The 72,089-nt window shown below is 38.8% G+C and overlaps 3 protein-coding genes across 5 annotated transcripts; all 3 read right to left on the bottom strand.

The window, feature by feature from the left end:
* Nucleotides 1–22,454: 22,454 nt before the first annotated feature.
* LOC126712266 (uncharacterized) lies at nt 22,455–28,662 on the bottom strand. 3 transcript variants are annotated; one of them, XM_050411532.1, is made up of 4 exons: nt 28,515–28,662; nt 28,282–28,414; nt 22,824–23,403; nt 22,455–22,719 (listed from the first exon to the last, which is right to left on the bottom strand). In XM_050411532.1, exons 3-4 carry the CDS (start codon nt 23,377–23,379, stop codon nt 22,694–22,696), a joined length of 582 nt encoding a protein of 193 aa, XP_050267489.1. In that variant the 5' UTR covers nt 23,380–23,403; nt 28,282–28,414; nt 28,515–28,662; the 3' UTR covers nt 22,455–22,693. The 3 variants fall into 3 exon arrangements, 2 of the variants coding, with proteins under 2 accessions (XP_050267489.1, XP_050267488.1); XM_050411531.1 differs by lacking the exon at nt 28,515–28,662 and having other exon boundaries at nt 28,282–28,507; XR_007651091.1 differs by lacking the exons at nt 22,455–22,719; nt 22,824–23,403; nt 28,515–28,662 and adding an exon at nt 27,060–27,455 and having other exon boundaries at nt 28,282–28,507.
* An 18,621-nt stretch (nt 28,663–47,283) lies between these two features.
* On the bottom strand, nt 47,284–50,003 carry LOC126712265 (uncharacterized). The gene is made up of 4 exons (XM_050411530.1): nt 49,838–50,003; nt 49,303–49,427; nt 49,057–49,178; nt 47,284–47,719 (listed from the first exon to the last, which is right to left on the bottom strand). Exons 1-4 carry the CDS (start codon nt 49,887–49,889, stop codon nt 47,584–47,586), a joined length of 435 nt encoding a protein of 144 aa, XP_050267487.1. The 5' UTR covers nt 49,890–50,003; the 3' UTR covers nt 47,284–47,583.
* An 8,690-nt stretch (nt 50,004–58,693) lies between these two features.
* Nucleotides 58,694–61,189, bottom strand: LOC126712264 (putative pectinesterase 11). Its single transcript, XM_050411529.1, has 4 exons — nt 60,673–61,189; nt 60,397–60,585; nt 59,545–59,780; nt 58,694–59,009 (listed from the first exon to the last, which is right to left on the bottom strand). The coding sequence occupies exons 1-4, from the start codon at nt 61,054–61,056 to the stop codon at nt 58,802–58,804; spliced, it is 1,017 nt and encodes a 338-aa protein (XP_050267486.1). The 5' UTR covers nt 61,057–61,189; the 3' UTR covers nt 58,694–58,801.
* Between the last annotated feature and the right edge of the window lie 10,900 nt (nt 61,190–72,089).

Raw genomic sequence — 72,089 nt, 5'->3', positions numbered from 1 at the left:
AGGGATTGAACTTTAGACATTATAAAAACTTTAAGACCACACACCTAACCACTAAATACTTGGAATGATTGTGATACAATATGCATAATAAATATATATTTTGGTATTAGTCTAGTAGCTTTGATTTTTAAAACAAAGTTACTAAGATGACTGTTGCCCTACTTCTGTGCCTCTAGAAAGAAAGTCATTCTTTCTATTGGAGTTGCTAAGAGTGTTGTAATTCAATTGGTTGACATTTTTTAATATTTTTAACAAAGACATATACAATTTACACACACCCATATATATATATAGAGAGAGAGAGAGAGAAGGTGTTTCCTACTGGAGTTACTGCGAGGTACCTCAGAGTATCTCCAGCAGAATCAACAAATTTTTGTATTATTTGGAGAATGAATAGTGACTTTTACCTTTACCTATCCACTTTTTCAAATACACTTTCCAACAAATTCTCTATCTCATTTAAATATTATTTCTTCATTCATTATTTATTTTTTTTTAACAACTACACATCTTCCAATATTTTTTTATTCAACACCCAATTATTATAATTAAAAAAAAAGATTTGAAGAATGGACAGTAGCTCATCAGACTTGATGAACTACTGTTTATTAGCAAAAAAAATTTGATGTATAGAGGGGCTATTGGAGCCCCTTTTTTTGCTCTCACTCTCTATTATAGAGAGTATTTTGCACCATTAGAGATGCTCTCAGGATCGTTCTATCTTCATGTCGTTCGTATTTGATGCAACAACTCTCTCCAACAAGTAAAGCCCTACATTTAAAGGATTTATTATGTATTTTAGTTATTAAAAAGAAACCGTTTTGATGGTTGCTTTAATTTTTTTATTTAATAAAATGGTTGCTTTAACTTAAAGGAAAAAAAACATAAAAACAAACTAACAAACAAAAACAATCAAACAAACAAACACCAATAGTCTCTTCCATGCCGGACCTGATTAATAATTACTATGTAAATGCATCATAGGTAGATTAGATGTCAGCCCAAAAAGGAAAAAAGAGAGCACTAAGAAATAAGAATAAGTAAATATACATTCACCGCAAATTCATGAAGCTGCTGGATACTTGGATTGGCTCCATAGGCAGGTGGCCGAAAATGACACCAGTGATTCTGTCGAGTGTGTATACTTTGTGGGAAATAAACACACCTTTTCAAAAACTGTGGGGTGAGTCGGGTGACAAATTTTTTTTTTCATGATGAGTACAAACTATAGAGTACAGCTCAAGAAATCGTGATTATGTTTTGTCTTGTGCAATCGAGTTCTTGAAAAATAAAAAATAAAAAACCCTTTCATAGTCAAAATAATAATAATAAAGAAAAGAACATTCCATTCCCTGGAAAGAGAGAGAATTAAATAATAAGACGAGCAGGTTATAAGTAACATCAATTCGGATGTTAAAAAAAAATTTAGTGTGCATTTGTGTTACAACTTATTTTCTTATATCTTGTGTGTGTATTTGTTTCTAATATATATATATATATATATATATATCTCATATATAGATGGGTTCAAGTTACACTTGGTGTAACTCTAGAGTTACACATTTTTTAAACCATTGGATTTAAGCAAATCCAATAGTAAAAAAAAGACCCCATTGATACTAATATTCTCTCTTTCTCTTCCCTTATTTATTGTCCCAATCCAATGAAGCAGACGTTAACTAGTTGCAGTCAGGTAAGGTTGATGTTTGCTCGATGTCTATATTATAATATTTTATAATTTGAATTAAATTACCACAATATCATAATCCATACTATATAGACATTGATGTTTGCTCAATATTTATATTCAAAATTTGCTCAATGTCTATATTATAATATTAATATAATTTGAAGTAGACATTCCATAACCACAGCCACAGTCACAGACAAACCAAAATTTGAATTACCACGACAATAAGCCCCAAAGACAAAATCGACGAAGACCGTGGTTTCGAACTGAAAAATATACCTCCATTAATTGTCCCCTAATCGTCAAGCGTGATTTCCTGGTCTCCTCGACATAGTGAAATACTTCTTCTTTTTTCTAATTTAAAAAAAAAAAAAATACAAATCTAACGTGGCTAAAGAGAGTGCATTAATTGTTTAGTGGGCAAATAAGATCTAAATTTGGAAAATATCTCTGAGGCTAAGTGTGCAGTACAAATAAGTATGTAGTACAAGTAAGTGTGCTATACAAATAAATACGGTGGGCCTAAGGCCCACATATCCTAATACATATTAATAGCTCCCCTCAAACTCAAGGTGGAAGCAAGACCAACTTGAAGTTGTCAACTAAAGTACGAAGGCGTCTCTTAGGATGTGACTTGGTGAAGATATCTGCAAGTTGATCTTTAGAGGAGATTGAGATCAGCTTGAGAGCACCATTGATAAGATGATAAAGGATAAAATAGCAATCAATCTCAATGTATTTAGTTCGTTCATGGAAGACATCATTGTGAGTAATATGAATAGTACTCTGGTTGTCACAATAAAGAGGAGTAGCAGAGGATGTGAACACACCTAAGTCCTTAAGAAGCCATCGTAGCCAAATGAGCTCAGATGTGGTATCAGCAAGGGCACGATATTCTGCTTCAGTACTAGAGCGGGCCACAGGAGTTTGTTTCTTGCTTCTCCAAGAAATCAAAGAAGAACCAAGAAGAAAGCAATAACCAGTGGTGGACCTGCGATCAGCGGGATCTCCTGCCCAATCAGCATCAGAAAATGCACGGAGAACAAGAGGAGACTGAGCAGAGTAGAAAAGATCATGGAAGAGAATGCCCTTTAGGCATCGAAGAATACACAGAACAGCAGCATAGTGAGTTGATCGTGGAGCAGACAGATACTAGCTCACTTGGTGAACAACATAGGAAATGTTTAGACGAGTGACAGTAAATAAACTAGGCTGCCAACCAAACGTCTGTAAAGAAGGGGATTAGACAATGGTTTCCCTCCTGAGAAAGTCAGATGCGCATTAAACTCAACTGGAATGTCAACAGTCTTGCTATCAGTGAGTCTAGCTTGAGACAAGAGTTTAGAGGCATACTTGGCTTGAGTAATATAAAGTCCATCTGTAGAATGAGTGATTTCAAGACCCAAAAAGAAGCTGAGATGTCCAAGATCTTTCATCTCAAACTGCTGACTAAGAAAATCCTTGAGTTCTTGAATGCCACTGAGGTCATCACCAATTATGATCATATCATCCATGTACAAGAGAAGTAAAATAGTGCATTTGTCAATGCGACGAAGAAATAAGGTAGAATCATAATGACTGGCCATGTAATCCAAGCAAGAGATGGTAGAGTTGAATTTGGCAAATCAAGCTTTTGGAGCTTGTTTAGGGCCATAAAGTGCACGTCGAAGATGAAAAATCTTATTTGATTCAATAGAGAGACTAGGAGGAGGTTGCATATAAACTTCTTCACTTAAATCCCCATTAAGGAATGCATTTTTGACATCCATCTAAAAAAGATCCTATTTACAAGCAGCAACAACAACTAAAAGGGCACAAATAGATGAGATACTAGTAATCGGAGCAAAGGTCTCTTCATAATTAATCTCATACTCCTATGTAAAACCTTTTGCAACAAGACGAGCTTTGTAGCACTCAATGGACTCATCAGAGTGAGTTTTAATCTTGTAGATCCACTTACAACCAACCACAAATTTCCTAGGGGGGAAAGTCACCAAATCCCAAGTACGGTTTTTAGATAATGCATCAAGTTCCTCTTTCATTGCAATCTGCTATAAAAGGTCAGTGAAAACCTCACGATAGGTGTGAGGCTCGTGCAGTATAGCAAGGGCAGTGTAACAATGATAGTCAAGTAAATGTGCAGGAATGGATCTTACCCGAGTTGAGTGACAAGGTGGAATAGCTTGTGCAAAATTTTCAGGCGGAGCAGGAGTTGGGGACCTAAGCTCAGGGTTGGGTAGCTCGTCTTTGAGCTGTTCATCTTTCACCTGTTCATTAAAGGGTGAATTAGGAAATGGATCAAATATATCTAGTGGTTGGACAGAGAAGTCTACAGGAGAATCATGATCAACTACAGGAGGATCAAGAACAGCTGCAAAAGGAATATGTGCCTCATCTAGAAAAAGATCTAAGACGAAAGAGGAAGATAGGGAGACATGGAAGTAAGAGAGTTCGAAAAAGGAGTGATGTTCCCAAAAGACAACATTGCGAGAGATACGAAAGTGATGAGAAACAAGATCATAACATCGATACCCCTTTTGAGTTTCGTTATAGCCAAGAAAACAACAAAGCCTTGACCGAGGCTCAAGTTTGTTATGCTCATGTGGTTGAAGAAGAACGAAACAGGTAAAACCAAAGGAGCAAAGGTGATGATAATCTGGAGGTGACCTAAAAAGGCACTCATATTGAGTTTGATTTTGGATGACAGGACTGGAAATGTAATTAATAGCATGAACAACATGAAGTGTAGCTTCGCCCCAAAAAGGAGCCAGAACTTTGGTAAAAAGAAGAAGAGCACGAACAGTGTCAAGAACATGACAAAGTTTTTGTTCGACTCTACCATTTTGCTGAGAGGTACTTGGACAAGTTAGTTGATGAACAGTGCCATAGGAATGCAAAATGGCTTGAAAAGCATATTGAGTGTATTCAAGAGCATTATCAGATCGAAAAAATTTGATGCGTTTGGAAAACTGAGTTTCAACCATTTTTGCAAAATTACAATATACTTGCAATAATTCAGATGTTTTATATTAAAAATTCAGCTATAGCGAGAGTAATCATCAACAAAGATAACAAAATATCGAGATCCATTAATACTAGAGACAGATGAAGGCCCCCAAACATCAGAATGAATAAGGTCAAAAATATTAGTGGATATTGATTCACTAGTATTGAAAGGAAAAGCTGGTTGTTTTTCTAACTGACATGAAATACAATCAAAATTTTCTATAGACACTGAACCTAACAAACCTCTAGAAGCCAATTGTTGTACCCGAGAGGAAGATACGTGAAGGAAAGGAATAGGAGAAACTGAAGAAGCTACAACAACAAAAACATGAGCAAAAGTGGAAGACGAAGGTTATCCACGGGAAACATACGCCTAACTCTGGGACCGGTCCCAAGCTACTGTCCCGTCCTCGGATCCTGCACAATACACCCAAAATAATCAAAGATAATGCAATAACCCAACTCAGCTAATTATCCCATAGAAAATAAATTGTAAGAAATGTTAGGAACATTAAAGACCCCAGGAACCAAGAGGTTGGAGGTCGAAACGAAACCTATATTATGACCAGACATTGTGGAACTATTTGTTGTGCGAATATTAAGAGAGTGTGGTGCATGATTAAGTTTAGAAAATAAGGATGAGTGAGATGTCATGTGATTGCAACAAGCAGAATCTATAAGCCAAGAGGAATGAGACATACCAGATAAAACTGAGAAAGAAGAGGAATAAGATGTATTACCAACCATACGAATGACATTAACGATGATGTTTTTAAGGTCATCTGTGGAAATGATGAAAGTGCGTCCTAAAGACTTAGACTATGCAGAGATGGGAGCCATTGGTTGGACACCCTCGATGTTAACAACAGTAGCAGCAAAAATTGAAATAGCTAATTTGTTACGATGATAACAAGTTTCAATATTGTAGCCAAAACGTTTTCAAAAATTGCAAAAACGTTTGCTGGATTGTCAGCAACGATTATTGCAATACGAAGAAGACTTGTCCTTATTCTTCATTTAAAAGCAAAATTTGCAAAAATGGACTGCAAAAATGAAATCTAAGCGAAAAATTGGGTAAGGAGCACTTCAACTGCAAAAGTCAACTCTGGCAAAAAAGTCAACGATCAACCGTAGTCAATTTCAACAGTCAACTCTAGAAGTCAACGGATGACATTAGCAGGCTGACTAGGAGATGACGTCAACAAATGATAAGACACTGACGTTAGCTAAGGCTGACGTGGCAGAGCTGTTTGGCGCATGTGATGCAACTGAAACGGCGCATGAGGCGTGTGAACTCGGTGCAGTGTATACTGGCGACGCATGGGAGTGTGTGAGCTATCCGATGAAACTGATTCTTTTTTGAGGATGTAGAATGAAGAAAGATGATTCTGATGGGGCCAACAGCAATAAGATCGGAGCAACCCCGGTGGCGCATGAAGCGCGTGGCAGCGCGTGGATGGTCAGATGAGGATGTTTTTGGTGGCGTTGTGTAAAGCGATTGGAAAGCTACACTATGATATGTCTTATGTCCTAATCGGAGGTCAGATGTGACAGATCCGATGATGGCAATGGTCTTGGCGGCGAAGGAGGTGTTTCTGGCTGCGAAGATTCAACCCTGAAGACCTCTGACGGTGGCGGAGCAGTCGAGAGAGGGCACTAAATGGGCTTACTGACCACAGAAGTTATGGCAGCAGAAAATACCGACAAAAACAAGACTGCAAGATAAAAGAAAATTAGAGCAGTGGCTCTGATATCATGTTAGAAATACTGAATAAGTATATTATATTTCTCAAGTAATAAAATACACATAAGTGCCTTTATATAGGAGGTAGAGTGTGCAGTACAAGTAAGTGTGCTATACAAGTAAACAAGGTGGGCCTAAAGCCCACATACCCTAATACACGTTAATAGTGAGAAATGTAATTGGGTCTGTATTATTGTGAATAGTGTGTGTGGGTAATGAAACTTTTGGTATCGTTTGTGCAAATCCAATGAAATTGTGGTAAGTTAGTTAAAAAGTGGGGATAGAGAGAGAGAAATTATTGGGTGATGAAAGCTGAAAGATTTGAGTTTTTGAGTCGAGTCACTATCTCTCATGGAGGTGGAACAACAGTGGAGGAGAAAGAGATAGAGAGAGAAGCGTAGAGAGAGAGTCAAATATAACACTTTTTTTGGGTTTAGAGATAGATATAAAATATAATAAATGAGGAATAATTAATGAGATCTTAATCAGAATATTAGCATTAATGATAGTCTTTTTTGGACCGTTCAATCTACTTAAATCTAGTGGATTAAAAAAAGTGTAACTCTTTAGAATTACATCAGGTGTAACTTGAACTCATCTTTCATATATATATATATATATATATATATATATCGAATGGTCAAGAAAGAAGGCCGTTTGGTTAGAGATTTCTGAAAGTTCAAAAACGTGTACAAAAACACTTTTGAACGTTTAGACCCCCAAAAACCAATTTAATCAACACACGCAATATGTTAAACAATAGTGTGCGGAAACTTAACATATGCTATAACATGGTATTGATTAAGCAACTATCTACGCCACAACAAAATAAACCACAGCAGATAATGTAAAGGCAGAGATAGAGAGGAAGGAAGATGCAAACACAGCGATAACACCAGATATGTTATCGAAGAGGAAACCGAAGACCTCGGCAAAAAACCTCTCCGCCGCCCTCCAAGCGGTAATCAATCCACTAGAAAATACAGTTGGGATACAAGGACAGCAATAGACCCTCCAAGCCTAATCTACCCAATGCACCTAAGCCCTCCAAGCTTCTTGCTCCAACGAGGTTGCGCCGAACCTTTTTCTTTTCTAGCTTTCCGGATTCCGCTACTATACCGTAGCATCAACCAATGAATATTGGCTCCTTCCTAACTGCTTCCCAGAACTCCAAACGTCTGTCTCACAGAGATGATAATGGTGAGAACCAGGTTTGGTATAAAGGCCTCTCAAGGATTTGACAATGGAGAGGAAGAGAGTGAGGGAATTTGATGAGACTCTAAGGTAGAGATTGTGGGTGAAACAATCTGGTTTTTCTTTAGGGTTTCTCTCTCAAAATTCTCTCTGGAAGCTCTCTTTCAATCGTGGGTTAAAAGGGTATTTATACTGAAGAGGAGTGGAATGCGAAACGTCAGGTTTTTCCAAAACAGGGGTGGCTCGCGGCTTGACCTCGCGGCTTGACTAAGTCGCGAGTTCCAGTCGCGAGTTAACCGTATGGCCAGTTGTCCTGTTTTGTCCTGTAGTGCTCCAGCTAGCATGACTGTTCATCTTCCAGCATGCTTGGCACGTGTGCAGATTCTGGCGGGTTGAAGCCGCGAGTCCAGTCGCGAGTCCCAGCCGCGACACTCTGTTTTCTTGCACACTCTTGAGCAATCTTCACACTATCTCACTCACTACCCTTACAACAATCCCACCTAAATACAGGGTTACTAAATGCTGAATTACAAGCAAATTTGGCACGGAATAAAGCCAATTAGATGGTTGAATAAATTCAACCTTACAATCTCCCCCTTTGGCTATTCCGTGACAAAACCCTAAAACAGACTCTAGACTTAACATGTGAGTTGGGAACAGTTGATCAAAACTCACTCACACCTAATTCTAGAAGCTGTGAAGCACTTGAATCATATGAACATAAACTCCTGAAACACAACAATACACCATGATCATTGTAAGCAGAAAATTATTAATGCATATGAAACAGGCAAAAAGAGATCAAGCATAAGATGGAGTTAATGAACAAACCATGGCTTGATCAACCAAGTGAACACCACAAAGTAGTGATCACAGTGTTCATTCACACTTGGAATGAACACAAAGACATACAAGTTAACAAGCACAGGGCAAGACACTTGTATGCTCAACACTCAACCAATGCATAGCACACATGGCATATGCATCTAGGAACAATCCTACAAGGGCACAGGAGTGACAGTACATAAACCACAATGCAGAACATTTAGATTTAAAATACTGATTTCACATAGCATAAAGGCTGCACTTAAGCATGGTACATACCACAAGGCCTACAAACTATGCATAAACCATAAACCCTCAAAGCTTACAAAAGCATATGGGTACAAACTAACAAATACCTGAATAACAACATCAAACATATATAAAAGTTTATCCAAGAGTATATGAAGAAAGTTAGAAACAGTTATACACCAAAACACAATGTATCAAAACCAAAATAACCATAAGTTTTGAAGATAAGACGAAAGACAAAAATATGTGTGTGTGTGTACTCCCCCTATCACTATGCACACTTCCCTTTGAACTTTTCTCCCCCTTACTATGCTTTGAACTTTTCTCCCCCTTACTATGCTCTCCCCCTTTTTGTCACGAATAGCTAAAGACTCTCGTCCAACTTTCGTTGAATCTCATCTAGCTGATTCTCCATAGTCTCGAGTCGCATTTGGACATGGTTGTTTGTGGAGTAGAGAAGTGCCACAAGCTCATCAACCCGTTTCTGAATATGCTCAAGAACACTGCCAACTCTGTCAGTAGGAGAAGCAGTTTGTGCTTGCGGAATACCAGCCGGTGAAGCTTCAGGAACATCACGAGATGCAGATGTGGTATGTGCAGGTGTCTCATCTGCAGGAGGAGTAATGCCAGCACTAAGGATGAGTTTCATGACTAGACTGCAAAATGGAATGATTCCTCGAGCTGTAGATCGACAAGCGGTCTTCCTCAAGTTGTAGTAGATGTGAGCACATATATCAATGGGGGCTCCGGTAATGAGATCACACAGAAATATAGCTCTCCCAAGATTGATGAATGTAGTGTTGGACAGTGGGTAGAGATTGGTGAACATGATCAACTTCAGTGTGGTCAACTCAGGTGCAAACTTTGCGGTGCTGATGGAAGTTCCTGCACTAGACACCTCATGATCGTGTCCTAGGATTTGTAGAATTTCCCCAACCTCTGGATTTCGTTCATCATAGGGAGTTAAGTTCACATTCTGAGGTCTGGTGATGCCGAGAAGATCTGCGATGGAGTCTGGGGTAACACTAAACTCTGTTCCTCTGACCCAGAAAATGAGGATAGGTCCAAGATCAGATGCATTGGAGAAGCATTCCTTGACCAGCTCATCCATTGGATCATCAAAGTTTCCGAACAAGTTTGCCCAGTCTCGTTTCTCAAAGATTCGAGGGATGAAAGTAGTCCCTAAGGTGTTGAACTCTACTACCCGCTCCACTATAGTTGTTGACTTGTCAAACACATTTGAGTAGGCGTGTGAGTTCAGGGGAACTCTGAATCTATCCTCATTGGGATCTTGAGATGCTTGAGATGAAAGACGAGTCCTTTTAGCAACTGGGGTTGCTGGTTCGTCAGAAACAATGTCTTTACCCCTGGAAGATCGACGAGACATCTGCAAGAAAACAGGCCAACAGAAAAGAACCAAGCAACAATACCCCACAAAAGATTGTCAACAAGAGTCAGTATAAACAATATGTCAATAAAAAAAAAAACTGAATATAGGGCAGACCCAAACAATCCTTCCAACAAAAGACGCACAAACTAATACGTGTATCAAACTTGGGGAAAGTGCACCAAGACAAAGAAAGGCATCACAACTGACAATGAGACACGTTAACATGACCAGGATATGCAATAAGAAACAGCATATGAACATTTAGAACAGATAACATGAATCACTCCATCAGAGACATGAACATGGGGAAAATATTCCAATCATGAAGAAACCAATCATTCACACATCAATATTCATGTAAGAGTAATGAGTAAGTCACATGGACACCAAACCCATTTCAGAAAAGATTCTCAGATTCAATAATCAGCAAAATTTCAGAACAAGGAAAAACACATTGACTTCTCAGCATGAAAACGGGTGAGAACAATATCAAAAACAGGATACTCCATACCCATTACACATAGAGAAAAGAATAAAGAATACAATACCAGTCCAAACAGTAACAGAAATATGCAGGAAAAAAAAAAAACTGAGATTGAGAAAGCAAAAACCCATACCTTTTCTTGATGATTTGGAGAAGAGATGAAGCACCAAAAGGTTTTGAAAAATGGATTCACGAAGAGTTTTGGGAGAAAACAGCAGTTTTAAGAAAGGATGAACAGTTACAAAAGTTCGAGGGAAAACTGAAAGAGGTTTAAAAACTGCTCCTGTTTCTGCAAAACACGCGATTTTCGCGACTGGTTCAAGTCGCCACACAGTCGCCAGCTCAAGCCGCCAAAGCACTCAAGAGGAAAATTTTGAAAAATTTTTCTAAGTGTTTTTCGCGACTGGAAGGTCTACCCGCGAGTGAGTCGCGAGCTGAGCCGCGAAAATCTCTGAGTGAATCTCGCGACTGGACCTTCCACTCGCGAACAAGTCGCCAAAAACTGACCAGCGAAGATGCGACTGATGCTCGCGACTTGACACACCCGCGACTGAGCCGCCAAAACAGGACAAAACTGTATTTTCAGATTTTTCAGCAAAACACTTTCCAAAAACACCTAAAACACTCAAAAATCTTTTTATGCTTGAATTAACAAAGATTGAGTATGTGAAAACACATTTTATCAAGTACAATCACACAAATGAATATGGCATTTATCAAACATAAACTTGTGTGTTGTGTGTGGATATCAACAATTAAATAGTCCTTTGTCTAATGTGAAGCTTCAATGATCAATTCAACCAAGGCATACACAATTAGCACTAGATCATGTGACCAATCTCAATTATAGAAATATGAATATATGACTTCCCACACAACTTGATAACATAACTTGGAGCCTTTCATTTGACTCCACTTTCAGCCATAACATTTGATCTTTTGAGGCAATCATCTCTCATTGTGAGAGGGATATATAACATTTTTCTTTGAAGAATAGGCCTTTGGCCTTTTTGAAAGAAATTTCACTTTTAATATAAAGTCGCTTACCCTTTTTCCTAGTCAAATACTAGAATGTGCGACAGGCTTTTGCAGCTCAATATCTCTTTTCATTTGGAGATTTACATTTAGTGAGCTCTTTTTAGCAAAAAAATAAAAAGTGGGAAGAGATATAGACACAAGTCTATGCATGTTTCAAGATCAACATAACCATTCACTAATCATTCATGACAAGTTTGAAGATCTATTTACAACAATCACATAGATTTCAAGATTTTTCCCAAAGTGATATGAGTGCATGAAAACAAGCAATGCTCGACAATGCACAAAGCCATTAGCACAAAGGTACAAGGCAAAACGAGTTTTAAGACAAAAAACTCAACAAAGTCAATCAAGTGTTTTGATTTTCAAATTCTTTATGTGTTTTTTGGATTTTTGACTCAAGAAACAAAAAGAATGATAAAACACAATTAAGAGATATTCACAAACAAACAACCAAAATCAAAAACAACAAGCATACCAAACAAACATAGTCACAAAGCATAGGAAGTATTAATGCATGGACATGTTGTAATGCTTATGCATGAGTACCCCTTTTCACCCACACGACACTTGCGTTTGGGGTGATTTCCTTAGAGGATTGGGTACGGGAGTTAGGGCTTTCAAACCTTCGTGAGAAGCTTTCCAAGCAGTTGGTAAATGCACCAATCATCTTCATCACGTTCATCATTCCGGGATCTCCGTTTTGCTCTCTAGGTTGATCCCCTGCCCACGTTCTCCTATCAACTCTTGGTCCTCCTGACCTTTGAGGAGTAGCACTGTTCTTTGCTCTCAGCTTTTGGCAATTTGGTCGAGTGTGCCCTTGAAGTCCACAGTAATGGCACACATACATTCCTCTAGGACCTCTTTGTGGTCGAGGACGTGACTTGGCACGAGACTCAGATCTGCCCACATACAGATTATGATGATTCAGCATCCGTTGGTCCACCACATTCTTCTTCTCCTCCACCTCGAGGTTCACACTAGTAGAGTCAGCTACAACTGGATCTTTGGACTTCACAAACTTCACTTCTTTAGTGACATTTCCAGTTGAGCTACTTCCTCCGGTATATCCCAGTCAGGATTTGTCTGAGAAGCTCTTTTGAGATGATATAACATCATCAAGCTTCTTGGTGGTGACCCTCTCTATTTTTGCATTTGCTTGAACAACCTCATTCTCAAGGAATCTCACTTTAGTGTAGGCTTCGGACAGCTCACCATTAAGGGTTTCAATCTCGCATTTGGCCTCCCTATACCGGATTAGGAGACTTTTGTAGTCCTCCTCAGCCTTCTTCATCTTTCTCACAGCAGCCTTGGCCACCCTTGTGTATTCGCCAGATTTCTCCAACAGTGAATTGTAATTTTCTTGAAGAGTAGCTGTGCTTTCTTCTTCTTCAGCTTCTGATTCTTCAACAATTCCTAGTGAGTCATCCTCACTATGTTCTCCAAGGTCTTGAACAAGCAAATTCAATTCATCCGAAGACTCAACATGAGCAATAGTCATGAAAGCTGAGTAGTTCCCTTCTCCATCACAGCTCTCCTCAGATTCTGAGTCGGACGAATCTGAATCACTCAAAGTCGTGGCGTACACCTTGCCTTTTGATTTCAAATAGTTAGGACATTCCCTCTTGAAGTGTCCATGCCCGTTGCGTTCAAAACAAGTAACACCTTGTGTGGATTGGGATTCTTTTCCATCTTTCCTCTTGAAATCCCTTTTCTCCCTTCCAGAATTTTGGAAATTTCTCTTATCATCAAATTTTCCATTGTTTTTGAATTTCAAAAACTTCTTGAAATTTTTAACAAGATAGGCTACATCCTTGTCAACCATATCTTCTCCTGACGAGCCTTGATCTTCCACCTTCTCATTAACGGTCTTTAGAGCAATGGATTTACCCTTCCGTTGATTTGGCAGCGACATTTCATAGGTCTGTAAAGAACCAACCAGCTCCTGCACCTTGATGTCGTCAAGATCCTTGCTCTCTTCAATGGCTGTCACTTTGGCACGGAAGCTTTCCGGCAATGATCGAAGGATCTTCCTTACAATCTTAGAATCCTCCATCTTCTCCCCCAAGTTAAACTTGCTGACAACTACTTCATTTAACTTCCCATAGAACGAGTCGAAAGACTCATCCTCACTCATCTTGAGCTCCTCAAACCGAGTGGTCAGCATTTGTAACTTGGTATCTTTCACCTTCTTCGTGCCTTCATAAGTTGTTTCCAGAATCTCCCATGCATCTTTTGCAATAGTAATGTGAGAAATCCTGTGAAATTCATCTGGAGACACACCACAGAAAATAGCATTTAGTGCTTTACTGTTAGCATTAGATGCAGTAAGTGCTGCCTTATCCCATGTGGATTTGGCTGCTTCAGGTTTGGTCCAACTTATCTCAACAGCATCCCACACGGATTCATCAATAGAGCATAAAAAGGCTCTCATACGAACCTTCCAAAATGCATAGTTACTTCCATCAAAATATGGAGGTGCATTAAGGGATTGAGACCTATCCATCTCAAAAAGAAAGGGAGTCAAGGATCACACAATGGTAATGAAACCAAACAGATGTGTACCCGCTCTGATACCAATTGAAAGTTCAAAAACGTGTACAAAAACACTTTTGAACGTTTAGACCCCCAAAAACCAATTTAATCAACACACGCAATATGTTAAACAATAGTGTGCGGAAACTTAACATATGCTATAACATGGTATTGATTAAGCAACTATCTAAGCCACAACAAAATAAACCACAGCAGATAATGTAAAGGCAGAGATAGAGAGGAAGGAAGATGCAAACACAGCGATAACACCAGATATGTTATCGAAGAGGAAACCGAAGACCTCGGCGAAAAACCTCTCCGCCGCCCTCCAAGCGGTAATCAATCCACTAGAAAATACAGTTGGGATACAAGGACAGCAATAGACCCTCCAAGCCTAATCTACCCAATGCACCTAAGCCCTCCAAGCTTCTTGCTCCAACGAGGTTGCGCCGAACCTTTTTCTTTTCTAGCTTTCCGGATTCCGCTACTATACCGTAGCATCAACCAATGAATATTGGCTCCTTCCTAACTGCTTCCCAGAACTCCAAACGTCTGTCTCACAGAGATGATAATGGTGAGAACCAGGTTTGGTATAAAGGCCTCTCAAGGATTTGACAATGGAGAGGAAGAGAGTGAGGGAATTTGATGAGACTCTAAGGTAGAGATTGTGGGTGAAACAATCTGGTTTTTCTTTAGGGTTTCTCTCTCAAAATTCTCTCTGGAAGCTCTCTTTCAATCGTGGGTTAAAAGGGTATTTATACTGAAGAGGAGTGGAATGCGAAACGTCAGGTTTTTCCAAAACAGGGGTGGCTCGCGGCTTGACTAAGTCGCGAGTTCCAGTCGCGAGTTAACCGTATGGCCAGTTGTCCTGTTTTGTCCTGTAGTGCTCCAGCTAGCATGACTGTTCATCTTCCAGCATGCTTGGCACGTGTGCAGATTCTGGCGGGTTGAAGCCGCGAGTCCAGTCGCGAGTCCCAGCCGCGACACTCTGTTTTCTTGCACACTCTTGAGCAATCTTCACACTATCTCACTCACTACCCTTACAACAATCCCACCTAAATACAGGGTTACTAAATGCTGAATTACAAGCAAATTTGGCACGGAATAAAGCCAATTAGATGGTTGAATAAATTCAACCTTACAATTTCTAATATCATTGTTTAAGTGTTGTAAAAATACGTGTGGGTTAAGAAGTGTTATGAAAAATGTTGTTTAAACAACAATACCAAACACCCCCGAAATATCAAATTGTACATTCAAGAATTTATATTGCACAAAGAAACCCAATGAACCAGCGATCTAATCTCATTCATAGTCCATTAACGAGATGAGGATGGACCCATGAATTATAAGCGTCAACCCAACAATCAAGTTCGTGGGCTAGAAGCCTAGAACCTTGGCATTCCTAGGAACAAAAATGCAAAACCCAACCAGCAAAAAGAGGGTAACATTTAAAAAATATAATGAACAATTGCTTTGTCGTGTAATTTAATATAAACAAATTAAATTATTAAGATGGTTTTTTTTTTTATTAGAAATTCTATTGCACAAATTTCAAAAAATTAAAAATATTATTTCAATTAAATTTCTATTATTTAAATATTCAAGAAATTTACAAAAAGTTTTTATTTATTTAAAATTAAGCTTATTATGATTTTTCATTTTTAGAAGTAAGCCGAGTGGTTTGATATAACTATTGGAAAATGCTTAATCTATTACATTTAATACAAAAAATTTACAAAATAAAATAAAGATTTGAGATACTTTTTTTTTTTTTTTATTAATTGGTGACACATTAGACAATTTATATAATAGATTTTTTTAATATTCTTAACATTACTCATAATCATTACACAGGGGCAGAGTCGCGCTCCGGGAGGGGGGGGAGGGGGCAATTGCCCCCCCTGACTCCTCTAAAAAATGTCTTGATACCTCCTATGTGATGTGTATTTAAGTAATTTGGATTGAGATTCCGTGCAATACACTATCATTCAATTGATCTAATGCTCAAAAATTGGACAGCTTATTTAGACACATCAGTGATCCGTGTGAGCTCTCATTTTTCTCTGCTCTTTCAATTTCTCCTTTCTCTTCTTCACGCTTACCTCTATTCAAAAATTATAGAAACTCTCTCTCTCTTCCAGCCGAACATGCCCCAAATCTGTCTCTCTCATGCCTTAAAAAAAAGCTACCAGTGATGCTTCGGTTACCTCTCCACCAAAGAATGAATGTGAACCAACAGTGTTTTAGCTACCCACCCAAATGTGATTAGATCTGGTAATCAAATTTATGAATTTTTTTTTTCTTTGTGTGATTTCTTTGCAAAGATCATCCCTTTGTTTCATTTATAGCACTAAAGATTATCTATTTCTTCCATTTCATATATATATATATATATATATATTTTTTTTTTATAAATTTGATTAATTTATTGTTGAATGTTTTTGAGATTTTTATAATGGGCATGAAGCCCAGTACCAGTAGAGAGTGTGTGTGTGTGTGTGTGTGTGTGTGTGTGTGTGTGTGTGTGTGTGTGTGTGTGTGTCAATGGCCAGGGACTGGCTGGTGGATATTTTGTAAGGTTGTGTACTTTGATGTCGATGTTTGGTTGTTGGCTTTATCGATTCCATGTGTTATGTTTTTGTTTTCATTTCATGAGTTAAGGGGGAAAAAATAGAGTGTTTACTGTACAATCTTGTTCATAGCCAGGGATCTAGTTGTTACAGATCAATTCTCAAACCTCAGTTGAATTGCATTAAACTTTTGTCGCTTAAACGTGCTGGACAAATTAGCATGCCAGACTTAATCCCACAATTATGGATATCCAGTTACTGAATATAACCAAAACCTGAATATAACAATGTTTTAAATGAAGTGATAGCTAGTAATTCTTGAACATGAGCTTGGCTCTTAGGGGCATTTATGCCAATTCTTAAGGATTAGGGTTAAACTGTTGAGTGTTGACATAGGTATGGTATTGGAATAGTGGCAGTGAATATTTCCAAGGCATTCCCTCATGTGAATAGTAAGAGAATGAACTATTTTGTAGGTGATATGCTTGTGTTTATCCCTTTTATTGATGTCATTCTAATTAAGGTATGCAATTTTGTTCCTTGCTTATAATCAATCCTTTTATTTTAGATTGTTGTTTCTTTCGTTGCACTGCTTATAGTGGCCATTAGTGTAGTTGGGTTGTAAGTAGGGTTTCATGGAGCTCTACTGATAAATTGAATCACGCTGATGATTTAGGTAACATTATTGCAGAATGTGATTTCATTTGCTCTTTTAAGGGAAATTAATTCCAGTCTCATTTGTATTTTCGATTCACACTCTTATGGAGTAGTTAATATTTCAATTAGTATCATGCTTTGGCTGCCAAATCTATACTACTCTTTTCTCTTCTTTTTATTGCATTTTAATTTGAGGCACAAATTAGATATGTCACACAACAAAATGGGAGGGCAGTTAGTAGCAGACTCTGTATAACAAATCTTCACGAAATTTCTCTTCATAATAAAATGGGATTAATTTTATTTATTGTAAGTTGTTTTTTAGTTTTTATTACCTTTTACAATTCCTTGGTGTCACTACTGGTGTTATTACTTGTTAGTTTACTTAAATTGTTGGCCTGGATATCTTAATTTTTTCTTAACCTTTTTTTTTTTGTAGATACTGTTCAATGGATCACATTCCATACTTGGGAGGGTAGTTGTTGTGAATGCTAGTCCTGATATGATTTGGAAGCATGAAAGACAATTGGTTTAAAGCTATGTGGATCTCTATTGTATCTAGTTGACTTTTGTTTTTTGCTTGGAGAGGTGTGCGTGCAAAAAAAGACTCAAAAAAATTTGGAAACCAACTATGGCATATCAACTACTGTTGAAATGAAGATACAAGTCCAAAGTACAAAACGCAGAAGAAGACTAAGTGAGACTGAAGAAGAAACGAGGTTGTTTTGTGTAAATGAGGACCTGATGACACTTAGTGACACAACAGCATTTTGCAATCTCTTTAGTAGTTGTTTTAGTGAAACACTTAGATAGATTAGTTCCAATTTCTGTTATGAATTAACTCCACGTGTTAGCTTGTAATTGGTGTTGAAAATCTGGTTTTGTATCTCATACGAAACACACAGTGGAAGCAACAAATATGGATCTATTTCATTCATGATTGATAACATGCACAAATGTAAATTTCAAAATTTAAGAACAAGATAGCGAACCTTGGTGAGGTGAAATTCAAAACAAAAGATTATAAATACTTGGGAACACTTTTAATCTTCACTCCAATTCCACTTTACGCTCAAGAAGTGTGGTCTCTCAATCAGTTTCCAATGGAGAATAATTGAGTGGCTTCACTCACACATACACACCATTTCACAATGATGTATCTCTTAAAATAAAATTTTGTATGTTTCTCCCTTTATAACTAACTGATTATCTAATTGGGCTGGCCTATTGAGCCTTTCTAATTGGGCTTTAGTGTGTGGCTTGGAGTAGGACCAAAAGGGACCAATAAGACACTAGCTCCAATAGGTCTTGGGCTTTTTGTCAACTCTTGACAAGTCCAAAGTTACCATTAATTATATTTAATACCACTATATAAATATAATTGCACTCTAGGCCTTATTAATAAATTATATCTCAAGACTTTATTATATGTGCAATCCCTTCATAAAATATTCGTAATAATATAAAGTCATGAATGTAGACTGCCACTTTGAAGATTACTACATCTTAATCCTTGAATACCTGATTTAATCCTTTATGTTATTCATCATATATTTATGAAATCCAATTTCATAAATATATACTTTAGTAATTTCTTACTAAATTGGTTAGGCCTAACTCTCTAAATAACTGATCCCATTAAACTTATTTCAAGAGAATATTTTATATCTCCATTAAGAGACTATGAATTCCATCTTGAGAATATATAATCCATCAACAGTAAATGTAGCTGACCAACATACTGAGCTTTTGACCGTTACTTTAGATCTCACTCTTGATATATCAAAGCAACCTATACTCCATGATCAGGTTCATTATTCTCTCAAGATTAAGAGTTCATGCAAATAAAAGTCGTGAGATTTATTATTCATTTGACAGTCGTTACGAGAATAATAAATCTCACAGCAATCCAGTTCAATATGTCTTAACTCTTAAAACATATCAACATATCAACTAGAAGTCTCCACTTCTATGATCAAAACAAATCATCTTAGTTGATATGTTATAGTCTTCGTAGATGAAATGTCTAATTTCATCACCAACTATGAACCAAAATTCTAAAAGAACTTGTGATCTATATCTTCTGTGACTAAATCACATAAATCATATACTATGCATCTCAAGAACTATATGATAATGACCGAATATTCATGTTACCATTATTTTAGATAATAATAAAGAAACTTTATTAATCACAACATTAAGTTATACATAATGTCATACATAATAACATACATCATATCATACATAATAAGATTTAAGGGCACTAATCCTAACAATCTCCCACTTGCCCTAAAGACTATTGTGCACTAATCTAACTCCCATTCGCTTCAAATGTGATCAAAAGTCCTTTGAGGCAAGGCTTTGGTAAAAGGATCTGCTAGATCATTTGCACTTTCAATCTTTGCAACCACTACATCTCGACAAGCAACAATGTCTCGAATGATATGGTACTTTCTCTCAATGTGCTTTCCTTTCTTGTGATTTCTTGGACCTTTAGATTGTGCAACTACTCTACTATTGTCGCAAAACAATGTGATGGGAATTTGCTCCATTCTCATTACACCAAGATCAGAAAAGAATTTCTTGAGCCATACAGCTTATTTTGCCGCTTCACAAGCAGTGACATATTCAGCTTCCATGGTGGAGTCCGTAATACAAAATTGCTTAGTACCCCTCCAACTTATGGCTCCGCCTCCCAAGGTGAATACACATCCTGAAGTGGATTTTTTGAAATCTAGATCTGACTAAAAATATGAATTTGTATAACCAATGGGAATCAAATCCTCACTATGGTAAACAAGTCTAATCTCTCCTTCTCCGTAGATATTTGAGAATATGCTTTACAGCTTGCCAATGTTTAAGTCCTGAATTTGATTGATATAGGCTAACCATGCCAACTGAATAACAGATATTTGGTCTAATACATAGCATGACATACATGAGACTTCCTATTGCAAAAGCATAAGGAACTTGTCTCATTATATTTTCTTCCTCAAGAGTCTTAGGCCTTTGGTCATCAGACAAAGGAACTCCATGTCTAAAAGGAAGTAATCCTTTCTTGGAGTTTTGCATGCTAAACCGTTCTAGAACCTTATCTATATACCTAGTTTGTGATAAACCTAACATCTTATTCTTGCGATCTCGTCAAAGTTTGATCCCTAGAATAAAGTTTGCTTCACCTAAGTCCTTCATATCAAATTGGCTTGACAACCAAACTTTTACTAATGACATTACCCCTACATCATTTCCAATGAGTAGAATGTCATCAACATAAAGCACCTGGAACATTACCACTTTATCTAGATGTCTTTTGTACACACATGGTTCATCAAGATTTTGTTCAAAACCAAATGACTTGATTGCTTGATCAAATCTGATGTTCCATGACCTAGATGCTTGCTTAAGTCCATAAATGGACCTTTTCAACTTGCATACCATATGCTCTTGGTTCTTTGCTATGAAACCTTCCGGTTGCAACATATAGATTTCTTCTTCAAGATTGCCATTAAGAAATGCAGTCTTGACATCCATTTGCCAAATGTCATAATCACAATGAGCAACAATGGATAAGAGAATTCTGATAGATTTAAGCATGGCTACTGGGGAAAAGGTTTCTTCATAATCAATACCTTCTTTTTGTGTATATCCTTTTGGCACTAGCCTTGCTTTAAAGGTTTCAACCTTTCCATCTATCCCACTCTTCCTCTTTTAAACCCATTTGCAACCAACAGGTTTAATGCCGTTAGGCGCCTTTACAAGATCTCAAACTTGATTGGAATACATAGAATCTAATTTAGATTTCATAGCTTTGATCCAATAATGTGCATCTATATCATTCATTGCCTCTTCATAAGTGTAGGGATCTGATTCAGCCTCTTCTAAGATAGCTTCATAAGTTTCTCCCAAACCTATAAATCTTATAGGAGGCCGAACAATTCTCCTACTACGACAAGGCACTTGTGTACTAGACATCTCATGAGTAGTATTTTGTGGTGTATCTAATACAGCCACATCATCCCTAGTTTCATCTATTGGTTGTTCATTTACAGATTCATTCATTTCAGCCAACACAACTCTACTTCTAGGAGTATAGTTATTCATATAGTCATTTTCCAAGAATTTGGCATTTATACTAACAAACACTTTGTTATCCTTACGACTATAGAATAAATACCCCCTAGTTTCTTTTGGATAACCTACAAGCAAACACACTTCTGATTTTGGTTCTAATTTATCAGGCTTCCCTTTTAACACGTGTGCTAGACAACCCCAAATGTGGAGATATTTCATACTAGGCTTATGCCCACTCCACAATTCCATGGGTGTTTTGGGAACATATTTTGATGGAACTAAATTCAAAAGATGTATTGTTGTATTTAAGGCATAACCCCAAAAAGAAATCTGTAAAGTTGAGTAACTTATCATGGACTTAACCATTTCTAAAAGAGTCCTATTCTTTCTTTCTACTACACCATTCTATTGGGGAGTTTCAGGTGCAGTCAATTGGGATAAAATCCCATTTTGAGTTAAGTAATCCTTGAAATCCCCAAGAAGGTATTCGCCACCACAATTAGATCGAATGGCCTTTATGCATTTACCTAATTGATTCTCAACTTCAGCCCTAAACTCTTTGAACTTTTCAATGGCTTCCGACTTCCGTTTCATTAGGTACACATAATCATATCTTGAGTAATCATCAGTAAAAGTAATGAAGCACTCATAACCTCCTTTTGCTTGGGTTAACATAGGACCACATACATTCGTATGAACTAATTCAAGCAACTCTTGGGCTCTTCTACCTTTTGCATTAAAAGGTCGTTTGATCATTTTGCCTTCCAAACAAGATTCACAAACTGGAAATTCATCAAAGTCCAATGGCTCTAAGAGTCCATCTTTGATTAGTCTTTGAATTCTATTTGGATTAATATGACCCAAACACAAGTGCCAAAGATATGCTTTACTAGTAGAAGGAAACTTTCTCTTTAATGATTTTACATGAGAGTCATTATCTAATTCAAAATTATATAATTCATGCTTATTAGAAGTTAAAATATAAAGACCATCCATAACATTGCCAAAATAGATAAACTCTTTACCCTTCTTTATTACAACATTGTCTTTAAGGATAACACAATATCCATGTTTACCTAAATAAGTTGTAGAAATTAAATTCCTACGAACATTAGGTACATATAGACAGTCTTCCAATATTAAAACCCTAGGCTCAAAGCATAAATTAACAACTCCAATGACTACAATCGGAATCCTACTCCCACCAGCCAAAGTAAGAAACAATTGCCCTTCATTAAGCTTTCTGGTCTCCTAAAACTCCTGCAAAGAATTGCAGATATAATTAGTACAACTTGAATCCACACACCAGGAATCTGTAGGATTTTGTACTAAACATATTTCAAGGAGGAATAAACTTTTCATACCCTTATTATTGACAGTCTTGAATTTTGGACAATTTCTCTTCCAATGTCCTTTCTCACCATAATGGAAACACTTTCCTTTGGTTTTCTTTCCTTTGTTGGCAACTCCTAAGGCAACTTGTTTACCATCTTGCTTGGCGAAGTCCTTCTTCTTCTTCTTCTTCTTCTTCTTCTTCTTCTTCTTACCCTTGCCTTTCGACTTAGGTTGAGAAGTAGAAGCTTCAGCCATATTAGCATCAACACTAGAAGTACCAAGGATGCCTTCCACCGCTACCAACTCATTCATCAATTCAGACAATGTATAAACCTTTTTGTTCATATTATAGTTAAGTTTGAATTCCTTGAATGATTCTGGTAGTGACCGGAGTATCATATCCACTTGGGATTCTCCATCAATATCGGCACCTAAAACTTCCAATGTATTCAGATTAGAGATCATCCTAAGACAATGCTCCTTCACTGAAGTACCTTCATCCGTATTGGTATTATAAATCTGCCTCGTAGTTTCTTGCCTTGCAGAACGGCCTTGCTCACCAAACATCTCCTTCAGACTTAGCATTATGTCCAAAGCCAGTTCTACATCCTGCATTTGATGTTGTAGAACATTTGAAATTGATGCTAGAATATAGCACTTAGCCATTTCATTAGATTTCTGCGAACGATCATATCGTTGTTTTTCCTCAAGAGAAGCATCTAACGATGGAAAGCTAGGACATGGTTAAGTAAGCACATATTTGTGCTTTTCAACAGTAAGAACAATGTCCAAATTTCTTTTCCAGTCAACATAGTTGGATCCAGTCAGTTTGTTTTGATTAAGAATAATAACAAGTGGGCTAAATGATGCCATGATTTTAAATCTAAAAATAACAAACATGAATATAATTAGTAAACTAGACATTATCAATTTAGCATATAAACATATAGTATGGAACCTTAATAAAACCATAATATAAAATATGCAACGACAACCCAATCCCATGTTTAAAATTCCTTGAAAGCAAGTAAATTATAAACACTATGACTGATTGAGAACTATTCTCATTATTCGTGCTATCATGATAACTCTTATCAAACACTAATAATATGCCGTATTTCCTTTAGCCTTTAAGTAATAATGACATAGCTCTGAAGGGAGGTTAACATTAAACTTAGTCTAGTGTACACCATTGTCTGAATTCTATGTGAGTCATTAAGTAACTCCATGGTAGCATGATCGTTCTTAATGTAAAAACACATATCATTCATCATTAAGAAGTTTAATCTGTAGTACCATGAATTAAGCACCCTCCGAAGGGAGCAAGGCATATACGCCAAGACGAGATGCTTAATCACACTACTATAAACCAACAATAGAGGCCGTGAGATTCAACCCTTGTATCTCTCTCCCACTAGATATTTTAAATTAAAGGTTTTTAAGTTCAAGAACCATAATAACGCTAGAAACTCTTGAAAACATAATCCTAATCTCATCAAGAATAAATTTCATTAAAGGAATACTTTAATCCTAGCATTAACATAAACTGTTTGACTATAAATATATAAACCAAGGCAAGCAACAATGCTTCGTTTATCATTCAAATCTTAATATATATAAACATGAACTGATACCAGGGTTTGTACATTAGCACATTAATATATATATATATCTATATATATATTAATCAATTCATGAAGTTAAGCCTTGAATCCTTGATAACATATAATTATATCAAGCAAGACTAACAATAGTACACGTTTACCATACAATCATACATGTATCACTAGCCAAAAGTCAAACGCCACTTGATACAATATAATAATCAACATAATAGTCATCCTTGATATGAACCCGATATCATGATGTTTCATATAAGTTAATGGCATTGGGAACGGTTATCAAACAAAATTCAACTGTCAACTATAACCAACCAATGCAAAACAAAATGCTCATGCTTTGACCGTTATACCAGTTTTATTTAAAAAAAACTTTAAAACTGATGGCAAAGTCGAATATTAAATGATTACATGAGACTCAATGTACATCATTCCTATCCAATTATGTTTATAAACCACTTCAATAAACCCATTTACAAGATGTGTAGATGGTGTCCTTGATGAATACAAACACCAAAAACATACGGCACAAAACAAAAGTTACATCCGTGTCCTCTTGGAACCATGCAAAACAATATATCGCATATATTGATCATTGCACACAGGGTTTATGTAACAATAACTTTATACATAAATTTGAAAACACAAAGATAACGGTTTTCTTAAATTCTAAAACTCAATCACAGGTTATACAAGCATGATATGAAAACTTGACTCTAATACCAATGGTTGGAAAATTTGGTTTTGTATCTCATACAAAACACACAGCAGAAGCAACAAACATGGATCTATTTCATTCATGATTTATAACATGCATTATGTAAATTTCAGAATTTAAGAACAAGATAGCGTACCTTGGTGCGGTGAAATTCAAAACAAAAGATTATAAGTACTTGGAAATACTTTTAATTTTCACTCCAATTCCACTTTACGCCCAAGAAGTGTGGTCTCTCAATCAATTTCCAAGGGAGAATAATTGAGTGGCTTCACTCACACATACACACCATTTCACAATGATGTATCTCTTAAAATAAAATTTTGTATGTTTCTCCCTTTATAACTAACTGATAATCTAATTGGGCTAGCCTATTGAGCCTTTCCAATTGGGCTTTAGTGTGTGGCTTGGAGTGGGACCAAAAGGGACCAATAAGACACTAGCTCCAATAAGCTTTGGGCTTTTCTATCAACTCTTGACAGGTCCAAAGTTACCATTAATTATATTTAATACCACTATATAAATATAATTACACTCTAGGCCTTATTAATAAATTATATCCCAAGACTTTTTATACATGCAACCCCTTCATAAAATATTCGTAGTAATACAAAGCTATAAATGTAGACTGCCACTTTGAAGATTACTACATCTTAATCCTTGAGTACCCGATTTAATCCTTTAAGTTATTCATCATATATTTATGAAATCCAATTTCATAAATATATACTTAAGTAATTTCTTACTAAACTGGTTAGGCCTAATTCTCTAAATAACTGAACCCATTAAACTTATTTCAAAAGAATATTTTATATCTCCATTAAGAGACTATGAATTCCATCTTGAGAATATATAATCCATCAACAGTAAATGTAGCTGCCCAACATACTGAGCTTTTGATCGTTACTTTAGATCTTACTCCTAATATATCAAAGCAACCTACACTCCATGATCAGGTCTATTATTCTCTCAAGATTAAGAGTTCATGCAAATAGAAATCGTGAGATTTATTATTCATTTGACAGTCGTTAGGAGAATAATAAATCTCACAGCGATCCAGTTCAATATGTCTTAACTCTTAAAACATATCAACATATCAACTAGAAGTCTCCACTTCTTTGATCAAAACAAATCATCTTAGTTGATATGTTATAGTCTTCGCAGATGAAATGCCTAATTTCATTACCAAATAAGAACCAAAATTCTGAAAGAACTTGTGATCTATATCTTCTGTGACTAAATCACATAAATCACATACTATGCATCTTCAGGACTATATGATAATGTCCGAATATTCATGTTACCATTATTTTAGATAATAGTAAAGAAACTTTATTAATCACAACATTAAATCATACATAATGTCATACATGATAACATACATAATATCATACATATCATCTTACAATAGGATTTAAGGGCACTAATCCTAACAATTAGTGGTTAAATTAAAACAATTTTCTCGCTTAATCGAGGAAGTTAGTTAGTTTTGCTTATTTCTTTTCCAGATTTTGTATATAAGGGATTAGATATTTTCTATCTATTCTCAGTTGCTTGTAATCACTTTTACTCATCAATAAGAAAACTAAGTTATATTTAGTTTTCTTCTTTTTTAAAAGCTTTGAATTTTTACAACTCCTGAACAAGCTGAGTGTTGTAGCAAATTCAATTTGTAAAAGAGCTCTCTCTTTCTTAGGGCTGTGGTTAAAAAAATTAGAGAGATGCTGCGGTTTGATTCTTTGATATTTGTGAGTTGCAACATTCATATTTGTGAGATTTCTTTGGTAGTGCTGTAGCTTTTGTGTTTGGTGAGAATTTGCTTTGTAGATCTCTTTCGTATATGTGGCTGGAACTTTGCATGAGATACCATAGAAGATGAGGTGCTTAATAATGAGAGAGATGCAATAATCATGTAAAAAATAGCTTTCAAGTGAAGGGTAAAGTCAAGATCATGTGGAGATTAATACAGAGTTGTATTCATTACATATATTCATCAAAATAAAGCCATCAACTGATTCTTTCATTCCCTAGAATCAAAATTGCATTTGGAATTAGCCAATTGAAGTTGAAAAAAAATTATTAACTACAGTGGTATTTCATTGGGATGGTTTGTGTTAAACTACACAAAGACCTCCCTGACTGTCATTCCAAGGGGTCAAAAATCTAATCCCTCCTTGATGGCATGGTAAACTTGAGAGATTTCTTGTACTCTATTCCTTGCCTCAATTCCCATCTCTTCTACAAGCGGACAGTTAATGGAATTAGCCCATTTGGAGAGTAGCCTGGAAAATTTATCAACTTGATGAATCTCCTTGAAAACTGCACATCTTGCATATAAAATAGCTACTATTAAGCTTCAAAGTTTCTAACAGTTATTCACTTATTTTCACAAACAATTTCTATTCATTTCTAAAAAAAAAAATTAAAAAATTAAAAATAAACAAAATAAGGAACTACTACCAATCCCAAACCACAATACAAAAGGGATTTATATTAAACCCAAACCAGGTAATGGGTGAATCTTAGAAAACCAAACAAAATTGTTAAATTCATGTGTTTCTAAGCTTCCCTACGTTGTTTTCTATAATCTTAAACTCAAACCAAATTGTTAAATTCCAATGAAGTTGATTTTTTGTAAAGAAATCAAGCAAAAAAATTCCAATGAAGCTTCTTTGAACTGGTGACCTTTGGCAAAGAAATCTAGGATAGGGGAAAAATGATCATAATACTAGATCTATAATCACATTCTTTTTTTTGGGTAGGCAGCTGAAATCTAGATGAATTTATATGCTAGAAAGACAATCTCAAGAAACAAGATACTTTTTTTCCCCTTAAAAATCATGAAATGAAAACAAAAACATGACACATGGAACTGATAGAGCCAATAACCAAACATCGGCATCAGAGTACACAACCTCAACAAATCCCCACCAACCAGTCCTTGGCCATTGACACACACTCACACTCTACCGGTACTGGGCTTCATACCCATTATAAAAATCTCAAAAACATTCAACAATAAATTATCAGATTTATAAAATAAAATAAAAATGCAATGGAAGAAATAGATAATCTTTAGTGCTATAAATGAAACAAAGGGATGATCTTTGCAAAGAAATCACATAAGAAAAAAAAAATCATAAATTTGATTACCAGATCTAATCACATTTGGTTGGGTAGCTGAAACACTGTTGGTTCCCATTCATTCTTCAGTGGAGAGGTAACCGAAGCATCACTGGTGGCTTTTTTTGGGGCATTCGAGAGAGAGATTCTGAGGCATGTTCAGCTGGAAGAGAGAGAGAGAGAGTTTCTGAAATTTTTGAATAGGGGTAAGCGTGAAGAAGAGAGAGGAGAAATTGAAAAGGCAGAGAAAAATGAGAGCTCACATGGATCACTGACGTGTCTAAATGAACTGTCCAATTTTTGAGCATTAGATCAATTGAATGGCTAGGATTAAAGCAATTGCACACCGTGCAATACCTAATCCAAGTAATTTGCCCCTGTCAGTGGAAAAAAAATAGAAAAAGCACTCTCATTATTATGAAACAGCCTCGACACCGAAAAGTAAGAATGGAAAAAAAAGCTTCTCAATTCCATCACACAATTAGGCTTTCACCTATTTTACTATTCTTAAATAGTATTTATTTCAAGTAGTTTTGATCTTGTCCCATCCATGGTACCATTTACAATACTTTTCTTCCTTATTCGAATTTTTCTTTTCTTATTATAATTATAATGCTATAAACATAACTTTTTGTGGTTGCACGATTTTCCTGGCCCAACTTCTGTTGATCAGGCCTTGGCCCAAAGCACAACCCACAATAAATACTTGTAGAGAATGGGTTAAAGAGCTTGGCCTCAGTGAAACTAACAAATCTGATGCATGTAGTGTACTGTTTGCAGAGAGAAATAAGAACGTAAAGAAGGATTCTTCAAGTCTGGTTTTATTTCTTTTGTTCCTCTTACAATTCTGCCGTCCCTCCTTTGAGGGACTTCATTACATTATATATTTCTTCCCTTTTCATCCCAGCCTTACACCTGTTAGTCATCCAAGCATCCACTTGAGCACCTGTCCCATCAGACGCCCTCATCAGACCTTTTGTGAGTTGCAGAGGCCAAGGCGGTACTGTTCAGGGGTCTTTTCCTCATTAATGCGGCCAAGAGGGTGGTTGGGGCGCAATTAATGTGGTGGTAGCCTTCCGTGAGATATTTTGAATTTAATTTGTTTTTTATGTTGGGGAAGGTGAGCTAAAATGGCTGAGCAGAGTTTCTCGTCTGGGCTTCGTGATGTCCGAGGAGGAGTTACTCCTCGGACAGGTTTCCTTGACGCTATCGGGGTTGAACAGCGCTTCATATGAGGCTTTTCGTTGGACAGGACGCTCCTCGGACGGGCCTGAGCTTGGAATAGCCCATCATTTTTGGGCCGGGCCCCACAATAGCCCCTCAAAACTGCGGTTTTAACCTCCCTCCGAGGAGAAAAGCGGGGTTTTGATATTTGTGAGTGGAGGGAAATAAGGAGATCGTGGGGTGCGCGTGCGGACCGTTACTTTTGACGCGCCACAATTTACGAGACGTGGTCATTAACTTCTGGAGGCGTTATGTTCCCTTCATCCAACGGCTTGGTGTGAATCGAACGGCCATCGTTTCTTTCTCGTATTTTTAGGCAGGGATGATCTTTTCTCTCTCCTCCCTGCTATATAAGACGTCAGCGGGGCTCAGTTTCTTTTTTCATCTGCATTTCACAAACCCCAGAAGGCTCCAAAGAACTCCAGAGATATACGAACACTTGCGTCCGTTACGCCGCCGTAGCCGTTCTTGTGAAGCGCCTCGTCCAAGAGAGATTCCTAGGCGTCCCCTTGAGCGTCTTGTGAAGGTACCAGTACATTTCGCCTTTCTCTCCGTTTCAATTTCTTCCTCGGACTCTACTTTTCTTTCCAGTCTTTACTTTCATTTCCTCAGTTCAGTTCAGATGGGTAGATTCGAAAAATTAGTAAAAACTCCTGCCGCTATGGAAGCCTTTAGGGCTAAATACCACATTCCCCCGAGGGTTGGGCTGCGGCACTGTCCTCTTGAAGGAATATTGACCGATAGAGTTGAAGGAGAAGTCGTTATCCCCATGATTGCTTTCATAGAGGGAGGGATGACACTTCCCATGCGCAGGATCACAAGGGAATACCTGTTCAACCATAGGTTGACGCCGTATCAGTGTGCCCCAAATATGTTCAAGATATTAGGCTGTGTAGATGTCTTAAGCGAGCGGATGAATCTAGACCTCACTTGGCATGATGTGGCCTATTTGTACGAATGCCATCGCCTTGGGGATGATGGGTATTATCTTAAATCCCGGAACGAGGTCGTTAGGTTGATCTCTTGTCTTCCAGTTTCCAATAAGACCGTGAAGGATGACTTCCTCATTGCTTCTGGGGAGTGGTTCGACGGTATTCACTGTCCAACTCGGGCAGGAAAACCAGGTGCGGCGCTTTTAGGATTGGTCCTTTTTGGGGAAAGGATTTAGTGTTGAGGGATTATTATTATATATATTTTTTTGCTTTCTTTGTAATTGGAAAATTTCATGACCTGACCTCACTTTTCTTGGTTGTTCGCAGAAAAAATTCACGTCGCTCCTCGGATAGACCTTACGAATGTGCCAGCACTGAATTATCTTCTCAGGTCGGAGATTTACGTTACCGAGGACAGACAGTTGCGTGCGGCCCATTTGGTTTTGGGCTATCAACCTCTGAGCAGGGCTTTCCAAGCAATTGGTCACGCTATAAGGGCAGGCAGTCCGAGGTTGGCTAGGATTGACGTTTCCCGAGACGGGTTCCTAGCTCCACACGATTTGCCACCAGTAGTGCTGCCTGGGGTCAGGAATCCTTACTTAGCGGAGCAGCTTCCTCCGGTAAATGAGCCTGGCGCGGCTGCTCTGATTGAAGAAGAAACTGAATCTTCCCGTCTTTCTCTTGAGGCAGAAATAGACGAGTTTTACTTCGAGGAGGAAATTCAGCAAAATCCTTTAGGGGAGCCTTCCAATCCCGAAGCCGAGCAAGACCGACATTCTGCAGTTGGTGTTCCCCCAATTGTTATCTACTCGGACGATACCTCAGACGAAGAGGTAGAGCCCATGGCAGGAAAGGGAAAGTCTCTAAGGGAGATGATGACATCTCGGGGGAAAGGTCAGTCATCACAGGTTCAGCCATCGAAAGGCCCAAGTCCATCAAAGGTCAAAACCCTTCCCCCTGTGGTTCCCCAAGGCGTCTCGGACCTTGGTCTTAAGGTTATCCCGGACCTGAAGAAGAAGAGGCCGGTGGACATGCCAGAGGAAGGCGAGGTGGCTGTCCAGCCGACCAAGCAGCAGAAAACTACACGGGCGCCAAGGAGCAGAAGGGGCACCTCCTCGGACAGCAGGGATGAGGGGAACCTTGCTGAAGTGCGCACTGCCCCTCGTCCATGGGACCCAAAGTTGGAGCTGGATGGGCTCGCCATTCCTTACACTGCTTCGGTCCGAGAGTATAATCGTGGCCGGGCGGGGTACGTGGCGAAGGCCTTAGAGCAGCCCCTACTTCTTCCTAGGGACATGGAGGCTTACAGGCGGTGCACTCAGTCCGAGCTCTTCCTATCCCTTAAGAGGGATCTCGCGCTGGTAAGTAATCTTTTTACTGCTTTGATAATTTACTTGCTCCCGTTAGATTATATACTTTTCTTTTAAGTACGCTCTTGTTTTGTCCGCAGATTACTCAGCAGGTCTTTGTGGCCGAGGAGTTTTGCCGTAGTAGCTGTAATCTGGCTGAGGCTGAGACCCAGGCTCGGACAGAGGTGGAGAAAGCCTTGGGGTCCCTTAGGCATGATCACACTAAACTCACGGCTGAGTTCAAGGATTCGGAGAACCGACGTAAAAGTGCAGAGGCCGGCCTAAAGAGTGCCGAGGATCAGGCGGAGGACCAACGCAAACAACTGTACACGCCTCAGCTTAACCTTAACACCGAGAGGCAGGCAGTGCAGGATCTGAGGACTGCCCTGCAAAAGGTGGAGGATGAACTGAGGCTGGCAAGGGAGGAAGTCCAGCTGATCCGAGAGGCCACGGAGGCCGAGAAGAATGCTGCTCGCCAGCTTGGGGCCGAAGAGACTGAGGCCAGGTTATCTGAGGAGATCCCTGAGGTGTGCAGGGAGTACTGCGACATTTCATGGGCTCATGCTCTCGACGCTGCAGGAGTTCCTGCGGATTCGGCACTAAGATTGCCCGAGAGCATCTTCTATCCTCCGGAGATCCGAGTTAACCCTGATGAAGCCCAAGTCACTTCGGAGCAAGACCTGGCGGTGCCTGATGCCGTACTTGTGCCTGATGTGGCTAAGGATCCTGCCACTGACTCTACCGTTGAGGCTCCTCCTCCTCAGCCCGAGCAGAAAGAAGATCCTCCCGCTGAAGCTTAGCCTTATAGGTTTTCAACCTTAGTGAATAGTTTTTTTTTTTTTTTTTTTTTTTTTTTTTTTTTTTTTTTTTTTAATGAGAGTTGTCTTGTTTTTTCATTCTTTTGTAAGGAACTCTCTTTTTAATGTACTCGGAATGTCAATATGAAATGTTCGTTTTGTTTATTAAAAATGTACGTCGATAGCGTTTAAACCTTTATAACGAGGTAGATACAGGCAAACGGTAAAAATGAAAATGGGTTTTTGGGTTGCTCATTTGAGGGTCGAGATGATGCTAGACTGTGCGCATGTATTAAAAGTGATTTACTCTAAATAATGATCTCCCCATCTATCATAAGTAATAATCTCCCCAAAAGTCTATGGTCCGAGGAGCCAGGCAGGACTTAGGTTCAGCTTAAAACTGTGACTTGTCATGAGTAATAATTTCCCCTAGAGCCTGTGGTCCAAGGAGCCATGCAGGACTTAGGTTCTGTTTAAAACTATGAGCTGTCATGAGTAATAACTTCCCCAAAAGTCTGTGGTCCGAGGAGCCATGCAGGACTTTGGTTTTGTTTAAAACCTATAAATAGGTGGCTTAAGTAACAATTTTCCCCAAGTCTGTGGTCCGAGGAGCCATGCAGGACTTGGGTTCTGTTTAAAACTTATAAATAATTGTAACGTAGACTGGGAAGCGGCAAATAGTCATGAAAGAGAACATATGCTAAACCATTCTTATTAATAATAATACCTCCTAAGGTTATTTACATTCCATGGTCGAGGTACAGCTTTTTCATCCAAATCCTCCAGGTAGTAGGCGCCTATTCCGGCCACGGATGTGATACAGTAAGGTCCCTCCCAATTGGGCCCCAACTTGCCCCAAGAGGGGTTCTTTGCGCTGCCAAGAATCTTCCTCATCACGAGATCACCTGGACCCAGAGGCCGCAGTTTGACGTTAGCATCATATCTTTGTCTTAGCTTCTGGTGATAATAGGCCATGTGAATCGTGGCCTTTTCCCTTCTTTCTTCGGCTAGGTCCAGACTGCTTCCTAACAACTCATCGTTATCACCTGGGGTAAACGAACTAGACCTTAACGTGGGGAAGTTGTTCTCGATTGGAAGCACTGCCTCTGCCCCGTAAGTCATTGAGAAGGGAGTTTCACCGGTGGAACGCCGCGGCGTTGTCCGATATGTCCATAAGACGTGCGGTAGTTCTTCTACCCACCTCCCCTTTGACTCATCCAGTCTTTTCTTCAACCCGTTCACTATGACCTTGTTCACGGCCTCAACTTGCCCATTTCCCTGGGGGTATGCGGGAGTGGAATATCGATTAATGATCCCAAACTCGCGGCAATACTCCCTAAAATTCTTGCTGTCAAACTGAAGACCATTGTCAGAAATGAGTGTTCTCGGAGTTCCGAAGCGGGTGATAATGTTCTTCCAGATGAATTTCTGGGCGTCCACGTCCCTGATGTTGGCCAAAGGCTCAGCCTCCACCCATTTAGTGAAGTAATCGGTTCCGACTATTATGTATCGCTTGTTCCCCGCAGCCTTGGGGAAAGGTCCGACAATATCAAGACCCCATTGCGCGAACGGCCATGGACTGGAGAGTGGGTTGAGAACCCCTCCGGGTTGGTGGATATTTGGGGCGAATCTTTGGCACTGATCGCATTTCTTAGCGTATTCCTGGGCTTGTCTCTGCATGTTCGGCCACCAGTATCCTTGGGTGAGTGCCCTGTGCGCCAGCGATCTTCCTCCGGTTTGACTTCCACATACTCCCTCATGCAACTCTTCAAGAAGAGACTCGGACTCCTCTGGATGTACGCAGAGCAGGTACGGTCCAGAATATGAGCGCCGATAGAGCTGGTGGTCCTCTGATAGCCAAAAACGAGGAGCCTTTCTACGTATCTTCTCGGCTTCTAGTCTTTCCTCCGGTAGGATCTCATTTTGGAGGAAATTCCTTAGGGGGTCCATCCAACTAGGGCTCTGTCTTATCTGATGGACTTGGGTCGGGTTTCCACTGATGGGACTGGCCTTAACTAGATCTTCGACTAGGATTACTCGTGGCAAATTACGTGCCGAGGACGTGGCAAGAGTGGCCAGCGAGTCTGCATGAGTGTTTACGCTCCTGGAGATATGTGTCAAACTGAAGGATTCAAAGCTCTCCTGTAGCCGTTTGACTTGTCCCAGATACTCTTGCATCCTAGTATCTCGAGCTTCCAGTTCTCCCATCACTTGTCCGACCACTAATCTGGAGTCCGAGAAGGCCTCTATTATTCTTCCACCTAACCTTTGAACCATTGCCATTCCCTGAAGTAAGGCTTCGTATTCGGCTTCATTGTTCGTAGCCGAGAATCCGAGTCGTAATGACTTTTCAATGACAGCGCCGTCTGGCGATATTAAAACTATCCCAACTCCTGATCCTCTCTGGTTGGCCGCACCATCCACGTAGACCTTCCAATGCATGGCTTCCCCGGCCGAAATCGCGCCGACCAGTTTTCCGCACAGATCTTTCTTCTCAGTCACCGTTTCTATAGAGGGCTCAGCAAATTCTGCTACCAAGTCCGCGAGGACCTGTCCTTTGATGGAGGGTCTGGGCATATATTTAATATCAAAAGCCCCCAGAAGAGCACTCCACATGGCGATCCTTCCTGTGTAGTCCGCACTTCGAAGCACGGCTCGAAGTGGAAGCTGAGTCAGGACGATGACCGTGTGCGCCTGAAAGTAATGAGGAAGCTTCCGGGTTGCATGCACTATCGCCAAAATTGCCTTCTCTAAGGGTAGGTATCGCACCTCGGCTTCATGTAGTGACCTGCTCACATAGTACACCGGCCGCTGTACCCCATTGTCATCCCGTATTAGTACCAGGCTTACGGCGTGGGGAGCTACAGCGATGTAGGCAAACAGCACCTCGTCTGCCTCAGGACTGGACATGATGGGTGGTCGGGACAGGTAGTCTTTAAGCTGCTGGAAAGCCTGAACGCAATCCTCCGACCATTTGAACTCCTTCCACTTGTTCAGCAGGAGGTAAAAAGGCCGACATCGATCCGCCGATCGTGATATGAACCGGCTTAACGCCGCAATCATGCCAGTGAGCTTCTGCACTTCCTTCGGGTTCCGAGGAGTCTGTAGGCTGTTAATGGCTTTGATTTGGTCAGGACTTACTTCTATTCCCCTGTGGGTGACCATGTACCCTAGGAATCTCCCAGACCCGACTCCGAACGAGCATTTGGAGGCATTTAGCCGCAAGTGATGCTCCCTCAAGATAGCGAAGATGGTTCCAAGGTCTTTCACGTGTTCGGACACCCTTTTGCTCTTCACGACCATATCATCTATATACACCTCAATGATTTTGCCCAGTTGTGGCTCGAACATCCGAGTCATCATCCTTTGGTATGTCGAACCCGCATTCTTTAGCCCAAAAGGCATCACCTTATAATGATAATTTCCGATGGGCGTCATGAAAGCCGTTTTCTCTTGGTCCTCTAGTGCAAGGGGTATCTGATGATAGCCTTGGAAGGCGTCCAGGAAACTCATTCGAGGGTGCCCCACGGTTGCGTCCACCAATCGGTCAATTTTGGGTAGGGGGAAGGGGTCCTTGGGGCACGCCTTGTTCAGGTCCGTGAAGTCTACGCAGACCCTCCACTTCCCCGTCTTCTTCCTTACCACCACTGTGTTTGCCAACCATTCGGGATAAAAGACATCTTTGATAGCCCCTGCCCTTTTTAATTTTGCCACCTCGTCTCTCACGGCACTAGCGTGCTCCTTTGAAGGGCGTCGGGGTGGCTGCTTCCTCGGAGTAGAAGAGGGGTTGACGTTCAAGTGGTGACAAATAAGGCTGGGCTCGACTCCCGGGGCATCGTAGGCGTCCCAAGCGAATACATCGACGTTTTCTCTGAGAAATCTGACCAGTTCCTCCTTTTCTTGAGAGGGCAATTCGGAGCCGACCTGAAAGAACTTCTCCGGGTCATCGCTGACAGCAATCTTATCTAGGCCTTCACACCTCATCTCCTCGGCCAGCCCCTCGTTATGCTTCACCGAGGAGGCTGGTTGCTATAAGCTTTTTGAGTCCGAGGTCTCGACCAAGGGCCGATGTAAAACGGCGGCCACCACACACTTCCTGGCCACGGCCTGATCTCCTCGGATCTCTTCTACTCGTCCTTGGGATGGGTATTTCACTTTCTGGTGAAGTGTGGAGGTGACGGCCTCTAGGCTGTGGATCCATGGCCTTGCAACTATCGCAGTGTAGGGTGAATAAGCGTCGACCACGATAAAATTCACCTCCACCACTTCCGCCCCGGTCTGTACGGGCAGTCGGATTAGCCCCTTTGGCGTGACAAGCTTCCCCTCAAAGCTGAGGAGGGGGGAATTATAAGCTGTTAAATCTTCTGGTGTCAAGTTTAGCCCCTTGTATAAGTCGGGGTACATTATCTCCACCGCACTTCCCGAATCTACTAACACCCTTTTAACATCAAAACCCCCAATCCGCAAGGTGACCACCAAGGCATCATCGTGAGGTTGAATTGTTCCTTCTTTATCCTCATCCGAGAATCCCAGTATCAAAGAGCTTCCCTTTTTTAACCTCTTGGGTTCTCTTTGCCTGCCCATGTAGGGGAAATGATCCACGGCTAATACCCTTGGGATGGGCGGCCCAGTTCTTCCTGGTGCAGCGAAGATGACATGTATCGTCCCGGTGGGGGGTCTTAAAGACACGTCCCTTCGAAGCTCTTGCGCTGCTTGGCCGGGGTGGCCGCTTGATGGGTGCAGCAGGTGACGTAGCCTTCCTTCTCGGACCAATTGATCTAGGTGATTCCACAGACTCCTGCAGTCCTCAGTAGTATGCCCGTGGTCTTGATGATATTGGCAGTACAGGTTCTGATTACGATTGGCAAGGTCTCCAGCCATCTTTCCCGGCCATCTGAAATAGGGTTCATCCCTTATTTTCTCCAATACTTGTTGTACTGGCTCTCTGAATACGGTATTCACTGTTTGCGGGGTGCTCTGCCCAGCCTGTCGCGGAAAATCTCTCCTCGGCTGACCAGGATTGTGACGTTCCATTCTGAAGTCATTTGTCTTAAAGGGGACGACCTTTTCCTTGCCCTTCCCTTGCAGCTGATCCTCCTCCACTCTTTTGTACTTGTCGATCCTATCCATCAGCTGTTGGACGTCAGTGGCTGGTTTCCCGGTGAGGGATTTCCTTAAGCCATGCGCGGTGGGGAGGCCACTTGTGAACGTGCTGATGGCAATGTTATCATGGTTGTCATCTAAATCGTTATACACCTCCCAATACCTATCCGAATACGCTTTCAGGGTTTCTCCTTCATGCATGGACATGGACAGCAGCGAACTGAGAGGTCGAGGGACTCTAGTGTTTGTAATGAAACGGGAGCAAAAAGCTTGGGTGAGCTGCTTGTAGGAGCCCACGGAGTTTGTCTTCAGGTTGTTGAACCATCTCATCGCCATCGATCCCAAGCTTGAAGGGAAGATTTTGCACATCAGGGCCTCGTTTTGCGAGTAAATTGCCATCTTTTGATTAAACTGACTCACGTGCTCCACCGGGTCTGCTTTGCCGTGATAAATGGCGAACGCCGGTTGGTTGAAGCGTCTTGGCATCTTAGCCCCTTCGATTCTATTCGTGAAGGGTGATCTTGAAACCTGGTCCAACGCCTTCTTCATGGCGTCGCTCCCCGAACCTTTGCTGGGTGGGCTCTCATACTTCCGTACCGGGCGAGGTTCCTTTACGTAAGAAAAGGTCTCGCTTGGGGGGGTCCTTGACCTTCGTCTGTAGCTTATATCCTCCGCATTAGAAGACTCACCTGAGTCAGAGGGAGATCGTCTTCGTTGTACACGTCGTAACTTCCTTTTTAAGTCATCTATCTCCCGCTGCATGGCCTGGTGACTATTTCGCCTCTGAGACACATGACTTCCTGTCTGAGTGTGACTCTGGCTAGTCCGGGTGGTATGCGCACTCCCCTCACGATTCCCCCTGCCGCCTGGGTTGGTTGGATTATTCTGTCTCTGGGACTCGGCGGGTTGTGTTCGTTGGGAGTTGGCTTGGTGAGGATCCTCCTGGTGCGGATCTAGTTCTTCCATGCTCGACTGTTGCACTAGCTGATGCCCTAGCTCTTCCCACAGACGGCGCCAATTGTGGTTGCACGATTTTCCTGGCCCAACTTCTGTTGATCAGGCCTTGGCCCAAAGCACAACCCACAATAAATACTTGTAGAGAATGGGTTAAAGAGCTTGGCCTCAGTGAAACTAACAAATCTGATGCATGTAGTGTACTGTTTGCAGAGAGAAATAAGAACGTAAAGAAGGATTCTTCAAGTCTGGTTTTATTTCTTTTGTTCCTCTTACAATTCTGCCGTCCCTCCTTTGAGGGACTTCATTACATTATATATTTCTTCCCTTTTCATCCCAGCCTTACACCTGTTAGTCATCCAAGCATCCACTTGAGCACCTGTCCCATCAGACGCCCTCATCAGACCTTTTGTGAGTTACAGAGGCCAAGGCGGTACTGTTCAGGGGTCTTTTCCTCATTAATGCGGCCAAGAGAGTGGTTGGGGCGCAATTAATGTGGTGGTAGCCTTCCGTGAGATATTTTGAATTTAATTTGTTTTTTATGTTGGGGAAGGTGAGCTGAAATGGCTGAGCAGAGTTTCTCGTCTGGGCTTCGTGATGTCCGAGGAGGAGTTACTCCTCGGACAGGTTTCCTTGACGCTATCGGGGTTGAACAGCGCTTCATATGAGGCTTTTCGTTGGACAGGACGCTCCTCGGACGGGCCTGAGCTTGGAATAGCCCATCATTTTTGGGCCGGGCCCCACACTTTTTTTTACAGTAAATTTCACAATTGTGAAAATGGTTAACTATGAAGGGTGAACAACTTACATCGATGAATCCACTACTTTATTTCCTTCACAACTCACAGTTCAATATTTTAACAATTGTAAAATTTATTGTAAAAAAATTGTGTTTGTATGACAATTCAATTAGTAGGTTCCATAGTTTACTTTTGTAGATTGATTTTTTTTTTAAATTTATTTTAAGCAATCAAATTATGTCTAAATTTTATGTATTTAAATTAATTTCTCACTTTGATTGTTAGTAACTATGATTGATTATTTTTGTTTCTTTGTTTTAATAATATGAAATATATACTTGTAGTTACAATTGTCTATTTATGTTGTTATTATTATCAATTAATATTTTTAGATTAGTTTTGTTTTTAGTATTGTTTTTCAATCTTGCCCTCCTAAACTGAAATCCAAACTCTGCCACTATCATTACATGTCCTATTTTTTATCAAAGAGAGAACCCTACTCCATTGTTGGGGAAATTAAATTTGATTTTTCAAATGAAATTATGGTGTAAAGAATAGAGACTAAATATATAACTTATCCTAAAATTGATTAAAATAACTTACTTTGGATGGAAATTGTGGGGCCCAACATTCTATGGGCCCAGCTCGCAAGCTTATGGGGAATCCACAGGTCACCAAATTAAAGGAGGCCAAGGCCCAAGCCCAAAAATAGTGAGCCCAATGTGGTTCAAGGGTACGTCCGAGGACCGCTCAGTCCTCGGAAAGCCCAGAACCCCATTGACAAGAATGGGATACAGGCAGACTTGAAAGATCAGAAAATATCTCACGAAAATAGTCTTTAAATATCCTTCATTGACATGACATCGCCCCAGACAGAGCCGGATTTTTAGGCTTTATGGATCATCTCCCACAAATCAGGGATTAGACTGATGGGACAGATATCTGCCCTGGAAAGATCGACCCTACACATGGACGAAGGACAACGAACGTAGGCTAGTATAAAAGAGAATGATATGTGACCAAAGGGGGGGGGGGGGCTCGAAAAAAGGAACTGGATGAGAGGGAATGTCTGAAGAGTATACGCTGGACATCACCTAAAAAACCCGCCGACGGGCAATCGGGGACAACTCCACCGCTCCTCGGACAGTATCCGAGGAGCCATATCCTCCTCAATACAAGGTCGGAGGGCTTGAATATTCAGCCCAAAGCTTTATCTCATGTTGGTTCATCTAAAGTCAGGCCCAAAATGCCATCCTGTGATCCTACGCTGGCTTTTTAACCCCACTCTCTACAAATATTATTGTGAGGGACCTTCCGTGTGCGAGCCCAACATCGTCGCTGGGCCGTTACAGATTTTGTGTCCTTACAATTGGCGCCGTCTGTGGGAAAGGCTTGTGCGTTGGCACGGGTGGTGCATGAGTCAGCTCTCCAATAACCGGAGATTCACGAGTTTTTCCCATCTCCAGCGACGTACAGTTACTGCTCCGCCATAAGCCTCTGCTGGGGGCTACGCCTTACACTGCCAACGGAGCGGACAGCTCTAGGGGCTTGCGGCCTCGAACCTGCTCCTCCCTCCCTGGCCTAGGGGCTGACCTTCGAAAGATAAATCAATATAGAGAAGGGTGGTGCATGAGTCAGCTCTCTAATAACCGGAGATTCACGAGTTTTTCCCATCTCCAGCGACGTACAGTTACTGCTCCGCCATAAGCCTCTGCTGGGGGCTACGCCTTACACTGCCAACGGAGCGGACAGCTCTAAGGGCTTGCGGCCTCGAACCTGCTCCTCCCTCCCTGGCCTAGGGGCTGACCTTCGAAAGATAAATCAATATAGAGAAGGGTGGTGCATGAGTCAGCTCTCCAATAACCGGAGATTCACGAGTTTTTCCCATCTCCAGCGACGTACAGTTACTGCTCCGCCATAAGCCTCTGCTGGGGGCTACGCCTTACACTGCCAACGGAGCGGACAGCTCTAGGGGCTTGCGGCCTCGAACCTGCTCCTCCCTCCCTGGCCTAGGGGCTGACCTTCGAAAGATAAATCAATATAGAGAAAAGACACCAAGGCCTTGCATGGTCCTCGGACCCAAGCCTATGGGGAAGCCAAGTACAAAGATGAAGACATCTTAAAAGTAATGGACAGAACCAAGGCCTTGCATGGTCCTCGGACCCAAGCCTATGGGGAAACCAAGTACAAAGATGAAGACATCTTAAAAGTAATGGACAGAACCAAGGCCTTGCATGGTCCTCGGACCCAAGCCTATGGGGAAACCAAGTACAAAGATGAAGACATCTTAAAAGTAATGGACAGAACCAAGGCCTTGCATGGTCCTCGGACCCAAGCCTATGGGGAAACCAAGTACAAAGATGAAGACATCTTAAAAGTAATGGACAGAACCAAGGCCTTGCATGGTCCTCGGACCCAAGCCTATGGGGAAACCAAGTACAAAGATGAAGACATCTTAAAAGTAATGGACAGAACCAAGGCCTTGCATGGTCCTCGGACCCAAGCCTATGGGGAAACCAAGTACAAAGATGAAGACATCTTAAAAGTAATGGACAGAGCCAAGGCCTTGCTTGGTCCTCGGACCCAAGCCTATGGGGAAACCAAGTACAAAGATGAAGACATCTTAAAAGTAATGGACAGAACCAAGGCCTTGCAGGGTCCTCGGACCCAAGCCTATGGGGAAACCAAGTACAAAGATGAAGACATCACCGGAACCCCCTATATCCCAGTCGATGGCTCAGATGGATTGCTTAGAAATCATCAGCCTTGGACGATATTCACGCGCTTATCACAGAATATCCCACTGATATCTCGGTTAGTTTTCTTAAGTTTCATTTATTATGAATCATCAATGTAATGCCTGGTATGGTCGATAAATTGGAGTTAGTTGAATTATGCTTCAAGTCATACGGCTCTAAGTACTCTTGAAGAAACGCACACATAGGGCACACCCATTCAAGAAACAGTGTTGTCAAAGAAACAGTGCTCAAAACAAGTAAAGAAATTTCCATTCTTATCATGAAGAAGAGATAGTACAGTGTACAAGGAAAAACTGGAATCAGCCTACGTCGAAGCCTACTACATAAGCAAGAAAAAGAAAAATACAAGAAAGCTGTAGAAAGCCGAGGAGGTATGTCGGAGGAGAGGTTGGCTACAGCCCCGAGACCTTATTCTTCCCCCGCATCTTTGCCTGCCCATGACTCAGGCAGCCAAAGAGACCCAACTTGAACCTGACACCGTTGAAGAAAAGGTGTAGGGAGTTGGAGGTGGTGGGGCTTTCTCTAAATATACGCCTACCGCAAAGCAGAGGCGCTGATGGGGAAGAACCTTTCTTCTGCCGCACCAAAACTCTGGCAAGGACAGAACCTGCTTCGGATTTTGACTAAAAGAGGGGAAAGTTCCTTTCCCTCTCGGTGGAGATGGAGTACTCCCTTGAACTTGTGCTTCCTGTGCCCATACCTTACTGTTATAAACCTCATGAAGACACGGCGCTTCTGCGGTGGAGGAAGTTCTTTCTTCCTAACCCTCGTTTTCAACATGTTATGCCAAGAAAGGAGGACTCCGGATATGGAAGGCGTGATGTAAGAGAAAACCAAAAGGAGGGGTGTATATATATATAAAGCACCCTTTTCTTCCTCCTATTTATTTAAAAAGACAAGATGATGGCAGTCAACTCACGCGGCGTCCCAAGGAGCACTACAGACAAAGTAGTCTTGGCTCAACTTCCAACGTCAACTGCAGCCAAAGAGATTCAAAGAGCCTCGTAAAGGCGCGCCTCGATCCTTGGGGCGTCAGAGAAGTACTGCATGGCCAGAGGTTGCAGAAATATCCCTTAATTTGCGGGTCCATTGAATTCGCGGCCCAGGCCCGCTTTGCGTGAAGGCCCAGGGACACCCTGTTCGGCACCTCGAGAAATGCTCAGGTTAAAAGGGAAAACCAAGTACTGACGCAGACGTTGGTCCTGGACAGAACCTAAGGCTTGCATGGTCCTCGGACTCAAGCTAAAAAGGGAAAACCAAGTACTGATGCAGACATTGGTTTGGACAGAACCTAAGGCTTGCATGGTCCTCGGACTCAAGTTAAAAGGGAAAACCAAGTACTGATGCAGACGTTGGTCCTGGACAGAACCTAAGGCTTGCATGGTCCTCGGACTCAAGTTAAAAGGGAAAACCAAGTACTGATGCAGACGTTGGTCCTGGACAGAACCTAAGGCTTGCAGGGTCCTCGGAATCAAGTTAAAAGGGAAAACCAAGTACTGATGCAGACATTGGTCTTGGACAGAACCTAAGGCTTGCATGGTCCTCGGACTCAAGTTAAAAGGGAAAACCAAGTACTGATGCAGACGTTGGTCCTGGACAGAACCTAAGGCTTGCAGGGTCCTCGGAATCAAGTTAAAAGGGAAAACCAAGTACTAATGCAGACATTGGTCTCGGACAGAACCTAAGGCTTGCATGGTCCTCGGACTCAAGCTAAAAAGGGAAAACCTAGTACCAATAAAGACCCAAGTCTCGGACTCAAGCCTAAGGGGAAAAGTTAAGTACATGGGATAAAACGCATAAGTCTAGAACAAAACCCAGGTTTTACAAAGTCCTCGGACTCAGGCTCATTGGGAGATCAACTGCCCGAATGAAGAAATTTCTCGGCTTCAATACTGGAAAGGGTTAAGTCTCGCGCATCATGAAGATAGCAGAACAACCTAATGATCGTCAACCAAAGGAGGCCATTCATCCGATTGGTAACACATCCTCGGATAGCTACTTCTTACATCTTATCGAAGCATTTAACACACATCACGGCCAATTTTAAGATAAGTCTCATTCCTTACTGGTCGGATTGCCATGTTGAATAATATTTTTGTTAGAGTTATCGTGACGTCTTTTTAGGAACGATTACTTTGACCTTAGTTATTATTGATTCAAATGCTATACTACTGTGCCGAACAGCGCTTTCACATTTGTTAAAACATATAGCCAAGACATACGAAATAGAATAACAATCATTTTTATTAATATGAAAAACTGTTACAACATACAAGGAAGGGCTTAAACAAGCCTATACAAAAAATTGAACTACTAAAACAGTAACAACAACCGTAACATAACTAAGTAAACCACCAAGTGTCTTCTGAATTCGCCTTCAAAGTCTCTCTGAAATCTCTGCCTCAGTACTGCTCATATCAGGAGAAGAACCTTATACAAAAATAATGAAGGACAAGGAAGAAGAATTGGAACACATGGAAGCACTTCAGCAAGCTCTTGTTGCTGAAAAAAGCAAGGGAAAAAGAAGATGGAGGACATGAGCGGGAAGGAGGAGAAGAAGAGGGAAGCAATGAAAAGAAAGTAAAAGGAGCAAAAGAGGGAGAATGGGAGCCTTATTAGGTATGCTCATGAGAGAGCGGATGGAGATGACAAGGGATGTTTTCGACTCAGTCACACCAGAAATGGGGTGTGACGAGTCCCTGCTTCGGATTTTGGCTAAAAGAATGGGGAGGCAAATCTTAAGCCTCCGCCACCCTTGCCCCGACCGAGCCATCTCGAGTTTTGTAGGGACATGGCGTTTCTGGGAAAGGAAGGGTTTGTTCATGGCGGATGATTATGAGATAAGTATTATTGAATAGGGAGTAACCGGATGGAGGAAATGGATTCTGGGAAGAACGTAAAGGATTCGGATATGAAAGGGTCACCTTCTGTCTTCTCTCTTTATATAGGGGACGAGGAAGAGGGTATAAGACACATTCAAATCCTCAAGGAAATCCAGAGTAGGACGCGCCGTTTCGTTCTCCCACACCATCAGTAACCGTTGCATCTGGAAGGTCTCGTAAATGGTAAGAGATTAAAGGCACGTTGCAGATAACCACGCGGCATAACGGCCACGTACGTAAATCCAGGAAAAACGGCTCGTAGACCGGCGCATCCCTCGTGGAGGTGAAGAGTCATCAACGTTGATCAAGGGCCAAATTAAATGAGCCGCAGTCAAGGCTCGGTATTACCAAAACCCACCTCTCCAACCCAGACGTTGGACAGCAGGGTTTTGAGGGGCTATTGTGGGGCCCAACATTCTATGGGCCCAGCTCGCAAGCTTATGGGGAATCCACAGGTCACCAAATTAAAGGAGGCCAAGGCCCAAGCCCAAAAATAGTGAGCCCAATGTGGTTCAAGGGTACGTCCGAGGACCGCTCAGTCCTCGGAAAGCCCAGAACCCCATTGACAAGAATGGGATACAGGCAGACTTGAAAGATCAGAAAATATCTCACGAAAATAGTCTTTAAATATCCTTCATTGACATGACATCGCCCCAGACAGAGCCGGATTTTTAGGCTTTATGGATCATCTCCCACAAATCAGGGATTAGACTGATGGGACAGATATCTGCCCTGGAAAGATCGACCCTACACGTGGACGAAGGACAACGAACGTAGGCTAGTATAAAAGAGAATGATATGTGACCAAAGGGGGGGGGGGCTCGAAAAAAGGAACTGGATGAGAGGGAATGTCTGAAGAGTATACGCTGGACATCACCTAAAAAACCCGCCGACGGGCAATCCAGGACAACTCCACCGCTCCTCGGACAGTATCCGAGGAGCCATATCCTCCTCAATACAAGGTCGGAGGGCCTGAATATTCAGCCCAAAACTTTATCTCATGTTGGTTCATCTAAAGTCAGGCCCAAAATGCCATCCTGTGATCCTACGCTGGCTTTTTAACCCCACTCTCTACAAATATTATTGTGAGGGACCTTCCGTGTGCGAGCCCAACATCGTCGCTGGGCCGTTACAGATTTTGTGTCCTTACAGAAATTTATTACTAAAGTTTAAGGAACTTTTAAATATATATCTCTTCAATTAAAAGTCTAAATCTAATTGAAATTCTTGTAACGATTAAGTTTCTTTTCATCATATATGTTGTTTCAATTTTTTGCGGGATTGTATAATGAATTCTAACCTTTTTTCCTTTTCTTTTCTTTTTTCATGTATTAGTTGTATATAAAAATGGGTTAATTACTGTTTATTGTTTGTTAAGCCCTCTATTGTATGACCTTGAGAAGCTTTCTTTTCATCGCTCTGTTATGGTTTATTGGTTGTCATTCCTTTGGATCATCTTCCTTGACCATGTCCATGCCCTTAACCTCTATGGCTTTTCTCATGTCATCTTTTCTTATTCAAGATGTGCTTAAACTGTAGTACTTGCTCCAAAAGCACGCACTTATTGTTAAGCCTTACTTCATAGGCTTATAAAATTTTCATGACCTAATCAATAATAAGTGATTTCAAGTCTTTTGATTCCTTAATTGCCAAAACAATATGGTCAAATTTGGAAGCTCATGACTGGAGGATTTTGTCCACCACGAGTATCATCGAAGTTTTAACAATATCTTTTTAATTGATTCGCAACAACCAACATCCTTGAAAAACAGTCCAAATCTAACTTGGATTAATTCTTTCATGTGTGAAGCTTTAAACTCACTTCTCAGTGTTTGAGAGAACATGAACTTTTTTTTTCATCTTATCAACATCAAGGAGAGAGTTTCTAAAAATTTCCCATGATTGTTTTGGATAAAGTGGTTTCATCTAATCCCAGATAAATTCAGGCTAGAGCTTGTTGATATATATATATATATATATACACTTTTTTTTTAGTATTTGGCAAGACTTTTATTATGACATAAGAGTCAAATTTACTTTCCCTAACAATAGAGTAAGATTCCCCACCACCATTATATTTGTGCGTGTGATTAATTAGTGTGATTAATTAGTACACTACCGTCTGGATCATTCACAAATTCCCTCACTTAAATCTCTAATCTTTTTTTTCATTGGGGCCAACATGGTATAGTGTACTTGAAGCCATATAGGATTACCAAGTCAAGAAAAAGTGTTAGTCACACTTGCGCTCTACCCCCAAAAGGACTAAACTAGTTACAATTAAAATCCAGATCAACATAATATATCTTCACTATTAAATTTAAGAATCAAAAAATGTTACATAACACACACTGAATCACACTCAATCGATAATCATTTAAGAACAGTCTCTTTTTATAGGGCTGGAAAACAAAAATTGCAATGCCCATATACATAACCTATTTACACCAAAGTAACAGCTCAAAACCTATTTATCAGCTGGTTTAGGGCTTTCGAAGCACAAGATTGTACTACCACTACAACTGATAATTAGGGATATACATATAATATATGCACAATATTCTACATTCGATTTGATTGACTTAATAAAGATCAGGTGCTAATTCCTTCACCAGTGCTTGATTTCGACGTGTTCAGGCCAGCTACATGGAACTGAGATGTGTAAGTGTTGGATGCACCTTCAGAAAGAGGTGGCTCATTCAGAAATGCCCAAGTACTCCTTGTCCACCTGCAATCACAGCAAAAATAAGAATGTTTATACGCATGAGGAGGAGGACAAGAAGAAAAAAAATGCTAATTATATTCTTTAATTTATTGGAGTTTGAATCAAATTTAATTTGTAATCTATATAATTGTAATTATACAAACCTAATATCAATATCCTCTAAAATTTCTTAAGATGCCTTTAAAAGATTTCAACCTTTTTTTCTTTTTTTTGCTGGGTAAGTGTTTATGCAAGGGATAGAACCCCTGAGTTGGTAGATCATTGGGAGATCGGGTACCACCTGGGCTAGAAGGCCCCATGGTGGTAAAAGATTTCAACCTTATGATTTATCATTCAAATTTGAAACATGCTTCATCTCAATTTTTTATTTCTTTATAAATTAAAAAAAAAAAAAAAATCTAACTTCCATTTTAAAATAAAAACTCCACATATTGAAACCCAATTAAAAATGTTAGATTAATGATTAAATTAATTAAATTTAATTAAAACTTTTGGGAGTAAATAGTCCAATTAGTAAGACAAAATCTGGATCAACACATCATTAAAATGTTACATTAATGATTAAAATAAATAAATTTAATTAAAAATTTTGGAAACAAATAGTAATGTACAACAGTTAAATGATTAAATTTATTATTTCATTAAAATTTTGGTATATAATGGTACTTTATCACACTATCCAAGCAAGTGATCTTCGAATCTTGTCTACCCTTCACCTTTCATTAAGAAAAAATAAAAATCATATACAATTATTCAGACAAAAAATCTAAAAAATACAACAATCTCGTTACATTCTGAACCCTCTAATAGTTCGTTTGGATTTGGATTGAGAGAGATTGAAAGAGAGGGAACAGAGTAAAGTAAATTTAGCACAAAATTAACTTATTTTTAGCTAACTCTACTCTACTCTTCTCATTCCCTCATCCATCCAAACCGGGAGTAAATTGATACACTATAAGGAAATACAATAGATCTCAAGTAGATGATATTTGATGATATATTTAGGCATTTTGGGAGCTTAAAAGAAAGTTTTTAAAACTCAAAACATCATTTTGCAACAGCAACTCTTTATAGTTTTTTTTTTTTTTTTTTTTTTTTTTTTTCAAACAGTCATTTTAAACTCAAAATATAGTTTCACAACAACCTATACAAACAGACCTAAAGCAGATAAAGTGTGGCTTTTTAATTCAATATCATTTAGGCAGAATTCAATCATTCATACTCAACTTAAACTACAGCAAATGGCAATTTCCCCATATCAAAGAGTGCAGCTACTTAAGCTCAGAGCTATTGTATATTGGTGTTACTTAAAGGGTTAAACAAGGTTTAATTTTACTTACCAGTCATTTTTCTTGATCATTTTCTCCAAGCTTGCTTCAGTTTTGAAGGCCTCCCTTCTATTGGCCAAAGGCGCTGAGTTCGACCTCTCGAACTTTTTCCCAGAGCCTCCAAATGCGCTTTCCTGTCACATTCATTTTGAGAATTTGTGTATCATCAACTACAAATTATAAAGCATGAAAAAGAAAGAAAGCAAATATAGGAAAAGGCTTTTCTCATGCGTTTATTTATGAGAGAGATAAACACACCTGAGTACTACTACCCGATGGACTAGACAGGATGTCACTACCATGTTCTTCCTCTGCTTTCTTCTTTGCTTTCCAGTAAGAAGAAATCTCTTCTTTAGTTAATGACAAATTCCTTTTGTATGCCTCTGAAAAATTCACTTATCATAAACAACAAGTTTTTCAAAAGACTCTTGAAAAATAAAATTCTAAGCGACATTTTTTTATTGTAATTTGAGCAACATAACACTACCGACATGGTAAAATATACCAATAAATATTACAAATTTGAATTTATTGTGATAATAAATGTAATTATTCCATTTCAAAACATAATAAGTAAAGACGATGTAATAAAATTTGTAATACCTTTTGCGTTAGAAGAAATAAGGTAAAAAGATTGTGAAACATGTTATCTTCATATACTTATTTAAAATAATTAAAAAAAAAAAAAAAAAAAAAAAAACAATACGGAAATTTTGTCAAATAAGATTAATTTGGACAAGGTTTTTATCCAAAAAAAGAAGAAGAATAATTTGGACAAGGTTAGTGAGATTACCTGACTTTGGATCTTGGTAGGGCGAGTCCCATCCTGCCATTAAAGAACCCATTTGCTCAAAGATCACTCAACTAAAATTGCTTGAATCAGAGAGATGTATTTATATATAGCTAGCATGTATCTTTCTAGAATAATTGGGAGATATCTTTATATATAAGCTGCTGTTAGTGCTAGTGGCGAGGTCTAATCATTTACTGCTTTGTTCTTATCCCCAATCACTTTTTTTATTAGGAAAGAGGATAAAACTATGGCCCAATTTTTGACTTTATCCTAAAGTTTGGGCTAAGGATAACAATGACAGGCTACAATAACCTTTTGTACATGAATGATCACTTAGCCCACAGATTAGATTTACATGCAAGGTGGCATGATGCGATGGTACTGATGTATCAGGAGTCAGCTTAACGCGGCGGACACCGTCGTGTCAAAGATTTTACTCGTTCCAATCGATCTACCAGCCCACAGATTCATGCCGACAAATGCTAAGAACACGACAAATTTTTACCTCAAATTGAGTGATTTCGTTGTTGTTCTAGCGTTATTGTTTACATGCGAAATACTTTGCATTATCATCTATTCGTTTACTAAATTTAGATAATAAATTGGTGCCAGTCGATCTTTCTCCAAATGTTGTTGACCTAATAAATTTAATTCACTCATTGTGTGATTTGAGGAATACAAATCCTGTTATTTGAGAAACTTATCCTAAGAATTTTGGAAGGTACATGATAGCTCAAACCTTTCAATTTTTTAGTTTTGTATAGTAAAATTTGTAATGACTTTTGTAAAGACTTAATTTGTAACGACTCCAAGATGGTATTGGGTTCGTACGTTAAAGGCCAAAACAATATAATTTGTAGAGTGTGGGCTTGAAAATGTAGGCCTTGGTCATCGGACGATAGTTAGTCATGGTACTCATGGTGGATGCATAGAGGTGAGCTAAGGCTATCCGTGGATCTTGCCCATAAAACGTAATGTTCATATTCTTCCTTTCCCTATTTTGGGTCTCTGGTTTCCGACCTCCTCTTTTTGGCGCATAAGCCTTCACATTATATAGCCCTTCTCGGTTGATCCTGACCCTCCATCTGTTGATCAGGCAGGTACCGACTCGAGTACTTGTCCCATCAGCCGCCTCCCCCCACTCTCTGTTAGTTGTAATAACCGAAACCACACTGTTCATGAGTCTTTTCCCATTAATATGGTTAGGACGTTTGTGGGCGCATTTAATGCGAAGGTGACATCTTTACCTTGAACCACCCCCACTCCGTACCCCCACGTGAGTCTCATTCTACTCGCCTCCTCTTCTGGGGGCACTTTGGAGGCTGCCTTTGACGACATGTCGCTCTTCCCTTTGAAGTCTTGGGATGTCGAGGACAGGGTCATCCTCGGCTGCATCTCTAAGCTATTTGGTCTTTCACCACTTGTCCTCGGCAACTACTCTCCTCGGCACGGGCCCTGAGTCCTAATGGAAAGTGGGCCGAGTCATAAGTTCTCTGACCCCACAATAGCCCCTCAAAATCCTGTTGTCCGGATCCTCGGCCGGATAGGAGGGTTTTGATGACATCAGGCCTCTGTCAAAGATTGTCAATCCTTGTCACCTATTGGTTCCTGAGACTCTTCGTCTGCCCGAGACACGTTCCTGGAGCCTTTGGAAGGTGAAATGTGTCCTCATTAAATGCGGGCGGCTCTGTGCTTCTCACGTTCAACGGCGCGATGGTGATCTAACGGTGGAGATTTCCTTGCCTTTATGGGCGGGAAAATTCGTGCAGTTACTTTCAATGGGAGGTATAAATGATTTTTGGAACTGCTTTGTCTCTTCACTTTTGCACTTAAGAGTTCTAGTGCATATATCCTGGGTTCATCCAAACTTTCATCCAAATTCAAGTCTATCTCCAACACAAAAAGCCTGTCCGAGGCACCTTTCCTCTTTTCTGTAAGTTCTCTGCCTTCACTAACTCGTGCTTTTTCTTTTCTGAGTTTATTTTTCTCTTGTTCCTCTCCTTCTCCCGTCATCCACTGAGTTTGTTTAGTAACTCTTAGAGATGGTTAAATTGAGATTGAGAAAATTGGTTGATACTAAAGAGGCGATGGAAAAGTTCATCGTCGATTATAGGATTCCCCCCAACGTGAGTTTGAGGCACTGTAAGATGGGGGAGTGGCATCTTCTGAGAAGGACGGGCGAGGTGGTAATTCTCATTCTCGCCTTCGTAGAGGAGGGTATGAGAATCCCCATGGGACTAGTAATGAAGAGTTACCTTAGGCATTTCCGATTAGCTCCCACCCAGTGCGCTGCCAATATGTTTAGGATTCTGGATTGTATGGATGCCTTAAACGAAAAAATGAGGCTAAGAATAACCCCCATAATGACGTAAATTGGTGCTACAATCTCCAAAATTTGAAGGGAAAATCCTACTACATGAAGACGAGAGACGATAGGGTTCGGCTAATCCAGTGCCTCCCCGACTCCAACAAAGGGTTGAATAAGGACTTTCTTATTGTATCCGGGGAATGGCATGATGGCCTTCCATGCCCGATGGTGGAGGGAGAACCAGGTGGGGTATAGAGAGTAGAAGGGTGTCAATCCTTTGCGCCGTTTTAATTTGATATGGTTCGGTTACTAACCATGTACATGTCTTTTTTTGCAGATCCAAACGCCTTTCACCGACACTTTCATCTGGTTAACCGGGTTGATTTGGATACTGTTCTTTAAGCGGCAGTTTTTGTAAATGACGAGGATGGTCAAGTCAGAGCCGCTCACAAAATCTTAGGGTATGCTCCCCTTCAGAAGTCCTTTACTGACCTAAAGCACGTGATCAGCGCTAACCGTCCTCGGCATCCAAAAATTATCGTAGTCGAACAAGGGTTTTTGATCTCCGAAAGATCTTCTATCCCAAAGGGCATCCCATTGGTGAGCTCTTCATCGTCTCATCACACAGCGGAGGACGAAGGTAATTTGGGTCTGTCCGAGGAGGGTTTTGGGGCATTTGACCACGCCAACCCATCCGAGGATCCTTCTGGTGATTTAGGTGACCCAGACTTGTCTGAAGCGGAACTGTTGTCAGTGGGAACATCCTCCCGAGCCGAGATGGGTCTTAAGAGAAAGCCCCCAACCAACCTGTTCGACCTCATTGAGGGCCAGCCGGGAAAGGGAGCACAGAGAAAACCGCAATCCAATGCTCCACGGGGAGCCATTGCTGGAAACCGCGTCCATGAGGGACCTTAGAGACGATGATGGCGGTTATGTGGCCGACGCATTAAGGAGAACTATGCTGCTTCCTACTGATATGGAAGAGTTAAAGAACATGAGGATGCAGGAGGTTTTCCTTAGCGTGAAGAGGTACCTGGGTATGGTAAAACTCTTGAAACCTAAGGCTCTATCAATTCTGGCTCCCAGATTTTCATTCAAAATACACTTGTCTCAATTGGTAGGCTATCCAGGCCACCTATAGGATGGAGGAAGAAGTTAAGGGGCAGAGTAAGGCCGCTGAGGCTGAACGCACCAAACGCATAGATGCTGCGCGGACCCTCAAAGTTTCCGAGGCTAACCTCACGAAGGCTAAGGAGGACTTAAGGGAGGCTGCCCGAGACAGGGATAGTGCCTTGGCAGGTTTAACTGGTGCCCAAAAACAGGCCGAGGAACAGACAATGCGCCTACTTGCTGCCGAGGATCAATTGCAGATTGCTAAGGAGCAGATTAGCGATTTGAAAAAGCAACTGATCGAGGCAAATAATGCTAAGGGCATGGCGGAATTTGCCAAGGACGAAACCATGAAGGCCAAGTAGGAGGTTGAGTTTGCCAGAACTGAGGCCGAAATGGCTAGGGACAAGGCCGAGGAGGAGGGTTACGAGGCAGGGATGGCTAAAAACCAGGCCTCCCTTAAAACTCAAATTCTTGGAGTATGCAGGCTATACTGCTCCCAGGTTTGGGAAGAGGCCTTAAAACGAGCTGGGGTGGAAGCTTCGTCTGACTTGTGGAAGGCGGAGAGCATATTTTATCCTCCCGCCATCCGTGAGACCGCCTCCGCTAGCTCCGAGATTATGAGCGATCCACACGAGGCAGGGGCTGCTCAGTCAGAAGCTGCACAGATCATCGTCCCTCCTGGTGAGTCGACTGAAGGAGGAGAGTCTCATGCTGCGACAGAAGCACCTGGAGGTCTGAATCTCGAGATGCCTTAGAAGGTCGTCCCATCTACAGTCAGTGTCCAGATCTCCTGTGCCGAGAAACCAGCCATCTTTGTTCAGCCCCTTCAGGCCATTTCCCTTACTAATGTCCTCCAGGGCACCGAGGCTGATCCTGCCAAGCCTTCCCAAGAAGGGGATGTTTCCTAGGGCTCCGAGGCTAATCCCGATCAACCTTCCCAGGATGTGGCCCAAACGAAATCAAAGAAGTAAAAAGCACTGGCCAACCTTTGTATTTGTTTCTAATTTAATTATTTAACTAGTTTCCCTTTTGTTTTGAAAACTTTATAGTAGGTTTGAGTCCGAGGACCATGCAATACCTTGGTTCTGTCCAAAACTTAGATATTTCTTTAAGTAGTTGGTTTTCCCCATAGGTTTAAGTCCGAGGACCATGCAATACCTTAGTTCTGTCAAAAACTTAGATTTCTTTTAAGTAGTTGGTTTCCCCATAGGTTTGAGTCCGAGTACCATGTAATACCTTGGTTCTATCCAAAACTTAGATATTTCTTTAAGTTTTGGGGGATTAGCCTCTTGGCCAAGGTGTGGGACGTTGATCTGACGTTGGAAGCCCCTAGAACCGTCCACGCTACTGACGTTTCGAAGCGTAGCCCCTAACAACGGGCTGCTGGAAGTGATGGAGGGACTTTCTCGATCCACCGCCTTTGCCAGCGCACAAGCCTTCCCCACAGACGGCGCCAATTGTAAGGACTTAATTTGTAACGACCCCAAGATGGTATTGGGTTCGTACGTTAAAGGCCCAAATAATATAATTTGTAGAGCGTGGTCTTAAAAGGCTAGGCCTTGGTCACCGGACGATGATTAGTCATGGTACTCATGGTGGACGCATAGAGGTGAGCTAAGGCTATCCGTGGATCTTGCCCATAAAACTTAATGTTCATATTCTTCCTTTCCCTATTTTGGGTCTCTGGTTTCCGGCCTCCTCTTTTCGGCGCATAAGCCTTCACATTATATAGCCCTTCTCGGTTGATCCTGACCCTCCATCTGTTGATCAGGTAGGTACCTACTCGAGTACCTGTCCCATCAGCCGCCTCCCCCCACTCTCTGTTAGTTGCAATAACTGAAACCACACTGTTCAGGAGTCTTTTCCCATTAATATGGCTAGGATGTTTGTGGGCGCATTTAATGCAGAGGTGACGTCTTTACCTTGAACCACCCACACTCCGTACCCCCACGTGAGTCCCATTCTAGTCGCCTCTTCTTCTGGGGGCGCTTTCGAGGTCGCCTTTGACGACATGTCGCTCTTCCCTTTGAAGTCTTGGGATACCGAGGACAGGGTCATCCTCGACTGCATCTCTAGGCTATTTGGTCTTTCACCACTTGTCCTCGGTAACTACTCTCCTCGGCACGGGTCCTGGGTCCTAATGGAAAGTGGGCCGGGTCATAAGTTCTCTGGCCCCACAACTTTAATATTGCAATTTTTTTTTTTTTTTTGGGTTGCATGAACAAATTAATAATGCATTTATCCATTGAATGTACTCCTAATTTGTTGTCAACTTGTTTTCCTTTCCAAGAAAGGACCCACTAGTTGGTGGAATTCAAAGTTAGTGTAATCACAAGGGCATTGGCTTTTTATTATTATTATTATTATTATTATTTTTGGGAGAAATCCAAGGGGGCAAGGTTTAATTATGGATTTTAACTGGCGGTGGTTTAGGACCTATTTGGTAAGTTATTTCAAGCAATATTTAGAGTATTTTAAACACACTAACACACTTTTTAACACACTTTTTCATCCACACATATATCAAAAACACACAAACAACATTATTCAAACTATTTTATCAAACACCCTTTAGAAACTTATCCTAAGAATTTTGGAAGGTACAACCATGATGGCTCAAACCCTCCAATTTTTTTAGTCTTGTATAGTAAAATTTGTAATAATTTTAACATTGTATTTTATTTATTTATTTATTTTTTGGACTATATGAACAAATTAATAATGAATTGATCCATTGAATGTACTCCTAATTTGTTGTCAACTTGTTTTCCTTTCCAAGAAAGGACCCACTAGTAGGTGGAATTCAAAGTTAGTGTAATCACGAGGGCAATGGCTTTTTTCTTTTATTTTTTGGAGAAATTCAAGAGGGCAAGGTTTAATTATGGATTTTAGCTGACGGTGATTTAGAAAAAAAAAATTTCTTAAAATTAATAACATTTTCTTGGGTTTTAATTAATTTAAAGGCAAAATTTAAGTACAGTATTTAGATACTGTTTTTTAAGTTTGTCTCTTAAAATTCAGCCATGTGACTTTTTTTTCTTTTTTCTCATGGGATGAAAGTATATTTTTAGTTAAGTAGTCACATGATTGAATTTTAAGAAGGAAACCTAAGAAACAGTAACTAAGGTATTGTATTTAAGTTTTATTCTTGCGTTTGGGTGGAGATTAAAAATTAAAATTATTTCACTATTCAATTTAATTTTTCTACTATTCATGAGCTTCATTACACTTTTTGACACTATTTATGGACCTCACTATACTATTTCAATTAACTTTTACCTTTATCTACAGTACTTTCAGCACTAATTTTTCAATTTCAACAAAATAAGCGGTATTTAAACACACCCTTAATTTAATTAGTAAAAACTCTTGTAATCAACACTTGGAGTCAAATCTTTATAATAATAAAAAATGAAACTCATTAATGTATTAATTAAAGATTAGAGATTCAAAACAATCATCTCGTTAATGTATTAATTAAAGACTAGAGATACAAAACATTCATCTTGTAAGTTACGTCATATAATATTCATTGATCGAAATATCCCGTTTATTTTGTGTGACATAGACATTTTTTATTTTATTTTATAATTTGGAATAGAAATTTATTTTGAATTTGAATTTGGTAAGGATGGAGTATAAAACTTATGTTTTACACCATTTAATAAGAGATTGTTACATCAGTATTTTACGTAAAATTTAATATATCCTACCATACCTAATAATATCTCAATAAATTCTCAATTTGGTTAGATTTAGTATGGATTTTAGAATTAATTGGGTGTAGTTGTACTTATTCTTAAATATGTGATAAGATGATGTAACATGGGATTGTAGGGGTAAAGTATGAGTTTTACACCACATCCTTATAGAATTTAATATTTTTACTTTTAGCCTAATTTAAGTGGGGGAGCTTGTGTCCAGTGACCAATGCCACTAAACACATTGCGATGCGGATACTTGTTCAACCCATTTAAATGTATGTGAAGTTTCTTTTTAGAGATTTGAAATCCTAAGGAGTTGTTTGGTTTTTGTGTTTACATCACCCATAACTCAAAATATGTGGGTCCTACAGCTGAGAAGTCTGTTTGGCATTGTTTCCAGTTTTTGTTTTCATCACTCAATTCTCTGATTTTTTAGTAATGAGTTATGGAAACTGAAAACACATTTTAAGTGTTTTCAATTTCCAAAACTCAATTTTCAATGGGTTTTCGTAATTAAACATACACTGAGGGACCTACGATCAGAGCAACAGCCTCAACTTTTGACTTCTTTGTTTTTTTTTACTGGGTTCGGTGAGTTCGGGTGATCTTCTTCTTCTTCTTTTTCCTTTTCCTTTCACACTGGTCTTCTTCTTCTTCTTCTTTTCTTTTCCCTTTCACGCTTGGTCTGGTCTGGTCTTCTTCATCTTTTTTTTTTTTTTTTCTTTTTCTTTCCTTTTGCTATTGGTGTTTATGAGTTTCGGTGTTAATCGGTTTGAGTTTCAGTGTTGAATCGGTGTGAGTTTTGGTGTTGACTCAGTTGAGTTCGATGTTGACTCAGTTTGAGTTTTGGTGTTGAATCGGTCTGAGTTCGGTGTTGAATCGGTTTGAATTTCGGTTTTGAATTGGTGGGTTACTTGTCGGTTTGGGTGTGGGTTTTTTCTGGATTTGGTGAGTGGTGGTGGTGAGCGGTGGAGGGCTTTTTTTTGGGATTTGTTGTTTGTGGTTGATGGTGATGGTGGTGGTGATGGTGAGTATTTTTTTGTGGTGGTGAGTAGCAATTCCGATTTGGATTTTGTATTTATATTTTTTGTTTGCGGATTTGTGGGTATGGATATCTGATCAATAGGCTTAACAGAAAGGTCTGACCAATTTACAGGTATGAGTCACACAAAAAAGTAGAAAAATTGAGTGATAAGAAGCTAAGTGAGGTGTGACAAATGGCTAAGTATAGAAAATTGAGATATTTTAAGCTGTGAGTGACACGATGAATGATTAAAAAAGAAAAAAAACCAAACGGTTGTTAACTCTTAGCCCTCCCAATGATCACGTAAAAAGTGCATGACAGTCTGTCACGGAACACTTATAACAAAGATATAGGAAACTGCTGTTTTACCGCAAGACGCACGTCATCATTGGGATTGTCAATTGTGGCATCAGGTGGCAGACAATATCTAGTGTCCACTGTCTAGTAGATATCCACTTATCCAGCCCAAAATTGGGGCAAGAAAACCCGAAGTCCGAAAAAGTGTAGACAGAGCGCGCTTGAATGGACCCGAATATGTTTTCGTTTTTCGATCACATGTGGGCCTGAATGTCTATTACATTCGTTTTAGGTTTGGGTTTTCCCTTACCACAAAAGTCCAGCCCATTTTCATTATATTCCAGTGAGCCCACCACTTCACTAATTCACTTATTGAAAAAAAAAAAAACCCTCAGCAGAATCCTCTAACAAATCACAAAGCAATGGTAGTTTATTTTGTTTACAAAAGAACATGATGAGCAAAGCTGTTCATCAAATTAAGTACTAGTAATCAACAAATTACAAATTAGTGTTGAATATTAATTTCCAGTATCACTATTCTTAGAAATGGAAGCAGGCGCTTTCTTGAAACTGGTTGGTGCTGGCCTAATCCAACTTTTGCCACTAATCAAGTCCATAGTCAAGAAGGGTGCTGCTTCTTGAATTGTGAGGTTGTGTGACCATTGGACCCTTCTTGATGTAATGGCTCCAGGTCCAGAACATTTGTATTGCCCATAGTAAGACGTACTGTAAAACCAAAAATGCAACAAAAATCAATTCATTGCCACCAGCACCAAATAATTAAAAAAAAAAATGTAGTTTCTTTTTTCTGGGTTGAATATAAATGTAAAAGTATTTAACAGCTGGACTTTTGTTCTACAAAGAAGCACATTCCCTAGCCCAGTTGGCCTTTTTCTTTTTCTTTTTTTTGAGTTGCTGTTGTAATTGGGATGGGCTTGTAATCATCTCGGCCCTCCGCCACTGAATTTGTGGAGTGGTAATCCGAGATGGTGCTAGGCCCAACAGCCTTTCTGGCCTTTTTTTTTTTTTTTTTTTTTAATAAATTTATCTGCTTTAAAAAAATAATAATAATGTAGATTGTTTGTCCAATTAAATTCAATTATAGTTGAATTGAGTTATAAACTATATAATTTTATTTAATTGTTTTTAAGAAAATTTATGTTGTATTGATTAATTTAAGTCACATTGTTGAATTTAATGGGATATTCTAAGGTACAACATGTAAATAATTGAATCTAAATTTTACTCATTAAAAGATTACCTTTGTTTGGATGAGTCACCCCAGTCATCCCAACCTTGGGGCAGTATGACATTTGACATGTAAGTAAAAGCAAAGACTACCCTAGAATAGGCACCCCATGGCCTTCCAAGAAGGGCAGTTTTCACGCCAGTGATCTTGCAACCCAAGAAGGTGAACCCAGTGTTCTCCGCAGGTGACTCTCTACGTTGGGCTGTGATAGCTCCAACTCCTTCCGAGAGTGAGTGCAAATGGCATTTCTGCATAAATCCAGTCACACCCGTATTTCAATGTCAGCACTATTTTACATTCATTTGACCATTAAATCAGGTCTTACATGCAAGTATGCAACAGATGGTGACCAAAAACAGATTTGAAAATCAGCCACAAGCAATGAAAAAAAGAGAGGCCTAAATGGGTACTATGCCAAATGTTATCTCTAAGTAATGTATACATGATATAAGAAAACCACTTTAAATATTAATTATCTCTAATGTGTAGATTAATATTATAATATGGTCAATCATGCTCTTAGTCCTGAAGTTTGGTACAGGTTTGATTTTGATTTTTTAAATTTAAAAAGCTTGAATTTTAGTCCCAAAATTTTAATAGGAAATAATTCTGTCCATTCATCTATTTTTCTAAATGTAACTAATAAGATACTGAGGCACCCATTTTTGAACCAATCTTATATTTAAGAGAACAAAATCAAACTGATTTGATGAACTAAATCTTAACTTTTAGATTTTTTTTTTTTTTTTTTTTTTTTTTTTTGGAGAATCAAACATTTTCGTTAAAAATATTTGACATATAGCGTGCATTAGACCTATAAATTCTAGTCTAAAACAAGCTACCTAGGTAAATTGGGTGTGTTACCTCAAAGAGAGAAGCAGCATCTCCACAAATAAAATCAGTATCTCCTTCTATGTAACAATTTTTGTAGTAGTGCCTTCCGGTATCATCAAGTAGGGTATCTTGATGGGACAGTATTCTGCAATTATAGAATGCTGCCCTATCTCCCGAAACTCTCAGTGCAACAGCTTTATTTCCTGCCCCAAATGTATTCTATATAGATCATGGTATTAAAAGTTCGTCAGTGATCCTGTATTTTTACATAGAAAATCAATAACTTTTGTGGAAATAATATTATACCTGGATTGTGACGAATCGCCCAACAAAATCAGAGGCCAAGACAGTAAATGTTGGAGACTGAAATATGTCACCACTGTCGTTCCATGTTATTATAGTTCCAGTTGTGTTTGTGCCACTTAGTGTTATGAAGGGCTTGTCCACGGGCACAACAATCTGTTCTTTGTAAATTCCTGGCTTGACCCATATAAATACAAGCTCCGAGTTATTGGATGGCACAGCATTAATGGCGTCTTGTATTTTTTTGTAGTCTCCCTTTCCAGACTGGTCAACACGTATTAGAAGGGCTGTAGTCATTTGAGTTGGGTCCTGGTTTGCTCTGGAAATAGCCATGAGAGTACATAGAGCTAGGACAAAGAAGTTGAAAACATAACCACGAGTCATCATATTGAGAAAATGGTATATATTATCACGTATAGTTTGCTATGTATTGTACTAAAAGATTGAGATAGATAATGAACTTTTTGTATGACAAGGATATGAAAAAGGAATGAAGGTGTGTGTGTTCTTTTATATGGCAAGCTGAGGTGAATGTCAACCAAGATAGGGCCGTTTTCTTGTGATGCAATAAGAATGATATCCAGTTTGAAGTAAGCGTGTTTGCGGACGCCATTTGAGGGAGAGGGATATCAGGTTGTTGCCCTAGTTCGAAGCAGGCGGCAAAGAGAGATTTCAGATTTGTGCTTGAGACAGACGAAACAAATGTTGGAAAAATGTGTGAATTTCAGCTTAGAATATTGTGTAAGAAACAATTAGACTTTCAAAGCAAAATGCACAAGGTATGTTAGAGACAAAACTATCCACAATGTTGATATAATTAATTTATTGTAATTAGAGTAACGTCATTTTCACATAAGTTCATTGTTGATACTAGTTTTATCATTCACAAGTCACAAAGGTCCATATCAATACTTAAGTAAAAGATGTGAAAATTGTTACGTACTTTTTCTTTTTCAAAGGAAAACTGTTGTGTATTTAAACTTATAAATTTAAGAATAATGCTAAAGATACAGATTATTTTATAAAATTTTTTACAAATTGCTTATGTGACCAATGATTATTGGTAAATGAAAAAGTGATATTAATAGTGGACCTAAATGAAAACCAAAAAAGGTTGTGTCTGTAACATTACTCTAAATTTAATATATTGTAATTGATGTAAAATAAAAGCAGTAATAGCAATAAAATATATGAAACCGTTATTGCACAAATTACAATTTTTTAATAAATTGTGAAAAAAATAATATGACAAGCATTGATCTGGGCAAAAGCCCTAGATAGAATGTTTTTTAGGTTAAAAAAGTGTTTGGAATAACCTTTTTTTTTCTTTTTTTCTTTTTTATATAAGATATAATTTCTACTTTAACGTAATCTAAGTGTATATCTGTGTAAAGTTCCTTCCTAGAAACTTAAACGCTAACCCTTACCTGGATGCACAGTAATGCATTTGGAATAACTTGAGATATACGGGTATGATAGGAGTATTTAATTTTAGGTTACTGGCCCATTACGCTTGCCAGCGCGAACGCAGTTCATTGGATTGGAGTAGACGACGACTCCACCGCCATGGTGACTTCACCCAGCTGGGCTGGACCCCTCCTTGAACCAAGGCACGCTACCTCATATCCGGTTGGACCCGGAATTTCCTTCTTGAGAACTTTGTGAATAATATAATGGGTGGTTCAAAAATAAGATATAAAAATAGGACCATTATATTATGGGCCAATTTTTCCCTATTGTTTCTATTCGGCCTGTCTTAACTCTAAGTTGCCTTTCAATTTAGGCCCAAATTCTGACAAATATGTTCAGCTGGTTTAAAGTAAAACTTGTCCAATCTTGTTTCAAGCTCATTAGAAAATTCTTGCAAATTTTTTTAGAAAAAGTTTTAACTTATAGCATCCACTTAAATTTTTTGTAACTTTGTATATGATGATTCATTTTGTTTGTAAAAATTGTTGTATTCGGCTTAAGCCAATTATAACTCAATTATTAATATTCAAAGCTTGAATAGTGTCTTAGATATTATTAAATTAAACTGGTAAAGCTTGTATTTAGTGTCTTTTTGCATTGGACATGCTATGATTTGGACACATATTCGCATCGTAGCTTGTTTATGCAAAAAAATACTTGAACGGGTCCTTATAAGCCTTATATAGTACATAATTTTAAAGGCATTTAAACACTCACCAAACTAATGGGGAAGTCAATGTAGATTTTCAATTTCAGGGCTCTGATTCTATGAGCAAATTTTACTTTCATGCAATGGGCAGATGAATGTACAATATGAGTTGACTTGACTATCTCATTAGTCTTGTGAAGTGGAGCCCAGATTCTAGAAGTTGATCAGGTTGGACTAGCCCATATTCTAAAAATTAAAAATTAACTTCTTCTTTTTTTACAATTTTTTATATTTTTCATAAAAGTGATATTAAATTTTTTCTAAAATAATCTATTAACAAATGGGCTAAAGTCATTAGTTAACAGGACACTTAAATCAAATAAGGTTTACATCTTAAATCAAATAAGGTGTACATCATTTCAAAGGCATTAAAACACTCACCAAACTAATGGGGGAGTCAATGTAGATTTTCAATTTCAGGGCTGTGAGCCTGTGCGCAAAGTTTACTTTTATGCAATGGGCAGATGAATGTACAATATACTTGACCTGACTTGATTTCCTCATTAATTTTTGTGAAGTGGAGCCCAGATTCCAGAAGTTGATCAGGTTGGACTAGCTGCTTAGAAGTCAAGTTTGGGCTGGGAACTTGAATGCTTTGATGCATGTCGGTCTTAAATTAATGTACGGGCCCAACAATCCAACTTTATTAACATTAAGATGTTGGGAAAAGGTTTTTTGATTTTTCGCTTTATATGAGTATATCTATCTACATCTACCACACATGTAAGGCTTTTCTGATCCAAAAAAAAAAAAAAAAAAGAGAGAGAACAATAATGTAAGGCTTTTGATTTTTCGCCTTTATTTTTCTTTTTACGTAGAATCTAGATAATGCTTTTTGCTTTCTTTTTCTTGCGGATATGAGGTTTTGGATATTTCAAGTTTGAGAGTTATACTTTGTGCGGCTCTATCACATGATACTGTGAATAACAAAATAAGAGAAAATTTGACGTGTCTTAAAGAACAAGAAAGGTGAAATAGAAAAGGCAAAACGCCCATGTGAGCAAAAGTACCATAACAGACAAAAAAGCGGAGCAAGAGAATAAAAGGTGGTCTACTTTCTCTTTGTTTCTACTTTCTATCACTAAAAAATGAGCAAGTTCAAATCGAACTGAAAAAACACCCACTTTTCTCATTACTCTGAACATGCGTGGCTGCTAATATCTCTTTAACTAGGTGGCATTGGCACCTGAATTTTATGCATGTTTGAACCCACAAAAGAGTTTTCTTTCGTCACCTACATTGCCAACATAGAAAAAGAGAACCTGTTTTTCTGTTTCAATATTCATTACAAGCCAAAAACTCTGAGAAGTGAGAACCCAGCAACCATTTTGGTTTACCTTTGGGAAATATATATATATATGTTCATGATTGATTTCACTAAAAAAAATCACGCGTGGTATCATAGTGCGTCCCAAGAGGCAATCAAATTCTCTGGCCATGAAAATTCAGACTTTCAATTACTTATTTGACATTAAAAAAACCCAAGGTGGGCTTCCATTTTAGGTCATGACCTTGTAATCTATGCTATCATAATTCATACATGTAGAAAAAGTAGGGACTCGCCAGCTTTGGCAAAATTATAGCTGGCACTGCCTCTATATGTGGCACATAAATATTCAACAATTGTGGAAAAAGTCCTTAGGGAAGTATGGGTACCCCAACAATATATATGAATATCCAAATCAAAGATGCCAATCAATTCTTCAATATGTTTGAGGCTCCAACTCCGTCTGTCCCTGATGTCATATTTTAGTCTGCAAAAACTTTGAACAGTAATGGCATAATAATAATGCCACCCATAACAGCTTGAAGTATCAATGAGAAAAGGGCTCCACACATATCGCATCCCCTCCTGGGATCTGAAATTTAGACAGAGAAAGTTATGGCTTTTAACGTACCAATAAAAACTATGTTGTTGTTTATCTATTAGAGCCTATCTCTAGATTGGAGGCATTAGTTTGTTTGATATAATAATGTGGGTTTGTGAAAACCAAAGCAAACAAATACATCTTACTAGTTCTTGTATGCTTTAAAAGTAGGATATGCACCTATCTATATATCTATGCATTCATTTGAACTAATTTTTAGTTTCATGGCTTCGGGGTAGTAGGTTAAGCTAGGACGCTTAGCATTGTCAATGTCATTGTTATAATGACATGAAACTGAGCTGTGACCTATGAGTTTTCTTCTTTATAAGGATTTTTGTAATCTAGTGGTTGATAATATGGTGCAGAGAGAGATCCTTGTGGCTTATACTGGTTGATATTGAAAATGAAGATCATGTGTTTCATTCAGCAAGCAAAACTTGCCTTTAAGTGCACAATTTTAATGATACTGTACCAACAATAGTGACCCACCAGCTTAGGTAAGTGATTATGACTGACTATATAACATGATTGATAAAGTAAATCATTTCATGTCGGAAGTGGAATATTTACTCGGACATTCGACGCACTGAAAATTTTTGATCAAATCAACTAAACATGATGGGTTGAAATGGCCAAAATTTCTAATAATTTTCCAAATCCTCTTTTATTGTTCAGTCCCATATTGTTAGAATTTGTTAGAAAATTTAATTTTTTAAGGAATCATTATTATTTAATACATTGTATTTTACATAAAATGTACAAGTTATAGTCTTTGATTTAAAAGTTAGTGAAAGAAGGGTTGATTTATTAAATAAAATAAAGAATATAAGAATACTTCATTTTGGGACATTCTAAAATGGAATAAAAGATTAACAATTTGGGATGATAGTAATATTTTTTTTTTCTTCAATATATCCAGTTTTTTAAGATATTTTTTAATAAAGTAAAATAACATCTAATATTTCTTGCTATAGCCACGTACAAGTGAAAGTTTCTATGTATAAAGAGTGTCTTGCACTAATTTTTTGCTATTCAGAGTGAATGAGCTTTAAAAATGGTAAAACTATTCACTCTTATAGGAGGAGTTCTTCCTCCTCTCACAGGAGATATGAACTCTAACATTGGTTTAGTAGCCATTTGAGATACCAATTTAAAACCACAGTTTTTCAAGTTCAGTTTATTTATTAAAAAAAAAAAAAATACAAATGTCACTTTTTTTTCTTTTTTCGGTTTTCTTTTATAAACAATTTATTTGTTTTAATTGACTTAAAGAAGAAGTCTCTTAAAAATATAACAGTACCTTAAAAAAAGAGAGTAAAGACCAACTAAATAAGCACTAATAACTGATAAAATAATAATAATAAATATGAAACACAATTCAATGATAATGATTGTAAATAAATAAATAATGGTTCGGAAGCAGCAAAATTTTGTTAGATATTATGTGGATTTAAGACTCACAAATCACAATCATCCCACTCGGGGTTTTGAGGACAAACAAAAAGAAACTAAACTTGGGATGGAAGAATATTAACAACAGAACCTCAAAATCTAATACAGCATTCATTGCTGATCTCCTAATTTGGACAGATGTAATCGACGCATCGATCGAATAGATAGGTGCGCTGGTTGGTGTGACTGGCCCATGGGTTCCACCAACAAAGCACTGGGCCAAATATCTCGCACCAGCCAGCCTTGCAAATTTATTCATTCACATCGCATCGGATAAGCCTATGATTCTATTCTTGGTCCGAGATAGTTAAACCGGTTAAATTTTTGGTAATTAATTAAACTAATAAAAAAAATTATTTTCTAATAAAATACTTAAATTTCAAACTCTGTTTTTATCAAATATTGGTGTTTAGACATGGGTTTTAGTTAATTTATTTAATAAAGTCTTTTCTGATTTAATAAGAAATTTAAAGTTTGATTTTATTTACACTAAAAATCGATTAATATTTAGTTTGATAATAAAAAACAATTATTATATATAAAGAATAAAAAGTTTGATATTTTGATACAATAATAAAAAACAACGAAATTTCATAAATTAAAATTCTATTATATTTAATATCTATTTGGAAATAACTTATTTAATTTTTTGATAAAATTATACTAAAATATAACTAAAAAAATTTAATTAATATTTTAAAAAGTATTACCTAAAAAACTTGCTTATAATTTATTCAAACAGACACTTATTATTATTATTTTTTAAATCTATGATTTTATTCTCAAATCCTTAATAATAAAAAATCCAAGCATTTGGCAAGCACAGATGAGACACTGACACTGAGAGGGCAGTGGGGTCTGACCGAGGACAATAGAATAGTTAAAATCTAGGTAGTGGCACGTGCAAGTGCGAGTCTTACTGGCTAGAAACGTCTCTGACACGTACTCGGCTGTCAAGAAACTAGGCTTCTAGCCTAGGTTCTATGCATCAACTACTTTTTTTTTTGTTGATATGTATGCATCAACTACTTTACTTCACAATATACGTTAGATCAAATCTAGTGCCGCCAAGCACTCACCAATCACCATTAAAATTTTTCCATATTATCGTTTCATGTTGCTTCACATGTCCATCTTTGACTACACACGTGGGTCTTTGGCGGTCCCTACACTTCACCACGTGTGTCAAAGATCCACCATTTACTTGAAATAAATCTCCCTAAATTCAAATTAAGACAGAGGTTATCAATTCGAGGTCTGTTTGCCAAATGCCAACAAACTCTTCTTCTGATCTTTCTAAATATAACATAATATATATGGATAAACCTTTTTTTTTTTTCTCTATCTTTTAGGTCATATTTTAATTTACTCAATAACTCCTTAATTGTGTCAATTTAGTTTCTAATTTTATAATATCGTATTAATTTAGTCACTATCATTATCTATTGAATGAAAATTGTTAACATAACTAACGCCTGAAAAAAAATTTTAGTTTCCGTTAATGTGATAATAAACTCTTTTTTTTTTTTTTTTTATGTTTACCACGTCAGCAATTCTCATCCAATAAATAATGACATTGACTAAATTGATACAATATTAAAAGGTTATGGACTATATTGACACAATTGAAATGTTAGAGATCAAATCAAATAGTGTAAAAAATAAAGACAAAATATGTAGTTTTTCCTCTCTCTCTCTCTCTCTCTATATATATATAGTAGGGACACGAATCTCTAGCGGCCCAACAACGATGATGGGCTCGCCTACAGAAAATCTCTTACAATAACATTTGTAGAGAGTGGGCTTAAAAGGCCAGCGTTGGGTCACAGGGCGCTAGTTCAGGCCGGACTTTAGATGAGCCAAGACAGGAAAAGACTTTAGTCTGGATATTCAGGCCTTACACCTTTGTAATTTGAGGGATTTGGCTCCTCGGATCATGTCCGAGGAGCGCTAAAGTTTTCTCCGGTTACCCGTTGATGGGTTTTCCATGGTGGAGCGCGTATACTATCCGGGCATTCTCATTCCTGGAGTTTTTTCCAGGAAGTGAGATGGGGGCTCCCTTACTTCGTTACCTAACGTTTTCTTTTATACTAGCCTACGTTCGTTGTCCCTCGTCCACGTGTAGGGTCGACCTTTCCAGGACAGATATCTGTCCCATCAATCTAATCCCGAAATTGTGGGAGATGATCAATAAAGCCTAAGAATCCGGCTCTGTTAGGTGCGGTGTCATATCAATGAAGAGTATTAAGGACAACTTCCCCCAAGATATTTTCTGATCTTTCAAGTTAGCTTGTATTCCACTCTAATCCATGAGACTTTGGGTCTGCCGAGGACTAAACTGTCCTCGGCTGTATCTTCGGGCCACTTTGGGCTTCCTATTTTTGGACTTGGGCCCTAGCCTCCTTTAGTTTGGGGCCTGTGGACTCCCCATAAGCGAGCGAGCCGGGCCCATAAACTATTGGGCCCCACATATATATATAGGTTTTAGTTTACCATTTTACTAATGTATGCAGGCATACATTAATAAACAATTTTATGAAACATTTTATAGAAAAATTAAAAATTAAATCATTTTTTGATAATTTTTTGATAATTTTTTATAATGAACAAATATTAATCAGACTCTATATATTTTTTTGTTTTTATACTAAATGTATAACAAAAGAATAAAAGTTAATTTTTTTCAAACCTAATTTGATTCAATTAAAAAAAATGTGCACATGTGATTTCATTTATCTTACTAATATTTTATATGTTATGTGATAATAATATGAAGAATGTGTATTATTTCATTTGCAATTGATAATTTGATACAGTAAAACACCATGTAATGAAATCTTGGATATATTTATAAACAAAGTTTAGTTACAAAATTTGTCATAACTTTTACAACTTTATTTAATGTCTTTTGTAGGGACACAAGCCCAAATATATATTGGGTCATAGGCCTTGTCCAATGAGGTACAGTGGTTCGTGAATAGATCAATAGTAAGGAAGGAGTAAAACTTTGAACTTCACAAGCAAACTATGACTGCAAAGGCTGGGAAAGGTAAGCCGAGGAAGAGTATCTCCTCAACTAAACAAAGAAGGTGTCAGAAGGTGAGTTCTATTATCCAAAGTAGCGTTCTAGGAAGTTTTGTTGATAAGGATACACTGTGAACGTACAGGACAAAATGGGAGCTGAGAAATATCTAAGAAAAAAGCTGTTATCACCGTATTGAATGCTCTTCAGCTAACTCTCTGGCCGCATTTATGTGGAGAAGACCCATAAACAGTACTACCTTGGTCACCCTAACTCACAAAGGGCATGTGAAGGTGTCCAATGGAACAAACACTTAAATAGTGGCTTGGACGAATGATAAATGGGGGATCAAGATCATTCAAAGAGAGATATATAATGTAAGAGACCCCTGATGAAAATAGAGGGGAGACAATAGAAAGAGAAACACTGTAGCAATCAAAAACTAAACTTGTAATCCAATTTGAGAATTAATATATAAGAACTGATCTCCTCGGACTGTGCTGAGAACAGTTTTCTTTAGATTAAACTAGTAAATCTTTATTTTTTCTTGTCATCTGAATCCACTTTACCTGTTGTCCGATTTATTAAAGTCCAGTTTTCCAATCCACTCTCTACAAATTTATTGTATTGGACTTTTTTGGCCTAGGTTCATTTATCTTTTGGGCTGGGGACTCAAATCTGGTCCTTACATCTTTTTATTGGAGGTGAATTTTGACAACTCCACAATTGGATTAAATTTTCTTCTTATATTCTCCATACTTTCAAAATCTCTAGAAAATTGAAGATCAATAGCTATGTCATTAATACATTGTTTTACTTGCAAGTTTTTGTAGTTTAAATTATGCATAAAAATATAAACTTATAGATCATATGGTAAATAATATCTAATTGACACAAAATTTGACAAGTGTATTAAGAGCACAAAGAACCTGCAATCTAACTGTTAAATTTTCAATATATATAGTAATATTTATTTTATTGAGTAAGGCTGTAGTTTTAGACTACAATAAATCTTGTAGCTAATCTTTGTTCTATATTTAATTTGGGATATATATGTATTATAAAATTCTAATGACACTCCTTTTGTGATCATGAAATTGTCAAGACATGTTTGACTTTGCCAATTTTGAATAAATCTCAGAGAATTATTTTTGAGTTGAAATTTGTATGTTATGAAGTAAGCACATGGAAAGGTGTTTTGATTAGATTCCGAGATAATTGGAGACCTCTAGGTGAGTCGAATGAAGTTTAACAAAAGAATGATTTGCAGTAAATTTAATTTGGAAGTACTAGGAAAGACTAAGAATTTATGATTTTTTTTTTCAACTTTGGTTTATTGGATTTAGGGATGGCAATGGGGCAGGGCGAGGCGGGAGGATGGGATCTTCGTCCCCGCCCCACATGGTTGTTGCCCTTCCCTATCCCCGCCCCGCCCCGGGGCCCCGCCCCTAATACAATTTTATATTTATAAATAAAAATTTTGCTACAATAATATAAATCACAATAAAACAAAATTTTTTAAAATCCAAGCATTTAAATAAACCAAGTATTTAAATAGTCTAATACGTAACAACATAATTCAAAACTGTCTAATAGCAAGTGTGGGGCCGAACATATAATGAATCACATCTAGCTTCAAATTGCATAATACATAATGAAATCCAAGTGTGCCCAAACCGACTGCCTACTGGAAGCATGAAACAATGTGAAAAAATAAAAAAAAATTGAAACAATTGGAATATGATAAGAAACAAACCTACTGCCTACTGGAAGCACTACGTGACCAGCCTTTTTTCCTTCCAATTGTGCTTCTTCAATAGCTATAAACAAAAATACCAATTTTAGATAGAAAAAACGAACCAAAATTTAAATTGAAAAAAAAAAAACTGATTTAAGAAACACTAAAACAAAAGAAAGATAGTGAATGAGATGAACCTAAAAAGCAATGTCTTGGACTTGGAGTGGAGTCTGGCTTGAAACTTGAAAAACATGTATAGACTATAGAGAAGAGGGATGGGTCAGAGGGCAGTAATAGTAGTAGGGTTTTAGAATAAAAAATATTTTATCTCATGTGTTTGTAATTTTGTGTTTCACTTTAAATATTAGTGATTTAGGATTTACTAAATTTACAATTATAGTCCTTATTAGTGCGGGGCGGGGCGGGGATAAAAATACTAAACCCATCCCCACCTCACCTCGGGGTGTGGGGACAAAATATTGCCCCATCCCCGCCCCACCACCTTTGCGGGGTGGGGAAAACTTGCACGGGTCGAGGTGGGGCGAGGCGGGTCAAAGCTGGACGGGGCAAAATTGTCATCCCTAATTGGATTGAGCTTTCAACGTAATTTACTAAAAGAGCTTTCCGTTCTGTTTGGTGTGAGATTTTTAAGGGTGTAAAAATTATTTGAATTGCATTTCATTTAATTTTTTGACAATTTTTTTATAGTTTGTCTCATTTTAGAAGATGCTCCTTTTGTTTCCATCGAAAATATTATATGAAGATAGGTTTTTTTTTTTTTTTTGCGCTTTTCAATGTTTGGTAATATCAAAAAAATGAGTTAAAGAAAAACTATTTTTGGTCACATAAAATGTATGATGTATTTTTTAGAAACTTTTTTCCACTAATTTTTTTGAAAAACAATTCTATCTTACGATAAGCTAAATAAGGGAAGTTAAGAGATCGTTTTCTAACTCATTTAAAGTTGCTACTAAATAAAAAAAAAAATTATATATATATATTTTAAAATAACTTATTTTCTAAAAAACAAACAGACAATGCCGCATCATCTCCCTTCTTTCTTTTAAATATGATAAAATTTAAATTGATAGTGTTATTTTTATGATGATTAAATTCTACCATCAAGTTAAGATAACGATTGGTTTATTTGACCCAAAAGAA

Source organism: Quercus robur, chromosome 2, assembly GCF_932294415.1.
Source record: "Quercus robur chromosome 2, dhQueRobu3.1, whole genome shotgun sequence".
Classification (NCBI taxonomy): Eukaryota; Viridiplantae; Streptophyta; class Magnoliopsida; order Fagales; family Fagaceae; genus Quercus; species Quercus robur.
The sequence above is the reverse complement of the archived record's forward strand: the minus strand, read 5'-3'. Positions and strand labels throughout refer to the sequence as shown.

Bases quoted from the DNA above. Each gene is read 5' to 3' on its own strand.
- LOC126712266 (XM_050411532.1), bottom strand. From the start codon at position 23,379: ATGCTAAGTCTGAAGGAGATGTTTGGTGAGCAAGGCCGTTCTGCAAGG. The intron at 22,720-22,823 runs GTATGAAAAGTT...AATTCTTTGCAG, and splicing joins CAAGACTGTCAATAATAAGG to GAGTTTTAGGAGACCAGAAA.
- LOC126712265 (XM_050411530.1), bottom strand. From the start codon at position 49,889: ATGGGTTCTTTAATGGCAGGATGGGACTCGCCCTACCAAGATCCAAAG. The intron at 49,428-49,837 runs GTAATCTCACTA...TGAATTTTTCAG, and splicing joins CTACCAAGATCCAAAGTCAG to AGGCATACAAAAGGAATTTG. The intron at 47,720-49,056 runs GTAAGTAAAATT...CTGTGATTGCAG, and splicing joins ATGATCAAGAAAAATGACTG to GTGGACAAGGAGTACTTGGG.
- LOC126712264 (XM_050411529.1), bottom strand. From the start codon at position 61,056: ATGATGACTCGTGGTTATGTTTTCAACTTCTTTGTCCTAGCTCTATGT. The intron at 59,781-60,396 runs GTAACACACCCA...GGATTTATGCAG, and splicing joins ATGCTGCTTCTCTCTTTGAG to AAATGCCATTTGCACTCACT. The intron at 59,010-59,544 runs GTAATCTTTTAA...TTGGTTTTACAG, and splicing joins GGTGACTCATCCAAACAAAG to TACGTCTTACTATGGGCAAT.